The sequence below is a fragment of the Lactuca virosa genome, chromosome 7 (assembly GCF_052849685.1).
Source record: "Lactuca virosa cultivar CGN04683 chromosome 7, Lactuca_virosa_CGN04683_v6, whole genome shotgun sequence".
Classification (NCBI taxonomy): Eukaryota; Viridiplantae; Streptophyta; class Magnoliopsida; order Asterales; family Asteraceae; genus Lactuca; species Lactuca virosa.
The window spans coordinates 34623235-34695323 of NC_136432.1; the positions used below are offsets into that span (position 1 = coordinate 34623235).

A 72089-nucleotide genomic window follows, 5' to 3' on the forward strand; every position below is an offset into this window, starting at 1 on the left:
AGGTTTGGCTATTTTACATTTATGCCAAATCTCATGCAACATCCCACATAAATAGACACAAATGCATATGTACATATGTTTTAAAATCTAAAAAATAATGATGCTTTGCGACACACAAAGTATCCTAAAATTTTGAACTTTTGATTACTTCAATAATCTTTAATCAGACATTCAAGGTTTCAAACTAAAGTAAGATGTTATAAAAACAAATCAATAAAAGTAAGATGCTATGAAATAACTAATCAACAATTTGTAATCAGACATTATTTGACGGCCACTAAAAGAGAGATTTTTTTTAGCGTCTATCACTCGAAAGTAGGATGGTATAAGAAACAAAACAATAATAATAAGTGTGTAGCTATTTTTGAGTGGTTGTCATTTAAAGATATATTGATTTTTGAGTAGTTGTCAACCTCGGTTTCGCCTTGAATTCCGCCTCTATGAAGAGCAACAACATTAAACTTTATCACAAATTAGGAAACTTCAAGCCACCTTTTCAACATGCACGATAAAAGCTAAAATGGTGAGGCCACATACATTAAAAATACCATTTCTTGCTTTCCCGCTACCATCCTTTGTTCAAACATGTTGTTTATGATGATAATCTCTATGAAATCAATCACATATTAATTCTAATCAACGCAAAATCAAATGAAAAAATTATGCGACTTATAAACCTTCATAATTATTGAAATGCTCAAATAGCCTCATTAGTGTCCTGTAGTATGTAGATATAAACAAGTCAACTTGTCTTTTTTACTTGATATCAACAATTTACAAGTCCATTTTCACCCTATTTTGGTAAATTTTATTCAAAAAATAAAGACAAAATCATAGATATATGACTCAATGATAGTATTTTAAAAAATTAAAGAATAGTATGTCTTTAAGTGAACAAATACATACCTCAGAAGGATTAAGCCCTAAAAAATCACCCAGAGTAGTTGGGCTTGTCCACTCAATTGATGCACATTGATAGGACACTATGGAAGAATCAAAATGGGCCAAACAATAATTTAGAAAGGTAATAAAATAAATAACTAAACTAAAAACTACGAAGTAAAAACATTGTACCTTTGTTACCAACACAACCACAAAAGTTAATCAAGGAAACAATTAGTTTGCATCACCTGCATCATAAGTTGGAGGTAATAAGTTTAAGATAATAAAAATGTATTATAAAATGATTAACAATTACTTTACCCTTTACATAGCAACCTAGTTTACCCTTTACATCACCTTCATCTCGTATTGTTTTAAGATAAAGGAAACAAAAATTGCAAAATTGATTATAAATTTAAATCGAACCTGGGAAAGTTGATAACCACAATGATAAAGAAAGTAAAAAATCAAACCCGGTGGTCGATTTGAACCATTCCTGCACTGGATTGAAAAAAAAAAAACAAAATAATACCAATTTTCATTACGAGCACACAAAAAGGGTAAAAAATCAAGCAAAAATGTCACAAACAAATGCACATAAACAAAATCTACAATATGTTTGAACTTGATACCAAACTCTTCATATATTTGTTTCATTTGTAGATTTCTTGTTAAGAAAGATCTCAAAAAGGGGCATAAAGAAGTTGAGAAAATCTAGCAGGTGACCAACATAGGGTTTATTGAGTGGTGGTACCAGTAGATATGATAAACTAATGTTTCTTTTAGTACCAGACCTTTTATTGTTTTGATCCTTAGGCAAAAGATTTTAAGTGGCAGGTGCATAGATAGAGGAGAGTGTTGGTGATGGTGATGACGGTTGGCTTCAAGGATTTTGGAGAGGCTTTACACACAAAAAAAGACCCTGGTGGTGGAGGAGTGATGCGTATCTATCTTCTTTTCTGTTCTTCAAGAGGATCAACACTTGTAGCAAAACCAAACCTAGAGAGTCTAGACTTCCAATTCTCATCATCCATAGTGGGTGTTGCTTTTGTGATCCCAAATCTGAAAAATACAGCATACAATCGTCATTAATGAAGAAATAACAATGATCGTAGAGCAAAAGAATAGCTTTTCAATATCTTTATAAATTAATACTTGATGATATAACTTCAATAACGGCGGTGACCAACACCTGAAACACAAAAAAGATCTAGACGGATTAAAAGCTAAAAACACAAATCAAACACCATACCAGGTCGACATCTAAGGTGCGTAGAGGATGGCGGCGACGTTGAGCAAAGCAGATGACCGATTGATTTCGTAGAGATATAAAGAGATGATAGTTGATTTCTTTCGGAGAAAAAGAGAAGATGGTGAATGATTTCATCATACTTCTGGTAGAAACAAAAGGTGGATATGGCGGTGCAGGTCGTGAATGGTTTCTCGTTTGTGCTTGTGATCAGATATGGTTAAAAGAGGTGGCGAAGGTAGTGCTAGGAGGCGGTGTTGATGAGGAAGGGGGTATATAGGTTTGACCAGAGAAAAAGAGAAAAAGCAGAGGAATGGTGAGACTGTAGGGTTTTGTGAGAGGAGCGTGGTCTCAAGAAGTGAGAGATGACTCGTTTAGATTTATGTTTTAAACTGCGATTGATTCAAACTTTCCTAAAAAAATGGAGGAAAAGCCTGATATGAGGGGAGTGATCAAGATAAAAGAAGTTGGGTCAAAGATATCTACACGTGATTTAAAATTTTAATATTATTTTGTTGTTGACAACTTGTACTTTTGGCTTGATGGTTTGAACGTTTTAAAAAATATTATTATTATATTGAGTCTATTTATAGAAATAGTAAGATTTCTTTTATAAGATAGTATATATATATATATATATATATATATATATATATATATATATATATATATATATATATATTATCAAGTAAAAAAAATCCTAAAAAACATTTTAATGAATATATTTGTTAGAAAATAACTAAGAAAAACATTTATGTATAAATTCATTTATTATGAGATAGATTAATTACGTTGGTTGATATTTTGTAAACAAATTAATGTAAAAATATGAAAATAAAAATATACTCCATGCATGTATTCAGTTGGAATATTAGATGTATAAAAAAATTGTGACTTTCATTTACCAAATAAGCAATTGATTTTCACTTGTATCCACTCCCTTTCTCACAACACACCCAATTCAACTTTTGCCCTAAAATCATCGGTGACAGAGAAAATTCTTCCAGCACCGACTACCTTTGCTCCGGCTAAAATATACATCGAGTATAAACCGATTTCAGTCGCTCATTCTGAAGTTCGACCGAAGTTATGGAGTATTGGATGTTGGACGATAACATGAATGAAGGTAACACAACATTAACTGATGTTGATTTTTTTTTTGAACACAACATGATTATGTGTGTCTACCTGTTTGATTTGTAGATGATTATTGCTGAAGATGATACACAAGTGGGAAGTTGTTGAAAAGAAAAGATTAAAGCTCTTTTTCAGTGGAAGCAAGAATCGGGTATGTGTGATTATATGTTTCAAATTTGAATTCTGAAAGTGATAAATAATAGGCTGATATTTAGGCAAAATATAAATCTGATTAATATGATTAAATAAGAGATTGATTTTATTTGATTTAATTTCCAAATGAGTCACATAAACTTTGGTAGGTGTGTGATAGATATTGTGCACATATTTCAGACCCATCGATGTATATGAGTTCAAATTCGCCAAAAAGTTTGTTGTGATTCCAACATCCTTCACACAGTTTTAGCATCAGATGCATCAGCTGTGATGAATGGAAGGTTGATGTATGTTTAGTTGTAGAAGAGAGCTCAATCTTGGCTTTCTCGGCTGCTTCCCTTAGTATTTGAAGGGCAAGACTGTCTTTTGACATGTCAATTCCTTCTGTTCTTTTGAACTAACTCACGATAAACTCCAGCATTATGTTTTCAAAGTCCTCTCCTGTAAGGAATGTATCCCCACTCGTTTCTTTAACCTGTATGAAAGAAACAGTTCAGTTTTGGTCCCCGATGTTGTTCAAAATAATATTTTTGGTCCGTAATAGTTTAGTCTTGCAATTTTAGTCCCAGAGTCTTGAAGTTGAAAAATATCTTAAAACAGTAACCTAATTTGGGTAGGATGATAATATTAAGTTTTGGAATCGGCAATATCAATCTTCTCATTAATTAACTTTTAATATTTATACAGGATAATCCCTTTGAATATGGAATTGATAAGCATAAAGATTTAAACAAAACAAAAAATAAGATATGATAAGGTGATAAGGATAAATTGGTAATTCTCATTATCCTTATTACTCCCCCTCAAGCTGGAGTGTGGAGATCACGAGCACCAAGCTTGTTTAACAGGAAACGAAGTCGTTCACCATTGAGAGGTTTGGTGAAGATATCTGCAATCTGGTTGTCGGTGTGAATGCTCAAAGGCTTTATTTCATGTGATTCAACCCGTTCACGGACAAAGTAACAATCAATTTCAACATGCTTTGTCCGCTCATGAAACACAGGGTTGTTAGCAATATTACGAGCAGCTTGATTATCACAGTATAGTGGAGTAGGCCCTTCAGGTGCAGCTTCTAAATCACGCAGTAACCAACGTAACCACAAGATCTCACTAATTGTTGTAGCCATGGCACGATACTCCGCCTCAACAGACCAGCGAGAAACTACTGACTGTTTCTTAGTGCGCCAAGAAATAGGAGAGTTGCCTCACAAAATGAGGTATCCAGTTCTGGATCGTCGAGTAAGTTCACATCCATTCCAATCTGAGTCACTATAAGCGACCAGATTCAAATTTCCACTACTAGGAAGGAAAATCCCCTGACCAGGTGTGGATTTAAGGTAGCGCAAGATTCTTACTGCAACATCCATATGACGTTGTCGAGGAGAAGCAAGAAATTGACTGAGAACATTGACTGAGTAAGCAATGTCGGGTCTGGTTACTTGTAGATACTGTAACTTTCCAATGAGTCGACGATACTTAGCAACATCTACTTCTGGGCTATCAATAGAAGCATTTAGGTGAAGGTTTTGTTCCATAGGAAAAGTACTAGGCCTGCATCCTTGTAAACCACTTTCTTCCAGTAAGTCAAGTGTGTATTTCCGTTGACTAAGTACAATACCATCGTGTGTTCGGGCTACCTCAATCCCAAGGAAGTATTTAAGAGATCCAAGGTCTTTGATGCTGAATTGTCGATCCAAATAAGACTTCACTTCTACTATTTTTGCATTGGAATTACCTATAAGAATTACATCATCCACATATATTAGCGCTGCAACGTAGATTGCACCCCTTTTGAATATAAACAATGAGTGATCAACTCGAGATTGTCTAAAACCAATGTTTAGTAAGGCTTTTGTGAATTTTTGGTACCAGTTTCTTGACGCCTGATGCAAACCATATAAGGATTTCTTTAGTTTATAAACTCTGTTATCTCCCTCCTTTGCAAATCCTTGAGTTATATCCATATATACTTCCTCATTGATATCTCCATGTAAAAAGGCGTTATTGACGTCTAATTGGTGAATTATCCAGTTTTTCTTGACAGCAACAGCTAGTAGTGTGCGAACTGTGACGAGCTTGGCCACCGGAGCAAAAGTTTCATTGAAGTCAATTCCTTCGATTTGAGTAAAACCTTTTGCCACCAAACGAGCTTTATATCTTTCTACTTCTCCTGTTGGCTTATATTTTATTTTATAGACCCATTTCGAAGCAACCGCTTTCTTTCCTGGAGGTAAAGGTTCGAGAGTCCAGGTTTCATTGTCTTCAAGGGCCTTAATTTCATTCTGCATAGCCTCTCTCCATTTGGGATCTTTAACAGCTTGATAAAAAAACTTTGGCTCATCATGTGAAGTGATGGCTGACAGAAAAGCTTTATGTGACTTCGAAAACTTATCATAAGAAACAAAATTGGATAAGGGGTGTACCGTAGAGGAGCCATTTGGTGCAGCAGGTAGTGCATGGTCTATTGATGGTGGTAGGCTTGTTTGATAGTCTTGAAATCGTGTCGGTTTGGTTTTTGTGCGTTGATGCCTATCACTTTGAGGTGGCTGATCATGGGTGACATTCTGGTCATTACTTGATTGAGTATCCACATGTTCAGCCGGATTTTCCAAACCATCGACAGTGGAACCTGTCGTGCTGTCTTGAACAGGCTCGAAATCATCCCAATGTTTGTTAATTTGGAAATCGATACTATTTGTTCTAGAATCATGATTGCCATTTATTGTTTTGAAAGGAAAAATTGTCTCTACAAACTTAACATCTCTGGTGGTAATTATTTTTTTATCTTTCAAATCATAGACACGGTATCCCTTCTGACCATGGGGATATCCTATGAAAACACATGCTCTTCCCTTGTTTTCGAACTTGTCTCCCACTGTTCCATGGTTGTATGCATATACTAAACAACCAAAAATACGCATATGTTCGTATGTAGGTTTTTGGCTAAAGAGAATATCGTATGGAGTTTTGTTATCAATAGCCTTGGAGGGAAGTCTATTTATGATATATACGGCTGTCAAGACGCATTCACCCCAAAACTTGATGGGTAATTCGGCATCAAATCTTAGTGCTCTTGCAATCTCGAGTATGTGCCCGTGTTTCCTTTCCACAACCCCATTTTGCTGAGGGGTGTGAGGACAGGAAGTTTCTAAGACAATTCCCTTTTCAGCATAAAATTCATGCATAGAATTTGAGGTAAATTCCCCCCCGTTATCACTTCTGATTCTTTTGATTCCTTTTCCAAATTGGGTATTTATCATATTGTAAAAGGTGACCAAAGACTTACTTGCATCAGATTTATATGCTTGATCAGGTAGACCCAGACAGCACGACTAAAATTGTCAACGATAGTTAGGAAATATCGAGCTTCTGTAAGAGAAGGAATGCGATAGGGACCCCATATGTCACAGTGAATTAAATCAAAACAAGCTATGGATTTTATTTCACTATTTGGAAACGGAAGACGTGTCTGTTTTGCTCTAACACAGGAATCATAATGTTTAATGACAGAATCTAAATTTAAATTGCTAAAAAAACTAATTTCATGAAGTTTTCCCTTCGAGGCATGACCAAGTCTTCTGTGCCACACTTCCATGTCAATTGATGCCATCAAAGCTATTCTTCCACCCTTGAACCGTCCCATTTCATATAGACCGTTGTTGCACCTACCCGCGCCAGTCAGGCTCCTCGAGAGTAAGTCAGGCTCCTCGAGAGTAAGTCAGGCTCCTCGAGAGTAAGTCCTGCATTACACAAAAATCCGGGAAAAAGGTTATCGCACAATTTTGTTCCTTACTTAACCTGCTGACAGATAACAGGTTGCATTTAAAATCAGGAATGTGGAGAACATCATTGATCTTCATTCCATTAGGTAGAATGGAACTACCAATTCCTTGTACAGGTACATCATCTCCATTAGGAATGGTGACAGGGGCAGCAAAAGCATATGTAGTTCTATTTTGTAACATGTTTGCATCAGATGTAATGTGCTCTGTAGCACCAGAGTCAATTAACCAAGTTTGGTTTGAAATATTCTTACCAGCCATGTTAACGGTGGCATGTGTGGTTTTTGTGGGGTCGTCACTATTAGAAAAATGGCGGATCAATTGTGCATACTGTTCAGGTGTTAACCCAGGAATATGACTTGTCTCTGTCTGAACATGTGCTACTTTCGGATTGCCCTTCATACTCTTGCTGCCATCACGTTTCGTTTTGGGCCACCATTCTAGGTAACCAATAATCTTGAAACACCCTTCTTTGACATGTCCTGTTCTTCCACAATGAATGCATTGCTGATTTTCAGTTGCTCGATTTGCCTTGTTGTTTTGACCCTGCACTTTGTTTTGCTGATTAACTTGATCCTTCTCAGACTTTTGTCCCGAGAATCGATTGGTGTGTAGTGCAGACGCCTCAGGAATGTGTTTCTTCTTAGCCGAAATTATTCTCTGTCTCTCGTCTTCAGACACCATGTGGTATGCAGATCCCAATGATTGTGTGGGTTTCATGGTTAGAATCTGTGTTTTGACAGTGGAATATTCATCCTCCAATCCCATCAAAAATTCGTACAATTGTTCTCTTTCCTTTGCTTCAGCTAACCTTTTTCCAATCTCACACGTACATGTTCCACATGTACACTTTGGAGTAGGAGATACGGAGTGTATCTCGTCCCATAACCCTCACAGCTTCGTGTAGTAGGCCGAAACAGAAGCTCTTTCTTGACGAATTAAGGTTAGTTCACGTTTCAGCTCGTATGCCCTAGGGTCGCTTTCCTTTCCAAAACGTTCTTAAAGGTCTTGCCAGATTTCTCGAGCAGTCTCAGCATACTTGATACTGTTTCTGATATCCTTCTCCATGGCTGTAGCGAGCCATCCTTTTATCATTGCATCACATCGTTTCCAAGCTTGCTTCTCTTTTTCATCTTTTGGTATCTCGATGCTTCCATTAACAAAGCCAATTTTGTTCTTTGCAAAGAGGAAATTTTCCATCTCCTGTGCCCGATCTCCATAGTTTGAATCTGTGATGTAACATCCATAAATTTTACGCCAAATTTAAACTTTTAAAATCATAAATAAAAGTCAAATAGTATCGTTTACAAAAATGTTTTCAAATCAATATCCATCAGAGTGTCCCAAAAATATAACATAAGGATGAGGAGCGGTACGGTCACGCCTTCGCCTTGCCATGATCTCCTGAAGTACCTGAAACCATAAACTGAAAACTGTAAGCCCGAGAGCTTAGTGAGCTATCCCCAAAATACCAATACCACACTGACAATGCTATATCAGTAACAATCAATCAGTCAACATGCATACTGGCCATCGGCCTGACTGGACCGCCCTACTAGGCCTACAGTCTATCTGAATCTATCCCGAGCCTTCGGCATGACTGGTCCGCCTCGTGGGCCTGCAGTCTCCCCGGACCGCTCATAGGGTATGTTGACCATCAGCACAAAGCAGGACCGCCTCAACCCAACCAACAAGCAAATAACCATGTGCGCATAACTATCATATACTGGCATATACAAACATCAAACATATCTATCACACTGATCATCAATCATAAAATCCTCTCGTAACTAGAGTACCGACCTAGCAGGTCACTAACATACCAATCCTTACGGATCATAAGAGCATAACATACTGTCTACCCTGATTCCAATCTACCAGATCATAACCACATGTAGCATACCATAGCAATAACAATTAAAGGGCCGGCCTTGGTGCCGTAGACCCTATCGATATAGTGAGGATAACTCACCTTGCAAATGTCGACTCGGAAGATAAACCCCAACTCTCGGATCACTTGACACAGGCTCCACCACCTATGATCATAGTACAATATACTCATAAGTCCTTAACCTTATAAGGTACTCCATAACCCACCAGTCAACCCCTGGTCAAAGTCAAAGTCCTCAGTCAAGGTCAACAGTCCATGTTGACCCCAACTCGCCGAGCACCCTCGGCTACTCGCCGAGTTCCTTGAAGCACAATCCAACTCGCCGAGTCATCGGGGTGACTCGTCGAGTTGCTTCGATTCTCGTTCAAACTTTAAGGCCACCCGTCGAGTTCCCTCCTTGCAACTCGACGGATACACACACATACATATCCTAGGGAAAACTCATCCGACTCGCCGAGTTGTTCTTCAACTCGTTGAGTCTTATGGTAATCTTCATCGGACTCGCCGAGTTGTTCATCCGACTCGTCGAGTCCACGGCCATCTTCATGTGACTCGCCGAGTCAACCTTGCGACTCGCAGAGTCCATTCAGTCCTTTTTCCATACAGACTTGTTTTGAGCCATGCAGTGGCTCCAAATCACAGATCCAAGCTTCTAGGGCATGCTTATCACGTAAAGTTGCAAACTTTACGTGCATGCATGGCTATAAAGGCTCTAAATGCCTATTTTAAGTTCTTAATGGAACTCCATGCTCAAGAGGGACCTTAATCATGACCAAAACTAAAACTTTATGCTTATAGAATCCAAGGAGGGTCCAGATCTGAAGTTACAACCTCAGATCTAGCCCATAGCTCATCTTTCCAAATTTTAATATCTCACCAAAAACCCTAAAACTCAACCAATAGAAGAGATTCACAAGGAAAAAGGCGATTTGGTTACCTCCAGAAGATGATAACTGAGATAAGAGTTGATTCCCACACTCTACTTGCTCCAATCTCCTTCTCCTCTAAGCCTTTTCCCTCCAAGGATCCTCTCTTCAAGCTTCAAACACACAATGGGCACACACACACACGTATTATGGTTTTAAGGGGCTCTCAAAGACTGCAAAGAGGCCAAAGGAGGCTGAGGTTCCTTTAAATAGAGGTGCAAATCCCGGGAATTAGGGTTTCATCTGCCAGCTCCTACTCGCCGAGTAGGTCACTTGACACGCGATCCCACTCCGTTGCTACTCGACGAGTAGGTCAACCAATTCGTCGAGTAGAGCTTAACCCAATAAATCTTATTTAAACAATACCTGAGAATCGGGGCGTTACAACTCTCCCCCACTTGAACTAGACTTCGCCCTCGAAGTCCGTTGGAATAAACAATGCCGGGTAATGCTCGCGCATCTCCGCCTCCGGCTCCCATGTCCACTCGGATCCCCTCCGATGTTCCCACTGTACCTTTACTAAAGGTATTTCCTTGTTCCGTAGAATCTTCTTCTTCCTTTCCAAAATAGCCACAGGCCTCTCCACATAGTTCAGGCGCTCATCGACCTGAATGTCATCCAACGATACCACTGCCTCCTGGTCCATAATGCATTTTCGCAATTGCGAAACATGAAATGTGCTGTGGATCCGGCTAAGCTCCTCCGGAAGCTCTAGCCTATAAGCCACCCTGCCAACCCTGGTAACAATGCTGAACGGACCAATGTAACGGGGACCCAATTTTCCCCTCTTCCTGAAGCGGATCACTCCCTTCTAGGGTGAGACCTTCAGAAGAACCATACAACAGCTCGAAAGGCGGGGCACCAATACTGGAATTATAGCTGTTGTTGTAGGCGAACTCTACAAGCGGTAGGTGGGAATCCCAACTCCCTTCGAAATCAATGACGCACGCCCTCAACATATCCTCGAGGGTCTGGATGGTCCGCTCACTCTGTCCATCAGTCTGCGGATGAAACGCCGTACTAAAATGCAGACTTGTACCCAGTTCCTCGTGGAACTTCTGCCAAAAACGGGAAGTAAATCGGACATCCCGATCGGAAACAATGGAAACTGGAACCCCATGGCGAGAGACAATGTCGCGGACGTACAGGTCGGCCAACTTCTCTGCCGACGAACTCTCCCGTATGGCTAGGAAATGGGCACTCTTGGTCAATCGATCCACGATGACCCATATAGCATCGTACCCCTTTGCCGTCTTTGGCAACTTCGTGATGAAATCCATCGCGATCCGTTCCCATTTCCACATGGAAATCTCCAGAGGCTGCAGCTTACCATGCGGCCTCTGATGCTCGGCCTTGACCATCCTGCAGGTCAAGCACCTCTCAACAAACCAAGCGATATCTCGCTTCATGCCAGGCCACCAATAACTCGAACTCAAATCACGGTACATCTTGGTGGCTCCCTGGTGAATAGAAAAACGAGACTTATGAGCCTCCTCCATCACTGTCTGACGGACCCCTCCGGACATCGGAACCCAAACCCGATCGTAGCGGGTCAACAATCCGCGGCTATCCTGAACAAACCGGGTGCTTTCGCCCTTAATCTTCTCCAACTTCCAGTTCTCTGGTCTCATACCCTCAATCTGAGCATCCCTGACCAAACCCACCAGCGGAGAATCCACCGCTATCCTCATACACCTGGCTGGGGTCGATGACCCAACTGACTTGCGGCTCAGAGCATCCGCAACCACGTTCGCTTTACCAGGATGGTAAATGATCTCACAATAATAGTCCTTGACCACATCCAGCCACCTGCGCTGCCTCATGTTCAGGTTCGGCTGATCCATGATGTGTCTCAAACTCTTGTGATCCGTGTATATAGTGCAACAGACCCCGTGCAGATAGTGCCTCCACATCTTGAGAGCGAAGACCACCGCTCCCAACTCAAGATCGTGTGTGGGGTATCTCGTCTCATGCGGCTTCAACTGCCTCGACGCATAGGCTATCACTCGTCCCCTCTGCATGAGGACTGCCCCTAAGCCTGTGATGGACGCATCACAAAATACCACAAAATCCTCAACTCCCTCGGGGGTGTCAACACCGACGCCTCGCATAAACATCGACGAAGGGTCTCAAATGCCCTCTGCTGCTCGGGGCCCCACCGGAAATCCACCCCCTTCCTCGTTAGACGAGTGAGGGGTACGACAATCTTGGAGAAATCACGAATGAATCTCTGATAATACCCTGCTAAACCCAAGAAACTCTTGATGTCTGAGGGAGATCTCAGAGTCTCCCACTGCATAACCGCCTCCACCTTGGCCGGATCGACCAAAATCCCCTCCTGGTTAACGAGATGTCCGAGGAACTGAACCTCTCGCAACCAAAACTCACACTTCGAGAACTTGGCATACAGCCGTTCTCGCCGCAGAACCTCCAGCAGCTCCCTGAGATGCTCCTCATGCTGCTCTCGGGTCTTGGAATATACCAAGATATCATCTATGAACACAATGACCGAGCGATCGAGCATCGGTCTGCATACTCGGTTCATCAGATCCATGAACACCGCTGGCGCGTTGGTGAGCCCAAACGGCATCACCACGAACTCGTAATGACCATAACGAGTCCGAAACGCGGTCTTCTCCACGTCTTCCTCCCTCACCCTGACCTGGTGGTATCCTGATCTCAAATCAATCTTGGAAAACCAAGATGCACCCTGCAGCTGATCGAAAAGATCGTCTATCCTCGGAAGCGGATAACGGTTCTCCACCTTTAACTTGTTCAGCTCCCTATAGTCAATGCACATCCTGTGCGAACCGTCCTTCTTCCTGACGAAAAGGATCGGTGCTCCCCAGGGTGAACTACTCGGACGAATAAACTGCTTACCCAGCAGCTCCTGCAACTGAGATGATAGCTCCTGCATATCCGGCGGTGCCAAATGGTACGTCGCCTTGGCGATAGGGGCCGCACCTGGCACTAGATCAATCCTGAACTCAACCTACCTCATCGGAGGCACTCTGGGTAACTCCTCCGGAAACACATCAGCAAACTCTCTAACCACCGAGACCTCTGAAACTGAGAGCTGCTCTCTAACCCGCGTATCTACCACATACGCCAAATAACCGGCACACCCGTGCTGCATATACCGTCGATGTCACACCCCGATCCTTGTCGGAATCGATCAAGGCGTGATATATTGTTCAAAGTCTCATGACAACTATGTTATAATATGATTAGATTCAATTAAGTACTAAGTATGCAAACAAGATCCACAACATACAAATACAAATCCAAATACGAACAACATTTATTACATCAAATTTAAATAGTCTTGTGGATTTCTAAGGCACAACCTATTTTTCATCAACTTCATTCTTCAAATCTGCATCATGGGTAAAAACAGGTCAACTACGAGAGTTGGTGAGTAATCTAATTTTAGTAGAGAAAATTTGTGAAGTTGAAACATTTATAATTTGAAATTTGTTTTCTTTTGAAGTCGGCAAACAATTGTATTTGAGATAACGGTTTATAAATTCAAAATTGATTAACAAATGATAACAACAACAATAAGTCCTCACCCTATATATATATATATATATATATATATATATATATATATATATAGGATGGAGCATCTAATCATCAAACACACTCAACCACGTGCGATCAATCACCTTAGCGTCCCAAGGCGGGGTGGTCAACCCAATAGCGCTATTATTGTCCATAACGTACCTCAAGAATACGGGCATAGTCATGGAGATTAGACTAAAAATGGTAATGCACTACAAGTACATGTAGCGTAAACAAACAATAGTTATACAATTAATGACTCACGTATAAATGTCCCAACAATGTCTCAATTGTGATAAAACAATAAAATGAAGTTGGAACATATTAGGACCACATGATACACCCCAAAAGTATTGAAAATTATAAAATATGGGGTAGATTACTCACATTAGTCCCAAAACGAAATGCGTGTGTCGTACGATAGACGGTTCGGGTCAAAATGGCGTAGAACCTAATATAATTAATAGTTTTGGTTTAGGAACTGCTAAACGAGAATAGAGTATTAATACAAATTATAGTTTGTTATGTAAATGTATCATAAACTATACCTATTATAGTTTATCCCAACAAGGGTAGTAGTAGTGTTCATAAACTATAATTGTCATAGTTTACCAAATGTTTGTGTATAACGGATGTAAACTTTGTTTATAAAAATTAATTATTTACCATACTTGTGAAGGTAAAAATCCATTTGTTTTCTGATGTATGTCTAATTACCAAGACAAAATGACATATAATGTAATAATATATGATTACATAATGATATATACCTTGCTCAACGAGTTACAAGGCGTAAATGAAATTGATGGTATTTTTTTTAGTAATAACGCATGTTACTGTTCTAAGAAAATTTATAGAAAAATCATCAAATGTCTAAATCAAAAACCGCAAATTCTGAGAGTTTATAAAGTATGTCTAGTTTGTTCATAAATTTTCTCATGATTTTTAGTGATCTCCAACTTGTGTGAAAATATTCATATTCACAGACTGGTCCGGTTTTGTTTCTGAAATGATAGACAGTTTTGTAAAAATCACCATAAATCGTAGAAAACTCATATGGTGATGTGCAAGTAGTCATTTTAAAGGTATGAACCTAAACTATATGTGTCTGAAACAGTTTTGAAAACTAAAATGTTTAAGTTGACCAAAACAGTCCGTGAATGGAGTTAAACGTTTCTGTTGAAGACTGTTAAATGAGTTTAGTTGTGTTTTGGTGTTTTAACTTGTATTCCCCCCCTTAAAACTTAAGAAAAACATGAAAATATAGGGGTATGAACTCACCTTATGTGTTATTAGAGGATGGATGTTGGAGAAGAGAAGTGTTCAACCCAAGAACACTTAGAAGATGCCTTGACGAATCGAGAACCTAACATGAAGGTGACGATGTTTGTGTAAGATTCTTATGATTTTGAATAGAAGGATGTGTAATAATCATAAGAAGAATGAATTATACTTACCAAGAGTGGAAGAAAGCTTGATAATCAGCCTTGGAAGTCTTGGAATTGAGAGAGAATTTGGAGTGTGATCCTTGGAGGAAAATGAGAGAATGAAAGAAGTATGAAGGGATGGGTTTTTATACTTAGACAAGGAGTGGGGCTGGTCATGTAGTGGGTATGAGTTGGTCATGTAGTGGGTAAGAGCTGGTCATGTAGTGGGAAGAGTTGGCCATGTAGTGGGTGTGAGTGGTGGCATGTGACATAAAGTAAAGTAAAGTCATCTTTCCACCTCAAGCACCTCCCCCACTAATTATTGGTATGAATGGCCCTAAAAACGTGGGGATTACTGAAAATTAGAGTTCTAACGGTAAAAATAAAGTTTTTGGTGAAAATCCCGCGTTAAAATGATGAAAAACGGGCCTAAAACGAACTTGTAGTCGAAAAACCGGAAAAATTATGACACGCAAAAATGCATGTCGTCTTCTTTTATGACAGGGGATTCCTTGATACTCATTGTGTGTCATCAACACGCGCGTCGTAAGGTTACGACAGACAAATGTGTGTCGTCTTCCTTTATGACAGGGACTTTGGTCCTGAAGCTTCAGTTTTGGGTCCTTAAGCCTATTTTAGCCGTTTTTACCCCGTTTCAAGTGGTTTTTTGACCCAGTTAAGGGTCGGGATGGCCCGAATGATTACAAAAATTTAAAGGAACTTTTGAGAGAGATTTGGGAGAGATTTTAATAGAGAGAGGTTGAGTGAAAGAGATTGTGAGAGGTTTCGTTTGTGATCTTTTTGAGTGTCCGGCTTCGCAACGAAAGGTCCATAAACCCCGTTAAGCCATGATTTAGTGTCTTACACAATCCCGATGATTGTGCAATAGTGTTTTATCGCTTTGGTTCGTTGTTTAGCACTGTTAAGGCTAAGGAAAATCAAACACATGAATTTTTCAAATGATGTTTTCTCATTGAAATAGCGAATTGTATAATGTAAACCCTAACATACAAGGGTTAATGGAGTTGACCGGTTTGACTTGTTGACTTTGTTTGACTTTGACTTGACCGAAATTTGACGGTTGTCACATCATCCCCCCATTAGAGGGAATTTCGTCCCGAAATTTGCATTTTGACTGGGACTTCAAGAGTTTGGAAAAAGATGTGGAAAACTTCTCGTAGTACAAGAAATTGATTATGGTGAGGAACAACCCGCCTGATGTCAAATGACGACCTTGGAAATTTCTTATTGTAACTTGAGCTGAGTCAATTTAAAAGGAGTTTATTGTTTTAGGATGATAGAGTATTCTATGTGTGCTTTTATACTCCCTGTTTTATCCTTGGTATTACCACTATGAATATTTTATAGTTAGCGAGTTCCATCATTACGAATGTTTCAACAAATTTTGACGAAATTTGCATTATAAGTCCTACCAGTTCTTTTATAGTCGCTTGGCGTAAACTAGTCGTATATCATTAAGATTGCAAGGGCATTCGTGGTCACCACATGTTTAATCTATTACGATGACTTGTTGTCGCTATAGGTTTTTAACAAGAGCCAACGACATACCTATAGCGACACACAAGTCATAATTTGCATGTGTGAAGACTTGGAGTACTTTCTAATTGGTTCATGTGTGAAGACTTGAAGTACTTTCTAACTGGTTCATGTGTAAAGACTTGGAGTATTTTCTAATGAAAAGTGTGCTACTGGGGAAATTGGAAACTGATACGTAGCTTCAAAGTCAAGAATATGCAGTAGGCATGTGATGCATTAAATGCATGAGGCACACAAGTCATCATTTGCAGCAACAGATACGTATATGTGTGTGAATTGAAGAAGAAGGTTACGGCTCAAAGAATATATATATTCATTTTCTCTTCATTTGTTAGATACACAATAACCATAACATCATAGACTATATATATTCAATTTCGTTTGTAATTTTCACTAGTTTATATTCCGCGAGTGTTACCGAAATCATTTATCAATTTTTCAGAAGTGCTTAACTTGTTTTGTTGCATTCCCAACAATTTGCTATTAATTACTTCTCCCACTTCACTTATATAAATCATCACATTTTTACCGCGACTTTTAACTTCTCCCTCACAAATGGATCCACCTGCAGATCATCAAAACCCCATAGATGACCTCGATTGGTTTCAGTACTTTGATCATCAAGATCTTTTCAGGTATATATAAACGTCACTCATTACACCATCTTTCGCACAGAAAAGTGATTTTGTCGACATTGATCAAAACATGGTTTGGATTTGTAGGGATCAAAAAGAGTCTTTCATCGTGTTGGATTTGATTATCTTGAGTTTTTTTTTTGGATTTTTGCAGTGGTGACATGCTCGACCATCAAGATTACGAGTTGTCAGAAAAATTGCATGAAGTGCTCGATCAAAACGTTTCCACAGTACTTAACAAAGATCAAAACATCATTTCTAGAAATGAGTTTCACGATTTTGATCCCCTTGAAGACATAAGCTTATGGGATTGTTGGGAGGATGGTAATTTACCATTGGTTAGTTTCAGTGAAGACTGTAAATCTGGTGGTGAGGCTACATGTAGTTCTAGTGCTGCCACCACTGATCACGGTGGCCGGAAGATGGCAAAGAGATTGAGACCATTGGAGTTTGAAGAGATAGAGAAGTACTTTGAGATGCCGATAATCATGGCAGCAAAGGAACTAGGGATAGGGTTAACAGTGTTGAAGAAAAGATGCAGAGAGCTAAACATAAACAGATGGCCTCATAGAAAACTTAAGAGCCTTCAATCCCTCATTCAAAATGCCAAGGTAAACTACGATAATAACCTTCTATACATTACTCATGCATGTATGCATGCACTTGGTAACCAAAGTAGTTTTGGTATTTTCTAAAATTTTAATTATTAGTTTCTTTATAACATAAACAAAGGCCCTAGGCATATGTCACATCAAATCAATTGATTTACTACGATTTCCTGATTTATATTTATATAAACTTAACTCATTGTAATTTTTTTTTTGAACTCACACGAAAAAATATATTACATCTACCTTTAAAAAAAACTAGGAGTTGGGATTAAAGGAGGAGATAGAGACGTTAGAAGGGCACAAGAAGATGATGGAGAAATTGCCAGTTATGGAATTGACAGAAGGAACAAAGAAGCTTAGGCAAACTTGCTTCAAAGCTATTTATAAGAAGAGAGGACTTAACAATCCTTAGTCCTTACCTTTTCTTTTAGCCATTTTGTTATAATTAGTGGATTTTAATCTACATTGTATGTGTTTTTTTTCTTGATAGTTTGATACCCTTTTCAGTTTCATTGTGTTTATCTATTGATTTTTAATGCAGAAAATTTTGTATAATTTGGGTATTATAGTTTGTATTATGTATTTAACTATATTCTAGATTGCCGACACGACTACGCCGACGACTCTATACCAGAGGTCTTTATAAATAGACTTATGAATTTAGTAGGAATAATTTGATTATAATCTTGTGATTTGTTCCATGTTTGATCCACTCCTAAGATTCACTCGACATGCCCCCAGTTATGTGTAATTAAAATTTTATTAGACTGTTGATCCTAATGAGTCTACCCTAAGTCCACAACCAAACAAGGAACAAGAAGTAGAGCAATAGTCATAGATTCTGAGTCTATAATATCTTTAATTATGTATAACCTTGGCGTATGCACTCAGTTATCATAGGCCTACTAATAGAGGTCTTTAGTTTTCACATAAGTTAGTTATAGTATCACCAAATACTCCTATAATATTTTTAGGTGTTTAGATTCGATTCTTAAAGTATTCCCTGTAGGATGTAGTTAGGTTGTTAGATTTGTTGCCCATTATGACCATCCCCCAGTATATGCAAGTCACTCCTCGGACAGATATAGTTGATCAGGCTATATCCTTCCCAGACTTGATTTACATATACCAAGGCATACAGCCTCTCCCTTTGTCTGTTTTTCTAGGTTCCACCATGTGAGAGCATGACCTTGGAGGCACCCTGTAGCATGACGGACCATCAGGTCCTCAGGACACTTGCTATGGATGAAAGTACTCTCCATTTCTTCAATCCATATGAGGAGTGCGGTGGCACCCTCGATGCCTTTGAAGTAAGGCGGATTACAGTTACGAAAGTGCTTGAACGAGCAACGAGGAGTGGTTGCTGGAGCTTGTGGCTGAAGAGAATGAAGTTGGGTTGCAATTGTTGGGATGACGTTTGCTACCTCCTTGGCGATAAGGGCAGCTAGCCTTCGGTTGTTGCGAGCAGCGTATGGGGGTCGTAATGCTATCTACGAGAAACACGCATATGGACTTGTGAGTTATTTGTAAATTGATTATGGAAATAAAGTTTTTAGACATTGTTGGGTAAAATAATTGTAAAACACTTGTTGGGCCATGGTTAGGAGTGTTGGGCACCTTTTGGGCTTTCCATGGTTACTAAATGTGAAACATGTAGCACTTGCGTGGGCCCCCACAAAACTAAGTTTTCACATGTCTTTCCCACTTCTAGGCCCATTAGGGAACTTAATAGTCCAATGAGTTGGCCATTTTGGAGTGTATCCTTTTGGATACGTTTGATAAGGTCGGGTATTTTGATGGCTCAAAAGTAATGTGAATGACGCGCTTTGGCCTATAGGTTTGGGAACTCTCGCCTTTGGTCCCCAGGTAAGCAAACTGGTCCCTCAGTTGATTGGGATGTATACGAATGCTTGCCTAGTCAGGACTTTCGGGCTACCGGCACCTCCCCCTTCCAGTTACTACGCGTCCATTACTATGATCCTACCCAACTAGAGTGGATGACTTTGAATTTCCTATGAGCTCTAAGGAATATATATGTATATACATTTTTTTTAAACCACTTGAATATGTGTGTGATTTTCAGAGAAAGAGGAGAATATTCACCAGTGTATGCACACATATAAGCGTCAGGAGTAATACGTATGCACTTAAGGGAGCAATTAACACATAAAGGTATTCCTAGGATTTTCTAAGTGTGAATTGCATGCAGTTGTGTGTGCATTTTATAAACTAGCATACGAGAGGACCCTAGAGGCTATAGACTAGGTCAAGGCAATTAACCTAATTCCCTATAGTCAAGGGCTCTGATACCAATCTGTCACACCCCGATCCTTGTCGGAATCGATCAAGGCGTGATATATTGTTCAAAGTCTCATGACAACTATGTTATAATATGATTAGATTCAATTAAGTACTAAGTATGCAAACAAGATCCACAACATACAAATACAAATCCAAATACGAACAACATTTATTACATCAAATTTAAATAGTCTTGTGGATTTTTAAGGCACAACCTATTTTTCATCAACTTCATTCTTCAAATCTGCATCATGGGTAAAAACAGGTCAACTACGAGAGTTGGTGAGTAATCTAATTTTAGTAGAGAAAATTTGTGAAGTTGAAACATTTATAATTTGAAATTTGTTTTCTTTTGAAGTCGGCAAACAATTGTATTTGAGATAACGGTTTATAAATTCAAAATTGATTAACAAATGATAACAACAACAATAAGTCCTCACCCTATATATACATATGTATATATATATATATATATATATATATATATATATATATATATATAAATATATATAGGATGGAGCATCTAATCATCAAACACACTCAACCACGTGCGATCAATCACCTTAGCGTCCCAAGGCGGGGTGGTCAACCCAATAGCGCTATTATTGTCCATAACGTACCTCAAGAATACGGGCATAGTCATGGAGATTAGACTAAAAATGGTAATGCACTACAAGTACATGTAGCGTAAACAAACAATAGTTATACAATTAATGACTCACGTATAAATGTCCCAACAATGTCTCAATTGTGATAAAACAATAAAATGAAGTTGGAACATATTAGGACCACATGATACACCCCAAAAGTATTGAAAATTATAAAATATGGGGTAGATTACTCACATTAGTCCCAAAACGAAATGCGTGTGTCGTAAGATAGACGGTTCGGGTCAAAATGGCGTAGAACCTAATATAATTAATAGTTTTGGTTTAGGAACTGCTAAACGAGAATAGAGTATTAATACAAATTATAGTTTGTTATGTAAATGTATCATAAACTATACCTATTATAGTTTATCCCAACAAGGGTAGTAGTAGTGTTCATAAACTATAATTGTCATAGTTTACCAAATGTTTGTGTATAACGGATGTAAACTTTGTTTATAAAAATTAATTATTTACCATACTTGTGAAGGTAAAAATCCATTTGTTTTCTGATGTATGTCTAATTACCAAGACAAAATGACATATAATGTAATAATATATGATTACATAATGATATATACCTTGCTCAACGAGTTACAAGGCGTAAATGAAATTGATGGTATTTTTTTTAGTAATAACGTTTCTGTTACTGTTCTTAGAAAATTTATAGAAAAATCATCAAAGGTCTAAATCAAAAACCGCAAATTCTGAGAGTTTATAAAGTATGTCTAGTTTGTTCATAAATTTTCTCATGATTTTTAGTGATCTCCAACTTGTGTGAAAATATTCATATTCACAGACTGGTCCGGTTTTGTTTCTGAAATGATAGACAGTTTTGTAAAAATCACCATAAATCGTAGAAAAATCATATGGTGATGTGCAAGTAGTCATTTTAAAGGTATGAACCTGAACTATATGTGTCTGAAACAGTTTTGAAAACTAAAATGTTTAAGTTGACCAAAACAGTCCGTGAATGGAGTTAAACGTTTCTGTTGAAGACTGTTAAATGAGTTTAGTTGTGTTTTTGGTGTTTTAACTTGTATTCCCCCCCTTAAAACTTAAGAAAAACATGAAAATATAGGGGTATGAACTCACCTTATGTGTTATTAGAGGATGGATGTTGGAGAAGAGAAGTGTTCAACCCAAGAACACTTAGAAGATGCCTTGACGAATCGAGAACCTAACATGAAGGTGACGATGTTTGTGTAAGATTCTTATGATTTTGAATAGAAGGATGTGTAATAATCATAAGAAGAATGAATTATACTTACCAAGAGTGGAAGAAAGCTTGATAATCAGCCTTGGAAGTCTTGGAATTGAGAGAGAATGGTGAGAGAATTTGGAGTGTGATCCTTGGAGGAAAATGAGAGAATGAAAGAAGTATGAAGGGATGGGTTTTTATACTTAGACAAGGAGTGGGGCTGGTCATGTAGTGGGTATGAGTTGGTCATGTAGTGGGTAAGAGCTGGTCATGTAGTGGGAAAGAGTTGGCCATGTAGTGGGTGTGAGTGGTGGCATGTGACATAAAGTAAAGTAAAGTCATCTTTCCACCTCAAGCACCTCCCCCACTAATTATTGGTATGAATGGCCCTAAAAACGTGGGGATTACTGAAAATTAGAGTTCTAACTGTAAAAATAAAGTTTTTGGTGAAAATCCCGCGTTAAAATGATGAAAAACGAGCCTAAAACGAAGTCGTAGTCGAAAAACCGGAAACATTATGACACGCAAAAATGCATGTCGTCTTCTTTTATGACAGGGGCTTCCTTGATACTCATTGTGTGTCATCAACACGCGCGTCGTAAGGTTACGACAGACAAATGTGTGTCGTCTTCCTTTATGACAGGGACTTTGGTCCTGAAGCTTCAGTTTTGGGTCCTTAAGCCTATTTTAGCCGTTTTTACCCCGTTTCAAGTGGTTTTTGACCCAGTTAAGGGTCGGGATGGCCCGAATGATTACAAAAATTTAAAGGAACTTTTGAGAGAGATTTGGGAGAGATTTTAATAGAGAGAGGTTGAGTGAAAGAGATTGTGAGAGGTTTCGTTTGTGATCTTTTTGAGTGTCCGGCTTCGCAACGAAAGGTCCATAAACCCCGTTAAGCCATGATTTAGTGTCTTACACAATCCCGATGATTGTGCAATAGTGTTTTATCGCTTTGGTTCGTTGTTTAGCACTGTTAAGGCTAAGGAAAATCAAACACATGAATTTTTCAAATGATGTTTTCTCATTGAAATAGCGAATTGTATAATGTAAACCCTAACATACAAGGGTTAATGGAGTTGACCGGTTTGACTTGTTGACTTTGTTTGACTTTGACTTGACCGAAATTTGACGGTTGTCACATCATCCCCCCGTTAGAGGGAATTTCGTCCCGAAATTTGCATTTTGACTGGGACTTCAAGAGTTTGGAAAAAGATGTGGAAAACTTCTCGTAGTACAAGAAATTGATTATGGTGAGGAACAACCCGCCTGATGTCAAATGACGACCTTGGAAATTTCTTATTGTAACTTGAGCTGAGTCAATTTAAAAGGAGTTTATTGTTTTAGGATGATAGAGTATTCTATGTGTGCTTTTATACTCCCTGTTTTATCCTTGGTATTACCACTATGAATATTTTATAGTTAGTGAGTTCCATCATTACGAATGTTTCAACAAATTTTGACGAAATTTGCATTATAAGTCCTACCAGTTCTTTTATAGTCGCTTGGCGTAAACTAGTCGTATATCATTAAGATTGCAAGGGCATTCGTCGTCACCACAGGTTTAATCTATTACGATGACTTGTTGTCGCTATAGGTTTTTAACAAGAGCCAACGACATACCTATAGCGACACACAAGTCATAATTTGCATGTGTGAAGACTTGGAGTACTTTCTAATTGGTTCATGTGTGAAGACTTGAAGTACTTTCTAACTGGTTCATGTGTAAAGACTTGGAGTATTTTCTAATGAAAAGTGTGCTACTGGGGAAATTGGAAACTGATACGTAGCTTCAAAGTCAAGAATATGCAGTAGGCATGTGATGCATTAAATGCATGAGGCACACAAGTCATCATTTGCAGCAACAGATACGTATATGTGTGTGAATTGAAGAAGGTTACGGCTCAAAGAATATATATATTCATTTTCTCTTCATTTGTTAGATACACAATAACCATAACATCATAGACTATATATATTCAATTTCGTTTGTAATTTTCACTAGTTTATATTCCACGAGTGTTACCGAAATCATTTATCAATTTTTCAGAAGTGCTTAACTTGTTTTGTTGCATTCCCAACAATTTGCTATTAATTACTTCTCCCACTTCACTTATATAAATCATCACATTTTTACCGCGACTTTTAACTTCTCCCTCACAAATGGATCCACCTGCAGATCATCAAAACCCCATAGATGACCTCGATTGGTTTCAGTACTTTGATCATCAAGATCTTTTCAGGTATATATAAACGTCACTCATTACACCATCTTTCGCACAGAAAAGTGATTTTGTCGACATTGATCAAAACATGGTTTGGATTTGTAGGGATCAAAAAGAGTCTTTCATCGTGTTGGATTTGATTATCTTGAGTTTTTTTTTGGATTTTTGCAGTGGTGACATGCTCGACCATCAAGATTACGAGTTGTCAGAAAAATTGCATGAAGTGCTCGATCAAAACGTTTCCACAGTACTTAACAAAGATCAAAACATCATTTCTAGAAATGAGTTTCACGATTTTGATCCCCTTGAAGACATAAGCTTATGGGATTGTTGGGAGGATGGTAATTTACCATTGGTTAGTTTCAGTGAAGACTGTAAATCTGGTGGTGAGGCTACATGTAGTTCTAGTGCTGCCACCACTGATCACGGTGGCCGGAAGATGGCAAAGAGATTGAGACCATTGGAGTTTGAAGAGATAGCGAAGTACTTTGAGATGCCGATAATCATGGCAGCAAAGGAACTAGGGATAGGGTTAACAGTGTTGAAGAAAAGATGCAGAGAGCTAAACATAAACAGATGGCCTCATAGAAAACTTAAGAGCCTTCAATCCCTCATTCAAAATGCCAAGGTAAACTACGATAATAACCTTCTATACATTACTCATGCATGTATGCATGCACTTGGTAACCAAAGTAGTTTTGGTATTTTCTAAAATTTTAATTATTAGTTTCTTTATAAGATAAACAAAGGCCCTAGGCATATGTCACATCAAATCAATTGATTTACTACGATTTCCTGATTTATATTTATATAAACTTAACTCATTGTAAATTTTTTTTTTGAACTCACACGAAAAAATATATTACATCTACCTTTAAAAAAAACTAGGAGTTGGGATTAAAGGAGGAGATAGAGACGTTAGAAGGGCACAAGAAGATGATGGAGAAATTGCCAGTTATGGAATTGACAGAAGGAACAAAGAAGCTTAGGCAAACTTGCTTCAAAGCTATTTATAAGAAGAGAGGACTTAACAATCCTTAGTCCTTACCTTTTCTTTTAGCCATTTTGTTATAATTAGTGGATTTTAATCTACATTGTATGTGTTTTTTTTCTTGATAGTTTGATACCCTTTTCAGTTTCATTGTGTTTATCTATTGATTTTTAATGCAGAAAATTTTGTATAATTTGGGTATTATAGTTTGTATTATGTATTTAACTATATTCTAGATTGCCGACACGACTACGCCGACGACTCTATACCAGAGGTCTTTATAAATAGACTTATGAATTTAGTAGGAATAATTTGATTATAATCTTGTGATTTGTTCCATGTCTGATCCACTCCTAAGATTCACTCGACATGCCCCCAGTTATGTGTAATTAAAATTTTATTAGACTGTTGATCCTAATGAGTCTACCCTAAGTCCACAACCAAACAAGGAACAAGAAGTAGAGCAATAGTCATAGATTCTGAGTCTATAATATCTTTAATTATGTATAACCTTGGCGTATGCACTCAGTTATCATAGGCCTACTAATAGAGGTCTTTAGTTTTCACATAAGTTAGTTATAGTATCATCAAATACTCCTATAATATTTTTAGGTGTTTAGATTCGATTCTTAAAGTATTCCATGTAGGATGTAGTTAGGTTGTTAGATTTGTTGCCCATTATGACTATCCCTCAGTATATGCAAGTCACTCCTCGGACAGATATAGTTGATCAGGCTATATCCTTCCCAGACTTGATTCACATATACCAAGGCATACAGCCTCTCCCTTTGTCTGTTTTTCTAGGTTCCACCATGTGAGAGCATGACCTTGGAGGCACCCTGTAGCATGACGGACCATCAGGTCCTCAGGACACTTGCTATGGATGAAAGTACTCTCCATTTCTTCAATCCATGTGAGGAGTGCGGTGGCACCCTCGATGCCTTTGAAGTAAGGCGGATTACAGTTACGAAAGTGCTTGAACGAGCAACGAGGAGTGGTTGCTGGAGCTTGTGGCTGAAGAGAATGAAGTTGGGTTGCAATTGTTGGGATGACGTTTGCTACCTCCTTGGCGATAAGGGCAGCTAGCCTTCGGTTGTTGCGAGCAGCGTATGGGGGTCGTAATGCTATCTACGAGAAACACGCATATGGACTTGTGAGTTATTTGTAAATTGATTATGGAAATAAAGTTTTTAGACATTGTTGGGTAAAATAATTGTAAAACACTTGTTGGGTCATGGTTAGGAGTGTTGGGCACCTTTTGGGCTTTCCATGGTTACTAAATGTGAAACATGTAGCACTTGCGTGGGCCCCCACAAAACTAAGTTTTCACATGTCTTTCCTACTTCTAGGCCCATTAGGGAACTTAGTAGTCCAATGAGTTGGCCATTTTGGAGTGTATCCTTTACGTTTGATAAGGTCGGGTATTTTGATGGCTCAAAAGTAATGTGAATGACGCGCTTTGGCCTATAGGTTTGGGAACTCTCGCCTTTGGTCCCCAGGTAAGCAAACTGGTCCCTCAGTTGATTGGGATGTATACGAATGCTTGCCTAGTCAGGACTTTCGGGCTACCGGCACCTCCCCCTTCCAGTTACTACGCGTCCATTACTATGATCCTACCCAACTAGAGTGGATGACTTTGAATTTCCTATGAGCTCTAAGGAATATATATGTATATACATTTTTTTAAACCACTTGAATATGTGTGTGATTTTCAGAGAAAGAGGAGAATATTCACCAGTGTATGCACACATATAAGCGTCAGGAGTAATACGTATGCACTTAAGGGAGCAATTAACACATAAAGGTATTCCTAGGATTTTCTAAGTGTGAATTGCATGCAGTTGTGTGTGCATTTTATAAACTAGCATACGAGAGGACCCTAGAGGCTATAGACTAGGTCAAGGCAATTAACCTAATTCCCTATAGTCAAGGGCTCTGATACCAATCTGTCACACCCCGATCCTTGTCGGAATCGATCAAGGCGTGATATATTGTTCAAAGTCTCATGACAACTATGTTATAATATGATTAGATTCAATTAAGTACTAAGTATGCAAACAAGATCCACAACATACAAATACAAATCCAAATACGAACAACATTTATTACATCAAATTTAAATAGTCTTGTGGATTTCTAAGGCACAACCTATTTTTCATCAACTTCATTCTTCAAATCTGCATCATGGGTAAAAACAGGTCAACTACGAGAGTTGGTGAGTAATCTAATTTTAGTAGAGAAAATTTGTGAAGTTGAAACATTTATAATTTGAAATTTGTTTTCTTTTGAAGTCGGCAAACAATTGTAATTGAGATAACGGTTTATAAATTCAAAATTGATTAACAAATGATAACAACAACAATAAGTCCTCACCCTATATATACATATGTATATATATATATATATATATATATATATATATATATATATATATAGGATGGAGCATCTAATCATCAAACACACTCAACCAGGTGCGATCAATCACCTTAGCGTCCCAAGGCGGGGTGGTCAACCCAATAGCGCTATTATTGTCCATAACGTACCTCAAGAATACGGGCATAGTCATGGAGATTAGACTAAAAATGGTAATGCACTACAAGTACATGTAGCGTAAACAAACAATAGTTATACAATTAATGACTCACGTATAAATGTCCCAACAATGTCTCAATTGTGATAAACAATAAAATGAAGTTGGAACATATTAGAACCACATGATACACCCCAAAAGTATTGAAAATTATAAAATATGGGGTAGATTACTCACATTAGTCCCAAAACGAAATGCGTGTGTCGTACGATAGACGGTTCGGGTCAAAATGGCGTAGAACCTAATATAATTAATAGTTTTGGTTTAGGAACTGCTAAACGAGAATAGAGTATTAATACAAATTATAGTTTGTTATGTAAATGTATCATAAACTATACCTATTATAGTTTATCCCAACAAGGGTAGTAGTAGTGTTCATAAACTATAATTGTCATAGTTTACCAAATGTTTGTGTATAACGGATGTAAACTTTGTTTATAAAAATTAATTATTTACCATACTTGTGAAGGTAAAAATCCATTTGTTTTCTGATGTATGTCTAATTACCAAGATAAAATGACATATAATGTAATAATATTTGATTACATAATGATATACACCTTGCTCAACGAGTTACAAGGCGTAAATGAAATTGATGGTATTTTTTTTTAGTAATAACGTTTCTGTTACTGTTCTTAGAAAATTTATAGAAAAATCATCAAAGGTCTAAATCAAAAACTGCAATTTCTGAGAGTTTATAAAGTATGTCTAGTTTGTTCATAAATTTTCTCATGATTTTTAGTGATCTACAACTTGTGTGAAAATATTCATATTCACAGACTGGTCCGGTTTTGTTTCTGAAATGATGGACAGTTTTGTAAAAATCACCATAAATCGTAGAAAAATCATATGGTGATATGCAAATAGTCATTTTAAAGGTATGAACCTGAACTATATGCGTCTGAAACAGTTTTGAAAACTAAAATGTTTAAGTTGACCAAAACAGTCTGTGAATGGAGTTAAACGTTTCTGTTGAAGACTGTTAAATGAGTTTAGTTGTGTTTTTGTTGTTTTAACTTGTATTCCCCCCCTTAAAACTTAAGAAAAACATGAAAATATAGGGGTATGAACTCACCTTATGTGTTATTAGAGGATGGATGTTGGAGAAGAGAAGTGTTCAACCCAAGAACACTTAGAAGATGCCTTGACGAATCGAGAACCTAACATGAAGGTGACGATGTTTGTGTAAGATTCTTATGATTTTGAGTAGAAGGATGTGTAATAATCATAAGAAGAATGAATTATACTTACCAAGAGTGGAAGAAAGCTTGATAATCAGCCTTGGAAGTCTTGAAATTGAGAGAGAATGGTGAGAGAATTTGGAGTGTGATCCTTGGAGGAAAATGAGAGAATGAAAGAAGTATGAAGGGATGGGTTTTTATACTTAGACAAGGAGTGGGGCTGGTCATGTAGTGGGTATGAGTTGGTCATGTAGTGGGTAAGAGCTGGTCATGTAGTGGGAAGAGTTGGCCATGTAGTGGGTGTGAGTGGTGGCATGTGACATAAAGTAAAGTAAAGTCATCTTTCCACCTCAAGCACCTCCCCCACTAATTATTGGTATGAATGGCCCTAAAAACGTGGGGATTACTGAAATATAGAGTTCTAACTGTAAAAATAAAGTTTTTGGTGAAAATCCCGCGTTAAAATGATGAAAAACGGGCCTAAAACGAAGTCGTAGTCGAAAAACCGGAAAAATTATGACACGCAAAAATGCATGTCGTCTTCTTTTATGACAGGGGCTTCCTTGATACTCATTGTGTGTCATCAACACGCGCGTCGTAAGGTTACGACAGACAAATGTGTGTCGTCTTCCTTTATGACAGGGACTTTGGTCCTGAAGCTTCAGTTTTGGGTCCTTAAGCCTATTTTACCCGTTTTTACCCCGTTTCAAGTGGTTTTAGACCACTTAGGAGCCGGCTGAGGCTGTGCCGGTGCCTGACGCTGCTCCTTCACCTGCAGCTCTATCTCCAACTCACGCCGCCTCGCGGCTTCCTGTAGATCCATGAGGGTCTCACAACGCTGTGTAGCCACAAACTGTCGTATATCCGTTTTGAGCATACTCAGATAACGAGTCATCTGAGACTGCTCTGACGCAAACTCCGGGCAAAACATAGCCCTCTCAGTGAACATCCGGGTAATCTCCATCACAGACTCCCCATCCTGTCTCAATGTCAAAAACTCCTGAGCAAGCCGCTCCCGTTCCACGCGCGGAACGTAGCGGGTGCGAAACATATCCCGGAACTGCTCCCAAGTAACAGCAGCCCACTAATCATCAGAATATGAACCTGTCGTCAATCTCCACCAGTCCTTTGCCCCGAGCCTAAGCAGGTTCAGAGCACACCTGACCTTCTGGTCAGCAGGACATGAGCACGTGAAGAAACAACCCTCCACGTCAGACAACCACCACATAGCTCTGATCGCATCCTGAGTACCATCAAATGTCGGGGGCTTCGTATTATCGAAGTCCCGGTACTGAAAAGCCCTGTCGGCTCCTCCTCCAACCCCCACCGCAGTTACAGCCGAAGTGGCTGCAACGGCTGCTGTCTCTGCCAGAGCTGCATATCGCTCATCAAAATACTCAACCATCGCGGTATTGATTGACCCAAACATCTCTGGTAGCTGCGCTCGGAAAGCCGCAGCGACCTCATCGTGCAGAATCTCCCCGATCCTGGCATCCAGCTCCTTAGTCCCCATCTGAACCACGGGGTCAGGTGCTACCGGCACCTCTGACCCTCCGTCCCCCGACCCTGACCTTGATCCGGATCCCGATCCTGATCCGGACCCAACAACAAAACGTCTCGTCACCACCATACTGAAAGGTACATTCAAGACATCAGATAAACAACATAATATCGGGAGACCGAAACCCACTAATCCTAGGGGTTGTGACTTCCTTGCTACGCGTATGGATCCTGTGCTTTCAGTAGTACGGGCCCATACTACCTTCCACACCTACCCATATTTGTCTCAAGTATCACCACAACGCCCTAATACTATACTCAACATAATGTGCGCTCAACCCTCACTACTATGGAACACCGCCTATCTCCCAACTAATCCCACAGCTCTGCACAACTCACACCTCCATGGAACTTTCATCAGCCCCGGCAGCGCTAGTGTATGCTAGCCGCACATAACGCTGGACCCGATAGACTTTCGAATATCCAATCCTACCCTAAGGTCGAATCAGACATTCTCAGGCTATAAGATCTTAACTATACACAGCCGTGATGCATATACTAAACATCTACAGTTATGATGTCAATTCCATATACAAGAAACCCTAGGCTAATAGGTATCATATAATTAGGCAAATCTATCATGCGATTCCTGAAGATCCCTAGCCTAGCACTAGCATGTTGTTCTAACATATCAGAATATCAAATAACTATATGGTATTTTGGGGTTTACTTACAGGCTCCGGCTGATCGTACCCTCTGCATCCTCCATCCTTTATTATGAAAACCATTTTTAAAACTTTCTTTCCGAAAATCCCTTTGATTTGAGACTGGATTCATACGAGTGTTCCTCCAATTCACTCAAACCAAGACTCTGATACCAACTTGTAACATCCATAAATTTTACTCCAAATTTAAACTTTTAAAATCATAAATAAAAGTCAAATAGTATCGTTTACAAAAATGTTTTCAAATCAATATCCATCAGAATGTCCCAAAAATATAACATAAGGATGAGGAACGGTACGGTCACGCCTTCGCCTTGCCATGATCTCCTGAAGTACCTGAAACCATAAATTGAAAACTGTAAGCCCGAGAGCTTAGTAAGCTATCCCCAAAAAACCAATACCACACTGACAATGCTATATCAGTAACAATCAATCAATCAACATGCATACTGGCCATCGGCCTGACTGGACCGCCCTACTGGGCCTACAGTCTATCTGAATCTATCCCGAGCCTTCGGCATGACTGGTCCGCCTCGTGGGCCTGCAGTCTCCCCGGACCGCTCATAGGGTATGTTGGCCTTCAGCACAAAGCAGGACCGCCTCAACCCAACCAACAAGCAAATAACCATGTGCGCATAACTATCATATACTGGCATATACAAACATCAAACATATCTATCACACTGATCATCAATCATAAAATCCTCTCGTAACTAGAGTACCGACCTAGCAGGTCACTAACATACCAATCCTTACGGATCATAAAAGCATAACATACTGTCTACCCTGATTCCGATCTAGCAGATCATAACCATATGTAGCATACCATAGCAATAACAATTAAAGGGCCGGCCTTGGTGCCACAGACCCTATCGATATAGTGAGGATAACTCACCTTGCAAATGTCGACTCGGAAGATAAACCCCAACTCTCGGATCACTTGACATAGGCTCCACCACCTATGATCATAGTACAATATACTCATAAGTCCTTAACCTTATAAGGTACTCCATAACCCACCAGTCAACCCCTGGTCAAAGTCAAAGTCCTCAGTCAAGGTCAACAGTCCATGTTGACCCCAACTCGCCGAGCACCCTCGGCTACTCGCCGAGTTCCTTGAAGCACAATCCAACTCGCCGAGTCATCGGGGTGACTCGTCGAGTTGCTTCGATTCTCGTTCAAACTTTAAGGCCACCCGTCGAGTTCCCTCCTTGCAACTCGACGGATACACACACATACATATCCTAGGGAAAACTCATCCGACTCGCCGAGTTGTTCTTCAACTCGTTGAGTCTTATGGTAATCTTCATCGGACTCGCCGAGTTGTTCATCCGACTCGTCGAGTCCACGGCCATCTTCATGTGACTCGCCGAGTCAACCTTGCGACTCACCGAGTCCATTCAGTCCTTTTTCCATACAGACTTGTTTTGAGCCATGCAGCGGCTCCAAATCACAGATCCAAGCTTCTAGGGCATGCTTATCACGTAAAGTTGCAAACTTTACGTGCATGCATAGCTATAAAGGCTCTAAATGCCTATTTTAAGTTCTTAATGGAACTCCATGCTCAAGAGGGACCTTAATCATGACCAAAACTGAAACTTTATGCTTATAGAATCCAAGGAGGGTCCAGATCTAAAGTTACAACCTCAGATCTAGCCCATAGCTCATCTTTCCAACTTAATATCTCACCAAAAACCCTAAAACTCAACCAATAGAAGAGATTCATAAGGAAAAAGACGATTTGGTTACCTCCAGAAGATGATAACTGAGATAAGAGTTGATTCCCACACTCTACTTGCTCCAATATCCTTCTCCTCTAAGCCTTCTCCCTCCAAGGATCCTCTCTTCAAGCTTCAAACACACAATGGGCACACACACACGTATTACGGTTTTAAGGGGCTCTCAAAGACTGCAAAGAGGCCAAAGGAGGCTGAGGTTCCTTTAAATAGAGGTGCAAACCCCGGGAATTTGGGTTTCATCTGCCAGCTCCTACTCGTCGAGTCCCAATATGGACTCGTCGAGTAGGTCACTTGACACGCGATCCCACCCCATTGCTACTCGACGAGTAGGTCAACCAACTCGTCGAGTAGAGCTTAACCCAATAAATCTTATTTAAACAATACCTGAGAATCGGGGCGTTACATGTGAGAACATCGTTTACATGTAATTGACGTGGGTATTCAGATGCATGGAGATAGTAGACCGAGTTGGAGTCTATTGCCTGTGAAGGCGTTGATGTAGAACCAGATTCTGGTAGAGTCATCTTCTAATGGGTATGTTACGAGATCGTTTTAATCCCGCTCTGATACTATATTAAGTTTTGGAATCGGCAAAATCAATCTTCTCATTAATTAACTTTTAATATTTATACAGGATAATCCCTTTGAATATGGAATTGATAAGCATAAAGATTTAAACAAAACCAAAAATAAGATATGATAAGATGATAAGGATAAATTGGTAATTCTCGTTATCCTTATTAGATAACACCGAGTGTAAAGTTAACAAAAAAATTGTTGTATAACATTCTATTTAACACCTAGGTTTATAACATGACTTTTGTGTATTTGTAGGTTTTCTTATCAGGATGGAATCCAGAAGGCTTGCTACCATCACCTTAATGTTATTAAATTTGTTTACAGAGGTATTGCAGCTTGAAAGTGGATATGATTTCAAGTAAGTGGTCTTATTTTTCCTGCATATTAGGAATTTATTTATTTATTTTTTCGAAATTAGGATAAAATTGATAATAAAAAAAACACACTTTCTTATATTGAATAGTTGGGGATAAAATTACAATAAACAAATGATAGAAAGAGATGGAGTAAAAAATAAAAAAGTGGAAACAAGAAGAAAGAAATAGTAAGAAAGCGGAAGAAAAAGATGAAATACCTGATGTCTTGAACTTGCTTTTTAGCAGATTCCATAGAAATAGGAAGAAGAAAGTGTGAAGAGTTTAAGTATCGCAGCGTCTGCAGGTATATAATTTTATTGTTATAAATACATGAAAAAAATAAAATTGAACATAAATACATATATAGGGGTGGAATCTAATTTTATCGTTATAAATACACAACGAATTACATAAAAGATACAGTATGAAAAGCAACTTAACAAATTATATATGTTTATAAATGATTTATATCTGGAAAGCTATAAAACAAATGTAAATTAACAATAATTGTTTTATAAAGTTATTGAAAAAGCAATTTAACTAATACTCCCCAGTCCCCACCGTATAATAATGTTTATAATCTTTTTGTTTTTCTGATTAAACATGCATTAATTTTATATGTTCCTGCATCAACTGTTTTTGAAGGAAAAAAATAAATTGTTAAATATTTAACAAGTTAAACAGACGAATGTTTTTTTTATTTTTTATATAAATATAACGTAGCATGTATCAAGACGAATTCTAACTATGTATCGGATAATAAAGATATGTTATTTATAAACTTAACTCTAAAATATATTATAACGCTTATTTTTCTCAAATTTCTTGAAACAAACCAAAAGAATGATATGTTAAATATAATGATTGATTGATTTATTTAAAAAGCAGTGTCATAATTTGACCTCTATAATTATCGTTTTAGAAAAAAAAGGATGATGGAAGTGAATAGTTATGTATATTAACCTGATGGATGAATTTAAATGTATGAATGTAGATGCAGAGATGCGGAAGAATTATACTCTGAAAGCTTTGAAGACAGCAGTGAAGAAAACAATTTTAGGGATCGATATTTACATGTATTTATAGGTATAATGATAAACCAATCACCCACTCTTTGCTGATTTTTTGGGATATCAGATCTCTATATCTCTATAATATCTATAATATCTATATCTATAATTTTGAATTTTGAATGTATAAAAGGAAAACGTATATTCTGTGTATTATAGTGAATGTTTTGAATGTAGGTAAATTTTGGAGTATTATAACTGATTTGCTGAATTTTTGGAGTTGATATGATAATTTGAAGATGTAAAGCAAAGAATGGGCGGGAATAGAAGGGAAATCGTATTTGTGGCAGTGAATATTGGAATTAAAGAGGTTTAAGAGGAGGAAATTGGAATATAATTGTTGGTTTTTAGGGATATCATTTATGTATTATCTATATTAAAATGCATGTAAATTTTTAACATTAAAACTGATTTACTGGATTTTAGGAGCTAATTATGAAAGCAAATCGTATTTTTGTATTTAGGTGTAGAAATTTGGAAGCTTATAAGGCTTACACGTGGCAAGTAAAGAATGTGACACATGACAGTTTTATATTAAAACTATTTATTTATTAGAAATGGAGATATTAATAAGAAAATGATATTTAGGATGACCGGATAAATTCGATAATTATAAACAATAAAAAATGAAAAATATATATAAAGTTATTTATTTATTATATATAGAAGATATCTTATAGATATTTTGGGGCTCTTTATGCATTTTTGATCTTTTTGTTTATATTTGAAGAAGAAGATAAACTGAATTTAAAGATGGCGTTTGAGTATATTCGAGATTTAGGAAGAAAATATTTAACTACAAAAGTCTATAAAATGTTTATTGATAATATCTTACAAATTGTGTTAACTAGATTCTATGCTTTTATGTATTACTTTTTCGTAAGGTATGAACAAGTGTGTTCTAAATGTATTTTAAATATATTTTTTTATTGACTAAATTTATGAGTTCAGAGAACGAGGAGTGGTGATATATATTGTTGGTAACTTTAGTGTCACATGTTCATTTTATGTAATGGGACTTATACATGTTTCAAATGAGATTATATCTTAGTATTAATACAAGGTTGGAGGTGCGGAGTGCACACTTGTATTAGTTTAGATCGATCACGATGCGACCAAAAGAGTGGAGGTCAAGGGGGTTGCACCCCCTTGCGGGGTTCCAAGGGCAGGACCCCTTGGAGGGTGTTTATCCAACCCTCAGCGAGTTAGAAAAATAATACAAAATTTTACTAGAAGGACCTTAATAGAAATTGTTGAATTTTCGAGGGTTTCACTGTAAATTTATGTGTTTATCCAACCCTTAATTGCCTTATCCAAAGGCAATTGCTTTGAATTCTGAAAGATATCAAAACTCTTTATCTCTCGTTTTTTGAAACATACGAAAAATACACACACCATATTCTCTCTCATTTTGATCAAGTTTTCTTTGCCTAGAATCTTGATTGTTCCTTTAAGGATTATCCCATATTAAATTTCTCGTAACCCAGACATAGGGGATAAATATTGATTCGAAAAGTAAATAACACAATCCTTGAGGAATTTGGTGATCATATTTTGTTTTCTACCCTATTTTTCTAACAATCGAATCAATAATTTATGTTGGGGATCATGACGGACTTTGTGAAAGACATGACTTCGAAATTCAACAAACTGGACAAGTTTGAAGTGAATGATTTTAGACGCTGGCAGAAAAAGATGCATTTTTCGTTGACAACATTGAAAATGGTGTATATGTTGAGTACTCTGATGCCGAAGAAGTGGAAAATGAGACGTTGGAACTAACTCGAAAGCGTAGTAAGTGGGAGAACGATGATTATATATGTAGATGACCCATTCTAAATGGTATGTCTGATTCCTAGTTCGATATCTTCCAAAATGTTGAAAGTGCGAAGGCATTATGGAATTCCCTTGAATCAAAATACGCCGCTGAATATGCTTCAAGTAAGAAGTTTTTAATGAGTGGTTTTAATAACTATAAGATGGTTGATTTAATGCCCGTAATGGAACAATACAATGAACTCCTTTGTATCTTGGGGCAATTCACTTTACACAAGATGAATATGGATGAATCCATTGCTGTTTCGAGTGTGACTGATAAACTTCCCTCTTCGTGGAAGGATTTCAAACATACTTTGAAACATCAAAAGGAGGAATTGTCTTGGGTAGTCTTGCGCATAGAAGAATCTCTTCGGGTGCAAGAGAATGCCAAAATAAGCGAAATGTTGAATCTGGACAACCCTCTGTTCATATGGTTGAAGATAAGAAAACAAACTCTAATAACAAAGGAAAAGGCAAGAAACACAAGTTTGATGGAACCGACAAATATCCTACAACAAAAAGTCCAATGAATTGGTGTGTTATCTAGTGGGTCATAGGAAGCGTCATTTTCGTGTGAAACTAACTGATGGTGCTAGTGGAAGTGGGAGTGGAAATGGAAATGCAAATGGTGGACAAGGGTTGAAAGATCAAAGTCATCCAAAAAGAGGTCAGATTTTGACTAACTTTGATAATTCTGTTAAGAATTATATCACAAATTATGTTTCATTCATTTAGAATAATGATTATGTTTAAATTTTCTTTTCCAAAAACTTAAATTGAGAGAGAGAGAGAGAGAGAGAGAGAGAGAGAGAGAGAGAGAGAGAGAGAGAGAGAGAGAGAGAGAGAGAGAGAGAGAGACCCTTTGTATTTTTGATAATTATAAAATATTTAAGAAAAAGAAAGAAAAATGAAAAATAAATATACTAAGGGTGTAATAGTCTTTTTAGTTTTTCGAGGGACAAAAAACACAATGAAACTAGCTCAAAAGGACCACGAAACCCAAAAAGTTGAGGTTTTGACTAAACTTCAGAAAAAATACATACCACAGTGACCATTTTTGCAATTTTGTCTAAAGAATAACACAAAAGACAATGAAAAATCCACTACAAGAGAGTAGAAATATGTAATCCCAACAAAATTTGCTACTAATTGTACAATAATTTAATCTGAAAAAAAAATTAGCAAAATGGATTTGGTCCAAATCTGATTCCCAAAATCACGTGCCAAAAATCGTAGAAATCGTGTAACAAAACCTTCAAATCACAACTACTCAACATCACTCCTTCCTCTTTCTGCGCCATCGTCCCCATCCGTCGCTTTTGCGTCTTCTTTGCCACAGGACTCTGCACCATCGTCTTGCTCTGCTGTTGTGCTTTCTCCAACATCGACCACCGTCACTGCCATTTTTAATTGGTATCTAGAATCAACTGTTCTTCTTATGTTTGGAGGATGTGTTTGATGAACTTAAATGCAGTTTATGATTCTCTCTATATAATATTAATTCTACACAACATGAGTATTCGTTTAGGGGGTGTTTGGCTTATCTTTTTGGGAGGCAAAAGTCCTCTTGACAAAAGTTACAAAAAGTCAGGATTCCCTGACTTTTCCAAAAAGTCAGTTTTCCTTATATCAAAAATCCATAAGTTGCTTTTAAAATGCTTTTACCTTTCAAAATGCTTTTACCAAACATCTTTTGCATTTTATCTTTTCCAAAAAGAACTTTTGGGCTCTCAAAAGATAAGTCAAACACCCCCTTAGTAAAGATTAAAGAATCATCAATAATAATCTCTGGTTTACAACTCATGAAATCATGATAACATTTCAACTTTGAGAAATAATTATAAAGTGTTATATAATACTAGTACATTAATACTAATACTGATTTTTTTACATTGTATAAAACATTACTCGATTATTTTTTATTGATTTTAATATCATGTTTTTTCGAATTACTATTTACCAAAAAAAATATTTATGTAATCTCACCACCATGGTTATGAAAACGTCTTAACTAATACGTATTACACGCAGAGTATGATCAATGGCGTTTCATAGCAGATCGACGAAAACAATTTTGTTTTCTCTAGCCAATTTCCGTCTACCATTTTTCCTTATACTTCTGATTGTCGTCGGTAACAATGGCGTCGGCGGGACGAAGAAGCGAGTTCACATTTCCGACGACCTCGATGACGTCGAGGACAATGAGGAGGATGAGGCGTGGATAGAATGGGGACAAAAGAAGAAAATGACGGTGGAAGAGTTTGATCCGCCGCCGGAGAATTTTTCCGATATGGATTTTAGTCAGATGCAGAATGAGGTTCTGAAACGGCAGGTTGGACAAGCGTATGGCTTCGTTAAGCTTAGGTTAACCGATCATCGTACTCCGGTAACTCGATTCTTCTTCCGATTCCATTTGAAATTTGTCCAACCGCATTTTTCATTAGTTTTTTTTTTCTTTCTGATTTTGTCTTTCGATGATTGCAAAAAACCTAGACGCATCGATTCTGATTAAATTAAATTTTAGTGATGAATTCGATTGTATCGTTTCATTTTGAAGTATTTATTGAATGAAAAAAATGGCGATCACAAACAAAATGATTCTCAATTTTGGTATTTTGCCTTTATATACTGCATGCTATTGATGGCGATATATCCATTCCATCTCAAAAATACGATCCATTTGACAGTAGAAAGGAGGAAGTTATCTAACTGAGAATCAATCTGAATCCAATAGTTATGGGTTCCAAGACTCGATGTAAACATGATTTGTGCTTTATTAAAAAGATGATCAAGTTACAAATGGATTTCTGTTGTTCATGGAGGGAATGCAAAGAACAAACTTCAGTTATATTATTTATCCTTCAAAAATAGTATTAAGCATTTTTAATAACTTCCTGATACTTTTTATAGGATATGGTATCTGATATTGCAGTGAAATGGACCCAACTTGCAAGAACCGGAGCAATTGGAGTCATTTTCATGGGTTTTGATCTTTCCACTGTAATGTTCACATTACAAAATGCCCAAAACACTTTAGAGGTTACTTTCATTTTCATTTCCCTTCTACTCCCATATTCATTGCTAACTAATTGCTTGCACTTTTTTCCTTTTCATTTCAATGAAATACAAGAAAAATAATATTGAAAGTAGTAGGTAATAATAATTCAAGAATACAAATAAGGTTATTTATGAATATACTCATTTTTCAATGTTTTCAGTTTAAAGATTTTTTATTGGATCAACCTGAAGCATACGAGATTAAGATGGGGGATCAGTTTTTTCGAAGACCTGGGGATCCTCCGTTTGACAATCTTCTAAAAAAACTTCATGAAGAAGAAGACAAGAAAAAGATCGCTACTTCCTCCAACGATAGTATCACCAAAGATGAGTTATGATTCACAATAAAGTAAATTATTATTTCATTTTTTTCTAAATCATTGCCATTGGTAAATTGTGTTGTTTATTTGGTTTAACTTCTCCATTTGCTGTGACTTTTATCTTATCCATGGTTTTTATCACTGGTGTAGTTTCCTAGTTTTCAATGATGATGGTAATATATATATATATATATATATATATATATATATATATATATATATAGAGAGAGAGAGAGAGAGAGAGACACACTAACACTAACCTTTTACCCGCGCCAATAGACGGGTGTGAATAGTTTTTTCTAAAATTAGTTTCTAAAAGTGTTAGTGCTTTTGCTAGCGAAATCAATAAGATTAAAAATGAAAAATTATGATTCTTTACAAATGTACATGAACCGAAGAATGATTGTATATTATTAATCGTGCAACACTTGTTTAGACACCACATTTGTGTATACACCTATAGCAATGTCATTGATACCCTCAGGCGTATATTCTTCCAACACCAATCATTATGTCTGACTTAATTGCTTCTCATGCCATCGTCGGTGGGATCCCTGGACAGTACCATGAGACCTCACCAAATATTCATTTATCATTAGGGGTAACCTATAGCAAGAGCATAAACATCAAGTGTTATTCAACTCATATGAGATAATTCTCATTATCTTGGATAAAGAACACTCGACAAAAAACACTTAGTTCTATTAGCCTATATAGAATATTTTAAAGATATTTTTTTATTGATAGGTTTATAGCTTATGTATTTCATTAATTTGTTTTGAATACAATATGTTCAAGTCTCGTCGTGGACATATCTGGAATTAGGTGTTAGCTTAGAAGTAGATTAGATTTGCCGGTTAAAAAAATAGTTTTAGTATTTTAAACATAAGATTATTTTTATTATCCACTCTTTATGGTTTTTTTTTTTGTTTTTTTTTCTCCATCCGAGTTCATGAATCAATATTTCGGGGTTTTATGATGATGTTGTTTATACATCTTTGACATTATCTTTTTGTAATAAGTAATTGAAACTCAAAGTTTTCCATTTAGTGTAACGTTCATCATTTATGATATTAACAAATAAAACAAATAAAATCCTCAAATTATAATATACATACTTAAAAAACTTTACAAATGGTGAATAACTTTTAACAAACTTTGTGATCTTTTAAAATTTATATAATTTAGTTGTAACGAATAGAAGGTTCTTAACAAAATTAACTAAAAATATGAATATACCAACATAAAATAAGAGTATTTTAGAAACTTACAGAAAGCAATCATATATCTTGAATTTGCATTGGTTAACTAACGCACAAAATGATATATACGCAATATAATAAAATATCCATACAATAAGATCATACATTAAGAATTTTTAGTTTTATCTTTGAAATCAATACTTTTAAATGTAAAATAAAAAGTAATAGGGATCATAACAAAAATATACTTATGAATATGGTTGTATATCTATTTTGTTTCCTATATAGTCACTTCTTTGATACAAGATCAAGCCCCGTGCAACATGTTACCACTTCAACTGCAAGATTAAAGAACATAACAGAAGAGTAAATACAAAAAAATGAGTAATTGTGGGGAATTGGCTATAGTTATACAATATTCATAAATATGGTTATGCAAAATTCAACAGAAGAGTAAATGCAACTAATGACTTATATAATTGATGTTGGACTCTTGGACCAGATTACCCAGATTTGATTGTTCCTGATGTGGAGTTGATTTGGTTGAAGCTTTTTCCAATACTATGACTGTTGTGATATGTCACCGGCTTAACTCTGTCTCTCTAGGGGTGGAAGTGAAGAGCCTGTGGATCACAACAAAGAAGATAAGACCGTCAGTCGTCGTCCGGGAGGTTGTCCCAGGACGAGGCTCTGAGAAACAAGTCAGTGTGGGTATGAGAGGGGGGGGGGGGTTAGAAGCGTAAAGAGAGTGATAAATCGTTTTGGATCTTGGCCCCTTCTCTTGGGGAGAAGGGTGCCTTTTATACCTATGAATAGGTGGAACAGATCTCCGACAGTATCTTTTACCTTTTCAGGTCTGCACAGACGCCTCCGACACATAAACTGCGACTAGAAAACCATCCAGGCCGAACGCGTGTCCATATCTAAGCGAGAACTACTCAACTACCCTAAGCAAACGCTGACGTCTACTACCCTAGGGGACTTGTTGACGTATCCCACCGAGAATTCGTCAAAGATAACGGAGCCGCTAGTTCGACAGACGGATCGACCAACGAGCAACGCGTGACTAACGTCGGGCCTTCGCCCTCGCCTTCGAGACACCGTATTCGTTCCTTGGTGCCTAAGCGCCAAGGCTAGCATTGAAGACAAAACAGTACCAAGAGTTCCCCAGAGCGACAAGTGTAGTGTTCTGGACGCCGCTTCTAGCAGAGTCTGCACCAATAGCGAACAACCACCCGTGGACCACGATTCCCAATCAAAAGCCATCGGCCCCTACCAAACCTGAAAAGGTAGAATATACTGTCAGGGATCTATTCCCCCTACCCACAGGTATAAAAGGCACCATTCTCCCCAAGAGAAGGGTCCAAGATCTAAAACCCTTTAACACTCTCTTTACGCTTTTAACCCCCTCCTCTCTCTCTCTCTCTCTCTCTCTCTCTCTCTCTCTCTCTCTCTCTCACTGACTTGATCGTCGAAGCCTCGTTCCGGGACAACCTGTGACAACCATCAAATTTCGGTCAAGTCAAAGTCAAACAAAGTCAACAAGTTAAACCGGTCAACTCCATTAACCCTTGTATGTTAGGGTTTACGTTATGTAATCACTGTACAATTCGCTATTTTAATGAGAAAACATCATTTGGAAAGTTCATGTGTTTGATATTCCTTAGCCTTAACAGTGCTAAACAACGAACCAAAGCGATAAAACACTATTGCCCAATCATCGGGATTGTGTAGGACACTAAATCATGGCTTAACGGGGTCTATGGACCTTGCGTTGTGAAGCCGGACACTCAAAAAGATCACAAACGAAACCTCTCGCAATCTCATTCAAACCCTACTCAAGATTACTTGACGCTAATAGGATCGAAACTCATACACTACGATATAAATTGACGTTAATAGCAACATAGTATAGTACAACGTTGTAACTATAATCAAATTAAATTATGATACCATATTAAAATCAAATCAAAGTATAATGCTCTAATTAAATTTAAAAGAATCAAACTTGAATGCTATAATTAAACTTCAAATCAAAGTAGATTGTTATAATCAAATAATAACTCATCTTTTATAAAACTCTATTTTTATAAACTTTACATTAAATTTTATAAAACTCTATTTTTATAAACTTTACATTAAATTTTATAAAACTCTTATATTAATTATGTAAAAGATGCTTGTGTTAGTGGGAAATTATGAAGACCACCAAAAGCAAAAAAGATTATTCCCATGGTCTCCCACTCACACCTCCCATCCACTTTCCTTTCCTTTTTCTCCCAACACATTATTCTCTTCACCACTTAAACCTTCTCTATTCTTTCTCTCACTCTCAATCTCGAAATTCATCCAAGAAATACTCATATTCCAGCCAAGAACAATCTATTATACTCAAATCTTCATCCCTCTTGAAGCATTCATCAAGGTATGTTGTTAAAAGTTTCATATTCATACAAGAAACAAATTAAATCCACCAAAATATCTAAAACTCATTTTATGCATAAACCTGATTTTTCTCAGAATCCCATCAATAAAATAAGAAGTTCTGGAAATTTTCAGAAAATAACATATTTTTATTGAATTACTATAATTATTGCAATAAAGTAGGGCAATAATTCACATAAAATACTTTTTGCATTCAATAAATTCTGAGAAAATTCTGGGATGACCAATATACTGATTAAACATGATATATGAAGTTTCATGCATTTATATTACTGTTTACTATTATTTATGATTTTATTGATTAATTAATAATGAAATATATAAAAAATACTTCCCATAGTCACAAATATCTGAAACTTATACAATGGGCTCTACATTATGTTATAAAACTGTGGTTAATTTTACAGATTTTTTGAGAATCATTTACTATTTTTCCCGAATTTTGTGTTGTTTAATCATTAAAATATTAAATAAATACTAAAACAGTTCAGAAAAATATACAAATTTTACAGTAATTCATATTGTATGAAATAATGATTTCCTAATAATTTCATAATTTTTCAATACTTTTTACTATTTAAAACTATTTTCCTAAGTATTTAAGCATGTAAAAATGCATTTTAATGATTATTTCATATAAATAATTGTTAAAATCTGTAAATAATTATAATTGGGCAAGTTATTATTTTAATAAGAAATTATTAAAATCTGGCATAAATTGAAAATATAAATTAATTATGCAAAGTAATTAATTCAATTTAAAATTCATTTAACAAATGAATACCTTAATATTATAATCAAAATGAATTATTGTTAATTCATCTAATATAAGAATACGTGTCTAATTATTTGTATTAGTACTCTGTTCTCGTTTAGCAGTTCCTAAACCAAAACTATTAATTATATTAGGTTCTACGCCATTTTGACCCGAACCGTCTATCGTACGACACACGCATTTCGTTTTGGGACTAAAGTGAGTAATCTACCCCATATTTTATAATTTTCAATACTTTTGGGGTGTATCATGTGGTTCTAATATGTTCCAACTTCATTTTATTGTTTTATCACAATTGAGACATTGTTGGGACATTTATACGTGAGTCATTAATTGTATAACTATTGTTCGTTTACGATACATGTACTTGTAGTGCATTATCATTTTTAGTCTAATCTCCATGACTATGCCCGTATTCTTGAGGTACGTTATGGACAATAATAGCGCTATTGGGTTGACCACCCCGCCTTGGGACGCTAAGGTGATTGATCGCACGTGGTTGAGTGTGTATGATGATTAGATGCTCCATCCTATATATATATATATATATATATATATATATATATATATATATATATATATATATATATATATATATATATATATATATATATATATACATATGTATATATAGGGTGAGGACTTATTGTTGTTGTTATCATTTGTTAATCAATTTTTGATTTATAAACCGTTATCTCAAATACAATTGTTTGCCGACTTCAAAAGAAAACAAATTTCAAATTATAAATGTTTCAACTTCACAATTTTCTCTACTAAAATTAGATTACTCACCAACTCTCGTAGTTGACCTGTTTTTACCCATGATGCAGATTTGAAGAATGAAGTTGATGAAAAATAGGTTGTGCCTTAGAAATCCACAAGACTATTTAAATTTGATGTAATAAATGTTGTTCGTATTTGGATTTGTATTTGTATGTTGTGGATCTTGTTTGCATACTTAGTACTTAATTGAATCTAATCATATTATAACATAGTTGTCATGAGACTTTGAACAATATATCACGCCTTGATCGATTCCGACAAGGATCGGGGTGTGACAGATTGGTATCAGAGCCCTTGACTATAGGGAATTAGGTTAATTGCCTTGACCTAGTCTATAGCCTCTAGGGTCCTCTCGTATGCTAGTTTATAAAATGCACACACAACTGCATGCAATTCACACTTAGAAAATCCTAGGAATACCTTTGTGTGTTAATTGCTCCCTTAAGTGCATACGTATTACTCCTGACACTTATATGTGTGCATACACTGGTGAATATTCTCCTCTTTCTCTAAAAATCACACACATATTCAAGTGGTTTAAAAAAATGTATATACATATATATTCCTTAGAGCTCATAGGAAATTCAAAGTCATCCACTCTAGTCGGGTAGGATCATAGTAATTGACACGTAGTAACTGGAAGGGGGAGGTGCCGGTAGCTCGAAAGTCCTGACTAGGTAAGCATTCGTATATATCCCAATCAACCGAGGGACCAGTTTGCTTATCTGGGGACCAAAGGCGAGAGTTCCCAAACCTATAGGCCAAAGCGCGTCATTCACATTACTTTGGAGCCATCAAAATACCCGACCTTATCAAACGTATCCGAAAGGATACACTCCAAAATGGCCAACTCATTGGACTATTAAGTTCCCTAATGGGCCTAGAAGTGGGAAAGAAATGTGAAAACTTAGTTTTGTGGGGGCCCACGCAAGTGCTACATGTTTCACATTTAGTAACCATGGAAAGCCCAAAAGGTGCCCAACACTCCTAACAATGGCCCAACAAGTGTTTTACAATTATTTTACCCAACAATGTCTAAAAAAAAACTTTATTTCCATAATCAATTTACAAATAACTCACAAGTCCATATGCGTGTTTCTCATAGTTGACATGTTCCTTGTTTGGTTGTGGACTTAGGGTAGACTCATTAGGATCAACAGTCTAATAAAATTTTAATTACACATAACTGGGGGCATGTCGAGTGAATCTTAGGAGTGGATCAGACATGGAACAAATCACAAGATTATAATCAAGTTATTCCTACTAAATTCATAAGTCTATTTATATAGACCTCTGGTATAGAGTCGTCAGCGTAGTCGTGTCGGCAATCTAGAATATAGCTAAATACATAATACAAACTATAATACCCAAATTATACAAAATTTTCTGCATTAAAAATCAATAGACAAACACAATGAAAGTAAAAAGGATATCAATCTATCAAGAGAAAAACACATACAATGTAGATTAAAATCCACTAATTATAACAAAATGGCTAAAAGAAAAGGTAAGGACTAAGGATTGTTAAGTCCTCTCTTCTTATAAATAGCTTTGAAGCAAGCTTGCCTAAGCTTCTTTGTTCTTTCTGTCAATTCCATACCTGGCAATTTCTTCATCATCTTCTTGTGCCCTGCTAACGTCTCTACCTCCTCCTTTAATCCCAACTCCTAGTTTTTTTAAGGTAGATGCAATATATTTTTCGTGTGAGTTCACAAAATTTACAATGAGTTAAGTTTATGTAAATATAAATCAGAAATCGTAGTAAAACAATTGATTCGATGTGGCATATGCCTAGGGCCTATGTTTATGTTATAAAGAAACTAATAATTAAAATTTTAGAAAATACCAAAACTACTTTGGTTACCAAGTGCATGCATACATGCATGAGTAATGTATAGAAGGTTATTATCGTAGTTTACCTTGGCATTTTGAATGAGGGATTGAAGGCTCTTAAGTTTTCTATGATGCCATCTGTTTATGTTTAGCTCTCTGCATCTTTTCTTCAACAATGTTAACCCTATCCCTAGTTCCTTTGCTGCCATGATTATCGGCATCTCAAAGTACTTCGCTATCTCTTCAAACTCCAATGGTCTCAATCTCTTTGCCACCTTCCGGCCACCGTGATCAGTGGTGGCAGCACTAGAACTACATGTAGCCTCACCACCGGATTTACAGTCTTCACTGAAACTAACCAATGGTAAATTACCATCCTCCCAACAATCCCATAAGCTTATATCTTCAAGGGGATCCAAATCGTGAAACTCATTTCTAGAAATGATGTTTTGATCTTTGTTAAGTACTGTGGAAACGTTCTGATCGAGCACTTCATGCAATTTTTCCGACAACTCATAATCATGATGGTCGAGCCTGTCACCACTGCAAAAAAATCCAAAAACTCAAGATAATCAAATCCAACACGATGGAAGACTCTTTTTGATCACTACAAATCCAAACCATGTTGTGATCAATATAGACAAAATCACTTTTTTGTGCGAAAGATGGGGTAATGTGTGACGTTTATATATACCTGAAAAGATCTTGATGATCAAAGTACGGAAACCAATCGAGGTCATATATGGGGTTTTGATGATCTGCAGGTGGATCCATTTGTGAGGGAGAAGTTAAAAGTTGCGGTAAGAATGTGATGATTTATATAAGTAAAGTGGGAGAAGTAATTAATAACAAATAAAGAGGAAATGAATATATATGGTCTTTGAGCTGTAACCTTCTTCTTCAATTCACACACATATACGTATATGTTGCCGCAAATTATGACTTATGTGCCTCATGCATTTAATACATCACATGCCTACTGTATATTCTTGACTTTGAAGCTACGTACCAGTTTCAAATTTCCCCAGTAGCACACTTTTCATTAGAAAGTACTCCAAGTCTTCACACATGAACCAGTTAGAAAGTACTCCAAGTCTTCACACACGAACCAATTAGAAAGTACTCCAAGTCTTCACACATGCAAATTATGACTTGTGTGTCGCTATAGGTAACTAATAAAACTTTATTTTTTAACCCCTTAAATATCAGTACAAGCTTCTAACCTCGACGTTTAAATTCTAAATTTCTTTTTATTACTAAAACTAGCATCGATTCAAGTATATAAACCATGAATCTTGAGAACACGGCAAAACCCAAATAAGTCTTATCATCTATGTAAAAAAAAAAACTCAGGGTTTTTACTAGTAAATCTATCAGTGGCGGAGCTTGAACAATTAACTTGGGGGGGGGGAGAAAATATTATAAACTGAAATTAACATTAAAAAAACAGATTGTTTTCAACAAATAAACACCAAAAACACCTAGAAAAAGAATTACAACTCAGCCCGACAGCCTTTAATGTCTTTAAAAACAGATTATGAATGATATATTAGTAAGCAGACAACAATTTCTCTTTCAATGTTTTCATCTTTCCCATGATTATATCTAGAAAAATCAAAATGAATGAACAATTGATCCAATCAAAACAAAATCAAATTCAAAATTAGAACAATAACCAATAACTCATTTAACAATAACCAAATCAATCTTTGTTGTCACTTTTCAGTTTTGTTTGAAGCTGACAAGCTGTTAAGCATAACCAAATCAATAACCAAATCTATAAGTTCATAACTTATAAATCAAATTGGCAAATCGCCAAATCGGTAATGACAGCCAAATTAAAAGGAAACTCAGTAAGACAGTAGTAACGCATAAATAGGCAACAGATTGACAGAAAACAGCAGCAGCAGTGCAATACGCCAACACCAACAATCAACAATCTTACAATCAGAAAAGAAAGAACATCTGAACAGGATTTGGGTCTCGGGATTACATACCTGATTTCTGTGAAGTGTGAATGGGGACTTGGGCACTTGGCGATGGCGATTGGCGAGAGTGAGACCAGGCGACTGACTTGGCGAGACAGCGACAAACGAACAGCAGGCGAGATAGGCAGCGAATTGGGAAAATGGGGATGAATCGATTTTGATTTCTTGATACCGCTTGGTCGCTTGGAGAATTGGGAGTATTGGACTATTCTGATTAGGAATCGGGAGGGGCCAAAGCCCAAGTTTGAAGATAGCAGGCTTATAACTATTTTATTTTGAACTACAATTCCTACTTCTAGCCCAATAGTACTACTCCCCTGGAATCTATGAGGGCTAGTGTAAACATTATGGTCATATATCATTAAGATTCTATGGACTTAGAATGTGTGATTCCGCCTCATTCCATGTTCCTTGTTTGGTTGTGGGCTTAAGGCGGGGTCACCCATCCAAAATGCCCTTGCAATCTTAATGATATATGACTAGTTTACGTCAATCGACTATAAAAGAACTTGTAGGACTTATAATGCAAATTTCGTCAAAATTTGTTGAAACATTCGTAATGATGGAACTCGCTAACTACGTTATAAAATATTCATAGTGGTAATACCAAGGATAAAACAGGGAGTATAAAAGCACACATAGAATACTCTATCATCCCAAAACAATAAACTCCTTTTAAATTGACTCAGTTCAAGTTACAATAAGAAATTTCCAAGGTCGTCATGTGACATCAGGAGGGTTGTTCCTCACCATAATCAATTTCTTGTACTACGAAACGTTTTCCACATCTTTTTCCAAACTCTTGAAGTCCCAGTCAAAATGCAAATTTCGGGACGAAATTCCCTCTAACGGGGGGATGATGTGACAACCATCAAATTTCGGGCAAGTCAAAGTCAAACAAAGTCAACAAGTTAAACCGGTCAACTCCATTAACCCTTGTATGTTAGGGTTTACGTTATGTAATCACTTTACAATTCGCTATTTTAATGAGAAAACATCATTTGGAAAGTTCATGTGTTTGATATTCCTTAGCCTTAACAGTGCTAAACAACGAACCAAAGCGATAAAACACTATTGCCCAATCATCGGGATTGTGTAGGACACTAAATCATGGCTTAACGGGGTCTATGGACCTTGCGTTGTGAAGCCGGACACTCAAAAAGATCACAAACGAAACCTCTCGCAATCTCATTCAAACCCTACTCAAGATTACTTGACGCTAATAGGATCGAAACTCATACACTACGATATAAATTGACGTTAATAGCAACATAGTATAGTACAACGTTGTAACTATAATCAAATTAAATTATGATACCATATTAAAATCAAATCAAAGTATAATGCTCTAATTAAATTTAAAAGAATCAAACTTGAATGCTATAATTAAACTTCAAATCAAAGTAGATTGTTATAATCAAATAATAACTCATCTTTTATAAAACTCTATTTTTATAAACTTTACATTAAATTTTATAAAACTCTATTTTTATAAACTTTACATTAAATTTTATAAAACTCTTATATTAATTATGTAAAAGATGCTTGTGTTAGTGGGAAATTATGAAGACCACCAAAAGCAAAAAAGATTATTCCCATGGTCTCCCACTCACACCTCCCATCCACTTTCCTTTCCTTTTTCTCCCAACACATTATTCTCTTCACCACTTAAACCTTCTCTATTCTTTCTCTCACTCTCAATCTCGAAATTCATCCAAGAAATACTCATATTCCAGCCAAGAACAATCTATTATACTCAAATCTTCATCCCTCTTGAAGCATTCATCAAGGTATGTTGTTAAAAGTTTCATATTCATACAAGAAACAAATTAAATCCACCAAAATATCTAAAACTCATTTTATGCATAAACCTGATTTTTCTCAGAATCCCATCAATAAAATAAGAAGTTCTGGAAATTTTCAGAAAATAACATATTTTTATTGAATTACTATAATTATTGCAATAAAGTAGGGCAATAATTCACATAAAATACTTTTTGTATTCAATAAATTCTGAGAAAATTCTGGGATGACCAATATACTGATTAAACATGATATATGAAGTTTCATGCATTTATATTACTGTTTACTATTATTTATGATTTTATTGATTAATTAATAATGAAATATATAAAAAATACTTCCCATAGTCACAAATATCTGAAACTTATACAATGGGCTCTACATTATGTTATAAAACTGTGGTTAATTTTACAGATTTTTTGAGAATCATTTACTATTTTTCCCGAATTTTGTGTTGTTTAATCATTAAAATATTAAATAAATACTAAAACAGTTCAGAAAAATATACAAATTTTACAGTAATTCATATTGTATGAAATAATGATTTCCTAATAATTTCATAATTTTGCAATACTGTTTACTATTTAAAACTATTTTCCTAAGTATTTAAGCATGTAAAAATGCATTTTAATGATTATTTCATATAAATAATTGTTAAAATCTGTAAATAATTATAATTGGGCAAGTTATTATTTTAATAAGAAATTATTAAAATCTGGCCTAAATTGAAAATATAAATTAATTATGCAAAGTAATTAATTCAATTTAAAATTCATTTAACAAATGAATACCTTAATATTATAATCAAAATGAATTATTGTTAATTCATCTAATATAAGAATACGTGTCTAATTATTTGTATTAGTACTCTGTTCTCGTTTAGCAGTTCCTAAACCAAAACTATTAATTATATTAGGTTCTACGCCATTTTGACCCGAACCGTCTATCGTACGACACACGCATTTCGTTTTGGGACTAAAGTGAGTAATCTACCCCATATTTTATAATTTTCAATACTTTTGGGGTGTATCATGTGGTTCTAATATGTTCCAACTTCATTTTATTGTTTTATCACAATTGAGACATTGTTGGGACATTTATACGTGGGTCATTAATTGTATAACTATTGTTCGTTTACGCTACATGTACTTGTAGTGCATTATCATTTTTAGTCTAATCTCCATGACTATGCCCGTATTCTTGAGGTACGTTATGGACAATAATAGCGCTATTGGGTTGAGCACCCCGCCTTGGGACGCTAAGGTGATTGATCGCACGTGGTTGAGTGTGTATGATGATTAGATGCTCCATCCTATATATATTTATATATATATATATATATATATATATATATATATATATATATATATATATATATATATATATATATATATATATATGTATATATAGGGTGAGGACTTATTGTTGTTGTTATCATTTGTTAATCAATTTTTGATTTATAAACCGTTATCTCAAATACAATTGTTTGCCGACTTCAAAAGAAAACAAATTTCAAATTATAAATGTTTCAACTTCACAATTTTCTCTACTAAAATTAGATTACTCACCAACTCTCGTAGTTGACCTGTTTTTACCCATGATGCAGATTTGAAGAATGAAGTTGATGAAAAATAGGTTGTGCCTTAGAAATCCACAAGACTATTTAAATTTGATGTAATAAATGTTGTTCGTATTTGGATTTGTATTTATATGTTGTGGATCTTGTTTGCATACTTAGTACTTAATTGAATCTAATCATATTATAACATAGTTGTCATGAGACTTTGAACAATATATCACGCCTTGATCGATTCCGACAAGGATCGGGGTGTGACACAACCTCCCGGACGACGACTGGCGGTCTTATCCACTTTGTTGTGATCCACAGGCTCTTCACTTCCACCCTTAGAGAGACAGAGTTAAGCCGGTGACATATCACAATAGTTGGCGCCATCCAGGCTTGCACTCAGTCGTGTAAAACCCACTCAAAAACTCCAGGCGCTGGAAATGACAGACAAAGGACCGGAGTGGCAAGAAGGTTACACTACTAGCCCGGTTTGACCAATGCAGTCCCTCGACGGAAGTGGTATGTCGACACTAGAAGGACAGCCGCTAGCACAAACACCGACAACGCCACCAGTCGGCTCTGCGGCGGAGTTCATCGCCAGCTTATGGCGACCGACACCCGCCGCAACGGAACATCCGACCACAACGACCACCACGACGCCCCAAAGGGTACCGACCACACAATCACAACCAACAACTCACCAGCAGCCATCCACACCGCAGGCAGGGCCCAGCACCTAGTGCCCGAGCAACATCACATCCGCTATACAACCAATGCCTACAGGTCACCTGTCTTCCTCGATGGCCGCGATGTCGCACGTCCCGCTATTCGCACAACAACCAACGTTCAACCCATACTCCTACTACTACCAAAGCATGTACCCCCCCAACACAGCCGCAAAACAACAACAGTCAAGGCACACCGGTGCATGGGATGCACTCACACACCATGGGACCAACGGAGTCGAGCTCACAATCAAATCAGCTGGTGCATGCATACCCCACATAGGCAATGTATGTGTCACAAACGCTGGGTACAACCACGGGTACCATTACGAATATGGTCAAGGGTACGCCAACCCTATCACATCCAGCATGTAATGGCCAGTGGATCACCTGCATACCCACACATGCACGACTCAGTACCAAGCATTAGCTCAACATTTTTCCAGAAGCTCATTCAATACGAAATACCACATTCCGCCATGATCCCAAATATCCCAAAATACGACGGCACAAAAGATCTCGACAAACACATAAACACTTATGAATGGAAGATGACATCGCTCCGGATGGACAAGAGGTTCACCTTCACCTACTTCGGGGTCACACTGTCAGGAAACGCCAACAAGTGGTTCAAGGCGTTACGACCGGGAAGCATCTCCAGTTCTTTCTTCGTGCACTTTAATCTTTCAGGAAATGGAGCAGGTGTGGCTTTATACTCAGTGACGAAGGGCTTCTTTTCGATTGTTTTATCTTCCTTCTTCTCTTGTTTGGTTGCCTCTTCGACCACTATTTCTTCTCCCTCTTGATCAACCGACACTATTGGACCATTGTAACTATTTCCGCCTCTCAATGTGATGGCACACACATTATGCCTTGGGTTCGTTTCAGTTTGGGCGGGCAACTTTCCTTGAGATTTTAGTTTGCTTACGGAAGTAGCAAGCTGTGAAACTTGTTGCTCTAAGTTCTTTATGCTTGCTTTTGTTTCTTATTGGAAAGCTTGTGTACTAGTTGCCAAACTCTTCACTATGTCCTCTAAGGACATACTTGATGAACCCGCTTGTTGAGGAGGATGTTGTGGCTGCCTTGGCTGAAAGTTTTGTGGTGGAAAAGGTGGTCTTTGTTGGTATTGATGTGGTTGACTTGGTTGATAACTTCCCTGTTGATTTCCTCCCCAACCTTGATTGTTGTTCTATCTTTGATTCCCCCTGGCTGCTCATATCCCCTTTGATTTGACCCAGGAAATCCTCCCATGGCTTTTGCTTCTTCATAATCCTCATCTTGAAGTTGAGGGCACATGTCGGTTGGGTGCCCCACTTGAGTGCAAATACCACAAGGGTGAGGTGTGGGCTGCACACCCTTATCTTTAGCTAGCATCATAACCACTTTTATAAGCTAAGACAATTGAGCTTCAATTTTAGGAGTTTGGACTTCCTTCACACCTCGGGGTGCATCCGTGTACCATTCTTCATCATGACTTGAATGCTTAGAATCTTCAGCCATGTTTTTGATTAGATTGCAGATTTCGGTTGGAGTCTTGTCGGGTAAAGATCCGCCACTGGAGGCATTAAGAATTCTTCTTTACATTGGAGTCATACCTTCAATGAAGTATTGGAGGAGCTGGTATTCGGTGATTCCATGCTTTGGACATCAGGCACAAAGTTTCTTGAATCTCTCCCAATATGTGTGAAAAGCTTCTCTCTTATGTTGCTTGATCTCAATGATTTCCCTCCGTAGGGATGAAGCTTTCATCTCTGGGAAGTATTTGTCCAAAAATAGGCATGCAAGATCTACCCAAGTAGTAACCATCCCCGGTGGGAGGTCATAGAGCCAGTCTTTTGCTGCGTCTTGCACCGCGAAGGGGAATGCCCTAAGATTAATTTGATCATCCGTGACATTGTGTGGCTTCATGCCCACACACACAACATGGAACTCAATGAGGAACTTGTGATGATATTCATTTTCCAGGCCTCTAAAGGTTGGGAGTAAGTGGATGAGCCCAGATTTTAGTTCTAAGTTGGTGGCTGCCGGATATGTGATGCAAAGAGGTTGTTGAGTAACCTCTTGCCTCGCCCATTGGCGAAGGGTTTGCTCGGGTGGTGGATTTGGAGGTGGGTTCCCTCCATGGTTATCTCCCATGGTATGAGTAGTGGTTGAAGTTTCTGTGGGTGTAGAGTTTGGGATGTTATGAGTAGGTGAAGAGGGTGGAGTGGTACTTATGAGTGAGGATGGTTGTGGTGAGAGTGAGAGAGTTTCTGTTTCGGATGCGGACACACTTGAGAGGGGTATATCTTCCCAAATGTTAATGACCGGAGGGATAGATGATGAAGAAGTCCCGGAACCCGGTTGCCTCTTACGAAGCTTGGCTTGCTTCCGTAACCTCTTTGCAGTATTCTCTATCTCTGAGTCAATTGGCAATGGCGTACCTGTACGAAAAGATCTTGGCATAAAACAATTAGTAACACCGTGTCCCCGATAACGGCGCCAATTTGTTAGGCGTGTCAAACCCAACAAATGATATACTCCAAAAGAATCCCATTATATTGCACTAAAAGGTAGTACAAGGCAAGTAGGGTCGATCCACAGAGACACGGGACAATCGGTCTAATACCTCTTTGCGCAAGGTACTTGTTCACAAAAGATTAAAGGGGGGGGGGGGGTGAATGCAATGATTAAACAAACAAATTAAAAACATAAGTAATAAGCTAAATGAGTGAATTAAATTAAGATTTTGTAAGGACTCCAACTTTATGTGTGACAACTTAGCAATGTGATTCAAAGATGACACAATATTTGTTCAATTCTATCTAAGTTGGTACTTGAAAGTGTTAACAAGCTCTAACACTTTCCATTCACCACATTGATTAACCAAAAAAATCTCTTTGATTAACCCTAACCTTACTAACCTAATCTAAACAAGCTCTTAGAATTAGATTAAAAGATTGCATGAAGCTTTATGTGAATGTTCCCAACAACACTCAATACTCCTCACAAGCTCGGGAGTGTAAGAGTGTATGAATAAGATTTACACTAAATTCATTCAATAGAGATCAATTTAATGCTTGTTACTTGTTCAATTTCACAAAACAATTACGGATTTTGTAAAAGAGATAACTTGAATGACCTAAGCCTATTTCAAATGGCCAATAAGAATCACAATTAGAATCAAACATTCGATTAAAGCAAAATCAAATTCACTAGATAGCCATTAAGAATAGACATCAAGTCATATGATTGAATTCACTACCAAGAAGTCAATACATGAAATTGGAGAAACTAGGGTTCTAGCCACACATGGCTAGAACAAGATCACAAGTTTAAAAGATGGAAATAATGTGCAATTACAACTTACAAATACTAGAAATAATGTTTCCAAATGATTGCTGATCAAACCCTTGCAAAAACCTTCGAAATCCCCTCATAAAATGTGCTCTGATATGATGTGTGTGTGTAAAATGACCCTAACCCCCTAATATGAAAAATAGGAAAAACTGTCAAAAGGCAGTTTTTGGGTCGAGCACGGCCCGTGTCAAAATAGGCTAAACTGACGCGGGTCGTGTTCAGCAGTCAACACGGCCCGTGTTGATTTGCACTAAACTAACACGGCCCGTGTTCAGCATGGTCAAAAGCTTCTTCTTGGTCAAACACGCCCCGTGCCCACTTTTCAGTGTAAATCCAACACGACTCGTGTACTCCTCTGACTCCGAATCCAAACTTGATTTTTCCAACTTTTCCATTCTTCGCCCGATCATCCCAAAATCTTCACCAATGCTTCTCGGCACTTCCTAAAGCGCGTTCTAACCTCCGGTTTACCTGAAAAAGACATGAAAGCATGCAAATAAGATTGTTCTAGAGACTAAAATGAATATGATAAAATGCAAGAAGAATGAAGTATAATTAAGCTAAATAAATGCATAAAAAGGGACTAAAAGGTGTGCAAAAATGTGCACAAAATGCACCTAACAAATCTCCCCAAGCTTGGACCTTTCTTGTCCTCAAGAAAGAACAAGAATCAGATGAAACAGGACGATTCCTAGATGGAAAAAGAAACATAGAGCAAAAGGGGATTGAAAGATCCTAAAGGCTAGGAATGAATGCATGCAATGAAAATCATGTAAAAGAAAAATATGTACAAAAACACTTGAGAAACAAAATGAACCAAAGAAAAATTTAAGAACAAAAGAAATTTATGTACTTTTATAAATAAATATAAATACGATCAGACTTTACATCAATGGGGCTCCAATCATTAATACCTAGGCGACCATCCTGCTTCCTTCCACATATCACAGACACCCAAAGTGAGGAAGACCCGAAGCGGTGTAACCCAATAATCCAACCTTAGTTTTATTTAAACTTTATACCTTAATTAGCTTTATGGGCTAAAATAACACCGTCCGGGATCTCATGTCCTTAAGAGTAGATGGCCAAGAATTAGAATCGGCACATCCTTAAGAACCCGTCACGGCGAATCAGCTTTCGCTGAAACAGTGAGCCCACCCGAAGGGCCCCAGCTCCTATGCTTTCTCTTTTTTGAGAGCCACAAGTATCATATCACACAGTTCTTCATTCGCCAGATTTGACTTTGAGATGGCTTTTGATTTTGATTGAACTTGGATTTGTATCTTCATTTTGAGCTTGAGTTCTTCAATCAACTTTTGAATTTCTGATAATTTCTTCGTTTGAGTGCTTGAAATTCTGATTTGGGTACTAGATATGACAGTTGTACCCTTTCTTCTTTCTTGACTATGTGGATCTGATACTTAAGCTCTCTGTTACCGCGAGGGTAACACGTGTCAACAAATAGGTCTGTGTTCTATGGGTCCAGAGTTGTCGATAAAGATTCTTTTTAAACATTCAGAAGCAAATCATCCTAAAGCTATTATTACCGCCCACAAAATGTTTCAGTATGCCATTTTTTTATTATTCGAGGCTGGGTCTCGAATTACGGTGTTTGGGTCCCCTAGTTATGACAGCTGATTCTACACTTCCGGTAACTATCCGGTTGCCTTGGGTATTTTGTTTTTCATTTGATTACTCGTTTTCCCACTTCATGGAGCTATCATATGTAAAGAGTGTCATCATCTCGTACAACTTTTTTTTTTGAAATGCATGCATGAATATGAACATGAAAATGCACCGTAATGTACAACTCTACGCCTCCCCAAGATTAAAGATAAGCATCTTCCCCGATGCTTGGAGAGGGCGGAACAACCTATTACAGAGGAGGAGGAGGAGGATAATACCCGGAGTTTTGGGTCCAAGCCCAAAAGTCCTCCTCATGCTTGCGCTGACGCTCTTGATCTCGAGCGTATTGGGTGGTGAAGGAGGAAAAACTTTGGGTTAGGCTCGTGAGATCTTGATGGTAAGTGTCGAGGCGGGTATGGATCGATTGGAATTGATCCATATATTGCTGGTGATATGATGGGTGCCCAGCATGATGGGATGAGCTATCTCCACCCATGGGAGGAGAATTTTGTGGTGCCGCCCCGCCACTCTCATCAGCCTCGTCACTTTCTCCACCGTCCTCATCTTCCTCCTTGGAGAAGGAGACGGGGAAAAGATAAGGCGTGATTTGCCAATCGGTGAAGTTAGTAGGCCGCCTGAGGTCAAGGATGTTCCGGTTTTTGGGAGTGATGAGGAGTTGTGGGTCGTGTTTTTGGCCCAACGGTCCAATTGTGGTTCCCGTCCTCCGTCCGAAACATCCTCATGCTCTCGATTACTGTTTTGGGTAAGGTAGGGGTCACCGGGCAAAGGTTGGTGAATTCTGGGAAATGGGGCCCGGACTGGAACACTTTTTAAACAAACTGACAATACCGCCACAATAGATTTTTTCGGATCGGGATGTGCTGAGGTGGATGAGCTTGTTGCAAAGGAATGAGCCATAGTGAGGAATGAGGTTATCGTCCGGGTGGGCCATCGCATAGAGTATTTTGAGCTCAAGAGCACTAATGGTGCTTCTTTCTTCTCTAGGTACAACAAGTGAAGCAATAATCATGTGGGCCACTTTCATCACAGGGTGGATGAGAGATGAGGCCTTAGCAGAACTTGAGACATAGGGATGTTGATGCGTAAGGTCAGTCCACCACATAAGGTCACTGTATCCTGGGATCGGGTCATTGGGGCCAAAGGTGTTTTCTGTGGGGGGGCCCAACTATGGCATTGATTTGGTCTAGGAACAAGGCATGATCTTGGTTCATAAGCCGGAAATGTAGGACACCGTGGTCCAAATAGAGTGAAGATAAGAACTCGGATGTCGGGACTTTGTAACTGAGTTCGTGGACCTGAAACAACCTTTGCCATCCAATGTTCTGGAACAAGGTGTGCACTTGATTATAGATGTACAACTCATGGAGAGATGGCACATGCGCAAATTTATGAATGGTATGAGTGCGTTGGAGAAAGGCCTCAAGTTTGGCAACTTGAATTGGCCCGGAACAAACCACACCACCATGTGTCGGATTGGGTAGATGTGATGGGGACCTAGGCGGAGGCGATGGAGACCTACGACGACGGGCCGATGGCTTAGTGTGTCTAGGTCGTTTAGAATGCTCGCCTTCCATATGCAAAATTTAGGGCAAAGACAAAAAGTCAACTGGTCAACGGGTCAAAAAGTCAACTGTTGACGGGTCCAGTCAATACAAATTTAACCACCAAAATTTCGTGGGAAACTTAGTTCCAAGTGATTGTCAAGTCCAAGATGACCACAAATACATGCAATTTGACCTTAAGAACACAAAATCCACAAGTGAAGAGTTGGAAAGATTATACCGAAGTGTTGGTGGAAATGCGTTGTTGTTGGTTTGAAAGACCTTCTTCAATCTCCCCAAGCTTGCCTACATGAAGATTTAAGCACAAAAACACCAAAATTCTTAGAAATTTTCGGACCTAGGGTTTGTCAAAACCCCCAAATCCACCATGAAAGTGCAAGAAGATGGTGTATTAGATGTAGGAGATGAAGTGTAGAAGATGAAGATCAAACCTCTTTGAAGATTTAAGCCAAAATCGTAGAGGAATCAAGGATTTTTGAAGAAAATCGGGCCTTGGGGTTTTCTTGGGAGAGAGGGGTTGTTTTGGAATGAGTTTGTGGAAGAATGAGGCAAAAACCCGATTTTATGCAATAAAAATCCTTTGATCTATTGCGCGAACACGACCCGTGTTCCCACAGGCCAAAATAACACGCCCCGTGTTGGTCTTAAAATAGTTGAGGATCGATGAACACGAACCGTGTTCAGTATAAGGCAAAAACTAACACATGCCGTGTACCCCTCTGGATGCTGGATTGTTTGCCATTGATGAACACGACCCGTGTTCAATATAAGGCAAAATGAACACGGGCCGTGTACGGCTCTGGATGCCACTTCCACTTTTTGAACCCAAAAATTCCCCTCTCATTCAAATGAAATATTTTTGCATCCCGAGGTCCGTTTGGTGATTTTAAATCATGTTTAAATGCATTTGGAACATTAATAACCAAAAACTTCAAAGAAATGGAAATGTTTTTAAAGAAAAAGACAAAAATACCCCCGGGTTGCCTCCCGGTTAGCCACCCTTGTTTTAAGTCGTTGGCTCGACTTGGCCCCAGAATATGCTTCATTCTAAGTATGTGGGCCTTTCCAACACATCAACCTTCTCGCCACTTCGTTCAATGGAACCTTCACCCTTTCTTTGGCTTTCTTTTTTCGCACAAACCAAAAATGACTTAAACCCTTAATACCGGAGACTGTCCACTTGATGCTTCTTTGGTAATTGTAATGCCTGTGTTTCTAGGCTAGGCATTAATATTGACATTATAGTCTAGGTTAACCTTTGTAACTCATTTTGAAGAAATGAAAAGGAATTATGTGAATTATGTGTTTTATGCTTAATTATTAGGGTTTAATTAATTAAGAATAAAAATGAGCGTCAAAAATTAAATTTTAGATAAAGCCGATATCTATTAAGAAACTTGTAGTGGGCGTGACAAGGATTACGGATATATAAAGAATGCCGAAATCCGAGTTATAACGAAGAAGTTATGACCTGTCGAAGTTTCGCGATAAACCGGCACGGTGCCGAATGTCGTAAAAAGTGAGTTTTTGATAAACTACTTTTTAGCCTTAGTAATCTAAACGAAACTCGTAGTGTTCGTTAAACCGAGAGTAGGTATAAAAAGAACGCCCAAATCTGACTTCGTATGAGGAAGTTATGATTTTTCGAAGTTTCAGCTTAGTAGTAGACAGCTAAAAACTCGAATTTTAGATCGAGTGATTTTTAGCCGACACGACCTAAACGAGAATCGAAGGTCTCGTCATTAGTAGCACAACGGTAAAAAGTCTGACGAAAACGGACGTCGGATGAAGAAGTTGTGAATTTTTAACGGATTTCCTGTCCCGGTCTGTTAAAAATAATAATATAAAAATTGAAGTCAAAATTAGCCGACGAAGTCTAAACGAAAGTTGTAGAGCGTAATTTTACCTACGCGTGCATATAAAGAACGTAAAAAACAGAGCTCGTATGCGAAAGTTATGGATTTTAGAAGTTTTGGCACGAAAATCGAGAAAAATCCCCAAAACCGAGGAATTTCGCACACGTGGACTTCAGCCACGTGTCCTCGCTTCGCATCCGACACGTGTCCGGAACCTGCTGAGTCACCGAAGCCACCTGGCGAGGCGTGTCATGTTCTTCTCTAGTCCGAGGTTCGGTCCAATAGGAGACTGCCCCGTGTCCGATCTCGGTGTGTCATCAGCAACGTGTCTGAACCGAAGAGCTGTCCGAAGCGGTCCAATCAGAAGCCTCCAGCGAGGCCCTTGCACGCGCAGCCCATGTGCGAGCTCCTGCGCACCCTCGCCTGCGGACCCCACCTTCCCTAGCCGACTTTGGACCCTATAAATAGAAGGGGTATGCGAGCCTTCTCGGGTAGTTTTGGAGTTTTGCCACTTTTAACCCCTTTTTCCATATTTTCTTCATCTTAACAATCCCCAAAGCCCCGATATCGATTATAACCCCCGGAATACGCCACGAAGTGCCCAAGAAGCCCGAAAAATTTATCTTTTCGGTTTCGAAGCCCGACCCTTCGCAGAGCCCGGTTTCTCAATAAAACTCCCGGTTTTATTAGAAACGATCGTTTTAGGAAACGAATTGCTGCCCGATTTTCATTAAATCAAGTGAGTGTGTAGTTACTTTCACCTTACACATAGATATGAAGTATTTTACATGAAATACGTGCTGTGTGAATATATATTGTTTGTTTATTTGAGATGGGTGTTGAAGGAATGATTTATACAGGTTTTTAAATAATTTAAACTGTATATGTATTTTTATCTACGAAAAATGTTGGGTAAAACATGGGTAGATGAAATAGTGGGTGTGATGAAAGGTGAGTTGGATAGATGAGATGATCAATGATAGAGATCATGAGTTGAGAGTGAGTGGTGAAATGAGATCATGAGTTGATAGTGAGGGGTGAAATATGAGAAAAACCCTTACCCAAACGTTGGCGTGAGTGGTGCAATATGAGAAAAGCCCTTACCCAAACGCGGGCCCCCGTCATTCAGCAGAGTATGGATGACAACCATGGACTATTCTAGACAGTTTGTGGAACACTAGCAGGCCCGCAACCTGTAGGTGTAATGAATTATACGTTCATTTGCTGTACTCTAAAAACTCATTGACATGTATTGCAGGGGGGGAATACCTGTAAATAATACTGTCGATAAATGAGAGCTATGGACTTAGCACATGTTGAATAAACCTTGGCAGCTATGGACTTAGTTCCCGTTGTATAAACCCCGGTGACGAGGTGACTTTGTGTCTATTCCTTAGGATGAATCCTTAGGAAAGAGTGATAGTTGATTCTGTTGGATAAGGTGTCTAAGTCCATAACTTATTTGGTATATACTTGACCCGACCCGGCATGGTCCATTTGGGTTGCACTTCACCCGAACTAGTTATGGATAATTTTATGAGAGTTGTATACTTATGATTTATTAATATATTATAAGTTATAGTATATTAATATAAAGTCATGTTACTTAATTAGTTTTAATCTTGAATTAATTATGAATTAATTTAGTGATTAAAAGGAAGACTAATTAAATCATGGGCTATTATATTTATATAGTGTGGGCTAGTGCTCATTTGTTAATGGGCTAAGCTTATATGGAAGTCCATGGATGATCCATGGAGCTTTTACCCATGGATCCTTGGAAGAGGAAAAGACATGGGTTATTAGGGTTTCACCCTAACCATGTACACTATATAAACAAGCTTATGTTGCATGAAAAAGACACTAAGTGTGTGTGTAAGTGTGGTGGCCAAAACCAAGAGTTAGAATACTCTCTCATATATTTTCCAAGTTTGGGTGATTTGTGATTTCCATTTGAGGCATTCACATTATTGGTGCTTGGCTCTCAAACTCCAAGGAATCAACAATCAACAAAAGGTATGTAATTCATCTAGTTCCTTTATGGTTAAAAGTACCCCATGCCATGCTAGATAGGTTATAAACCTTGGAAAATAATATTTTGCATGTATCTTAGACAAACATAGATCCAAGGTTAATAGGGTTGCATGTACACTTAGGAAGTGTTAGAATGATCAAAACCCTACAGTGGTATCAGAGCCTAGGCTTGTTTGTTTGATACTTGATGCAAAATAGTGATAAAAGGTCGATTTTTGCTTTCTGACTGATGAACTCGCCGAGTCCATGGGGGGACTCGCCGAGTTCATGTGTAAATTCATCCTACTCGGCGAGTAGGTTCGTGCACTCGGCGAGTAGGAGCCTCAGAATGCAGATTTTCGACTTTTGCTACTGGAAATGGACTAGAAACATTACCCTAAACTGTTTTGGTGTTTTAAAACTTGTTTTAGTTGGTGTAATGGTTGTTCTAATCCATTTACAATAGCTTATATCAAAATTTCATGCTTTGTATGTGTTCATATAATTCTTGAAACTTTGATGATCATGTTCATGTTCTTATGAATTTAGAAGATGATAGGAATTATTTGCTGAATTGTTTAGGATTAATTCTTGATTATTTATGTGTTTTAATGGAGTCCATAATTTGTCCTCAAGTTATGGACATCCAAAGGTCACTTCTTTTAAACACACACTTAAAACACATAAGTTACATGGAAATGAAGAGTCTTCATTTTTATGAACCTTTAATTCATAAGTTATGAAATGAAAAGTTTTGAATAGTTTCAAAACTTGTCCTCAAGTTTTGGAATTTGTAAAGTTACACACACTTTAATATACTTTAATTCCAAACCCTTAGAGTTTTAAAAGTTAAAATTCAACCCTTATACTATTTATAACAGTAATGGTTAATTATTATATATATGTATAAGATTAAAGTCGTCTTACCGTTAGTAGGCCTCATTCACGAAGCCAGTCTATAAGGTGGGTATAAGGTTGTTGCCTATAAAATGGCAACTTAATGGGTGTCCACTCTCACCCACCGCTTGCTTGACTGGTGGAGGGTCGTTAGCCGAACGGGTAGGACAAGGACTTATAAATTCTCATTAAAAGTATGATGAATATTATAAAGTAACTAAACCTTTTATAAATTCCCAATCTTAGTTACTTTAGGAAAATGTGAATATGGTGCTAACCCATGAAATTCACACTTTGTACCTTACCAAGTCGTTGGTGGAGCGTGTGTGGTTAACCGGCACACTAACTTGGACTAGTAAGGATCACGAAGGGTGACTTAATGTTTATCATAGATCGGTGGAGCGTGTGTGGTTAACCGGCACATTGATTAGGTGATAATATTAAGGGTACCAAGTGAATTTGCATGGTTATTCACACCTTGTTTTGTGATCCTCGGCATCCCAGTCACAAAACTTGAAGGGCACAATCGAGATTGAAACATGCCATTGAAAAGTTCAATGAATCTCAAAGGAATCTAGGAATTTCAAAACCAATTAAACCTAATAATTCATTTCGTTTTCATGGTGGAAATTGGTGAATCGTCATTCACCTACCTTCAAATATATTATAGCTTAGATTACGGCATCCCTCTTCTAAGTTATAATATATTGTGTTGGATCTTAGCCTTAATATTACATTTGGGTGTATTATTAAGGATTCGATATATCTAATCTAAACTTGTTTTCTTCCTTTCAGATGTCTTCCAACAACAATGCTTCGGGCTCTAACCCTACTAGCTCCTTTTCCCTCATGAACTTTTGTGGGAGGGTCATCTTTGATGGTTCCAACTTTATGGATTGGATCCGGAACATCAGGATGGTTACTCGTTACGAGGATAAGGAGTATGTCCTCGATAAGGAGCTAAAGGAGCTTGATGAGTCCACTGCTACTCCTGAGGAGGTCGCTGAGTATCAGGCACATGAAAGAGATGCCACCAAGGTGGCATGCATCATGATGGCCACCATGACAGCTGAACTCCAAAAGTCCTATGAGGACTATTACCCTTTTGAGATGCATCAGGATCTGATGGAGAGGTACCATCAGAGTGCTCGTCAAGAGCGGTATGAAATAATCTCCTCCATGATCACTACCCGTATGAAGGATAGCGAACCAATCACGAGCCACATGCAGAAAATGCAAAGGTATGTGGACCGTCTAATGAAACTGAATGTGAACTTCCCTGAGGAGTTGGCAATTGATATCATTTTGCACTCCTTGCCATCGTGTTATGATCAATTTCGTATGACATACCACATGAACAAGGAGGAAGTCACACTCAGTAAGCTTCAAGGACTTCTGAAGACTGCCGAAAGTGGTCTTAAGAGTAAGTCGGTTGCTACTCCTACTCCTACTACCACCCCTGTTTTGGCTATCGGGCAAGGCAAAGGGAAAAAGAGGAAGCACCCTTCGAAGGGTACCAAGGGAAAGTCCCTTGAAGGCTCCTCATCTGGGACCAAAGGTGGTTCTATCACTCCTTCTGCCATCCCTAAGGATGCTGAATGCTTCTACTGTCAAAATAAGGGGCACTGGAAGCGAAACCGCCCAAAGTACTTGCAGGATGTCAAGGATGGGAAAGTGAAACCATCCCATGCAGGTATTTACACTATATTGTCTAATAACTCACCATATTCTAATTCTTGGGTTCTTGATACAGGTTGTGGTATTCACATCTGTTGTGACTTGCAGGGCCTAAGAAGAAGTGAGAATGTGGAGCACGGAAAGATAAACTTAATCATGGGGAACAAGAAGGTTGCACCTGTTACCAAGATTGGAGTTTATACTTTGTTGCTAGATAGTGGGTTAAAGTTAGATTTGAATAAATGTGTGTACTCATCTGAAATGGCGAGGAATATTATTTCCTTTCATGCTTTGTACAAACAAGGTTTTACCTTTTCTTTTGATAATGAAGTTGGTAGTATTAATGCTTTCTTTAATAATATTCTTTATTTTAAAGCATTACCTTGTAATGGTGTGTATGAAGTTGTATCGGTTGTAGATAATTTAGGGAATAATGTATTGTGTATTGATTCTTCTACTAGCTTGGATAAAGCATCTTTGTGGCATTGTCGTCTTGGACATGTAAGCAAGAAACGCATAGGCCAGCTCCAAAAGGATGGAGTCTTGGAGTCGTTCGACCTCAAGTCGGATGATAGTTGTGAGTCTTGTCTACTTGGAAAAATGACAAAATCACCCTTCACTGGTACTTGTGCAAGGGGTGAGGGTTTGTTGGACCTTATACATACTGATGTGTGTGGACCATTCAAAACCGCCACAAGGGACGCTAATCGCTATTATGTGACTTTTATTGATGATTTTAGTAGATATGGTTATGTCTACTTAATCAAACATAAGTCAGAAACTTTTGAAAGGTTTAAAGAGTTTAAACAGGAAGTAGAAAATCAATTGGGCAGGAACATTAAGATGCTTCGATCCGATCGAGGTGGTGAGTATCTTAGTACTGAGTTCCTCGACTATCTTAAGGAGTGTGGGATTGTCTCACAATTGACACCTCCCAGGACACCACAGTTGAATGGTGTAGCTGAGAGGCACAATCGAACTTTGTTGGACATGGTTCGCTCTATGATGATTCGAGCTTCGCTACCAATCTCTTTTTGGGGGTATGCCTTAGAGACTCCCGCCCACATCCTTAATCTAGTCCCTACAAAGAAGGTTGCCAAAACACCTCATGAAATGTGGACTGGGAAAGTTCCCAATCTAGACCATATCAAGATTTGGGGTTGCGAGGCTTTCGTGAGGCGCGAAACTCATGACAAGCTCGAACCTCGAAGTGAAAGGTGTATTTTCATCGGCTACCCACAAAAATCCTTTGGTTACCTCTTCTACAGACCCAGTGAGAATGTGGTCTTTGTGGCTAGGAGAGGAGTCTTTCGAGAGAGAGAATTTATAAGCCAAGGAGACAGTGGGAGGCAAATTGACCTTGAAGAAATTCAAGACTCAATTGGTGAAGGAACCTCAAACACTAGTAATCAACTTGAGGAGGAAATTCCTGTTGATCCAGCTGACGAGTCTGTACTTCCGAGGCGTTCCACAAGGGTTAGGAACACACCTGAGTTTTATTATGGATTTCATATTACTACGGAAGGTGATACATTTATCAGTGACAGTACACTGGTAAATATGGATGAACCTAACAGTGTTAAGGAAGCCATGGCAGGCCCAGAGTCTGCTAAATGGAAGGAGGCTATGGACATCGAGATACAGTCCATGTATGACAATCAAGTTTGGAACTTGGTTGACAATGTACCAGGCCGTAAGACAGTCGGGTGCAAATGGATCTTCAAGAAGAAGACCGACATGGATGGGAAGGTGCACACTTATAAGGCTCGACTGGTTGCGAAGGGGTTTACTCAGACTCAGGGTATTGATTATGATGAAACCTTTTCACCAGTAGCAAAGATTAAGTCTATTAGGGTTATGCTAGCCATTGCTGCATTTCATGATTATGAAATATGGCAAATGGATGTCAAAACCGCTTTCCTTAACAGAAAGTTGGCTGAGGATGTTTACATGAATCAGCCAGAAGGTTTTGTCAGTGCAGAGTACCCCAATAGAGTGTGCAAGCTTGAGAAATCCATTTATGGATTGAAACAAGCATCTCGAAGTTGGAATCTTTGTTTCGATGAGAAGGTCAAAGAGTTTGGTTTCTCAAGAAGTGAAGATGAGTCATGCGTGTATGTCAGAGCTAGTGGGAGTATAGTTAGTTTTTTGGTACTGTATGTGGATGACATACTACTCATAGGAAATGACATCCCAACCTTGCAGGAGGTTAAGTCCTGGCTTGGGAAGTGCTTTGCTATGAAGGACCTTGGAGAAGCTACCTATATCCTAGGGATAAGGATATTAAGAGAAAGGAGTAAAAGACTAATTGGATTTAGTCAGAGTATCTACTTGGATAAGGTGTTGAAAAGGTTCAACATGCATAATTCCAAGAAAGGAGAATTACCGATCCAAAGCAATGCCAAACTGAGCAAGGCTCAGAGCCCGAGTACAGAAGATGAGATAGCTGAGATGAGTCGATTACCTTATGCTTCCGCTGTTGGTTCGATCATGTATGCTATGACTTGTACCCGTCCTGATGTGGCCTTCGCCTTGAGCATGGTCAGCAGATATCAGGGGAACCCTGGCAAGGCTCATTGGACTGCGATAAAGAATATTCTCAAGTACCTGCGGAGGACTAAGGATTGGATCCTTAACCTTGGTGGGAGTGATGACTTGAGAGTAGTAGGGTATAGTGATGCTAGCTTTCAGACTGATAGGGATAACTTCCGCTCTCAGTCGGGCTGGGTCTTTACCTTAAATGGAGGGGCAATCACTTGGAAGAGTTCCAAACAGGAGACTGTAGCTGATTCGACTTGTGAATCAGAGTACATAGCAGCGAGTGAAGCGGCAAAGGAGGCGATATGGCTGAGGAACTTCATCGGAGACCTTGGAGTTGTACCAGCTATTAAGGAGCCTATGGAGATTTTCTGTGACAGCAATAGTGCGGTTGCCTTAGCCAAGGAACCAAGAGATCATGGTAGATCCCGACACATTGACATAAAATATCACTTCATAAGACACAAGATAGAAGAGGGACTCCTCGTGGCAAAGAGGGTATCGTCAGATGAGAACCCTGCGGATCCCCTTACGAAGGGACTGACGAGGGTTAAGCATTTGCAGCATGCGAGGCGCATCGGGCTGAGGGACGATATTAGTTTTACAGATTAGATAATTTTTCTGAAACTTGTAAAATGTAATCAACGTTTGATGATGAATAAAATATGTGATTTATTTATAAGTAAAGTGTTACTATCATTGTCAATTGTTTACTATTGTTTCAGTTTTGCATGTTTTGACTTCCAGAATAATTAATTTATTCAAACTTCCACAATCGGTCATACGTCGGAAGTAGGTATGAATCAAGATTGTCATGAATTGGGTTTGTAGATGGCTAAAGGTGTTTAGACATAGCAATGGTTGCTACAACGTTCATGAGTGCTCATAAGTTATGAGTATTGGAATAAACCCACGCTCACTTGTATCACTTCATGGAATTTATCTCGAGTGATCGTGAGACGGTAATATCATATAAGTCTTCAAACCTAGAGATATGAGTTGTTACCTATGAGTTGGTTGTGCATTGATTGCACGTAAACGCATCAGTAACTTGATGTTATAAAACGTGCCTTTGTGTGCAATTCAATAAGTAGTAGAACAAGCATATGAGTCGAAGTTTATCTGTTCCTTCTAGAAATAGAAGCAATATCTGGGCCCCTCGATGATTTTGTGTTGACCCATGTACCGGGCCCGGTCAGAACTAAACTGATGTGTTCAGTTAAGTTCTTTGTCAAACAAATCGGAAATCGAGAAACAACTGCTAGACAATAAGTAAGACATTGTTCCATGTATTTGTCCGGCTGATATCATGAGAGCAGAGGATTATATGATCACTTATCTAAAATGGCGCTTCATAGTTCACAAGAGTTTTCGAGAGCTACGATTGCCGGTTGGTTCCTGAAGTAATATAGGCAAATACAGTTATTAGACTTATCCAAGTGTGAGTCTGTTGGATAAGGTGTCTAAGTCCATAACTTATTTGGTATATACTTGACCCGACCCGGCATGGTCCATTTGGGTTGCACTTCACCCGAACTAGTTATGGATAATTTTATGAGAGTTGTATACTTACGATTTATTAATATATTATAAGTTATAGTATATTAATATAAAGTCATGTTACTTAATTAGTTTTAATCTTGAATTAATTATGAATTAATTTAGTGATTAAAAGGAAGACTAATTAAATCATGGGCTATTATATTTATATAGTGTGGGCTAGTGCTCATTTGTTAATGGGCTAAGCTTATATAGAAGTCCATGGATGATCCATGGAGCTTTTACCCATGGATCCTTGGAAGAGGAAAAGACATGGGTTATTAGGGTTTCACCCTAACCATGTACACTATATAAACAAGCTTATGTTGCATGAAAAAGACACTAAGTGTGTGTGTAAGTGTGGTGGCCAAAACCAAGAGTTAGAATACTCTCTCATATATTTTCCAAGTTTGGGTGATTTGTGATTTCCATTTGAGGCATTCACATTATTGGTGCTTGGCTCTCAAACTCCAAGGAATCAACAATCAACAAAAGGTATGTAATTCATCTAGTTCCTTTATGGTTAAAAGTACCCCATGACATGCTAGATAGGTTATAAACCTTGGAAAATAATATTTTGCATGTATCTTAGACAAACATAGATCCAAGGTTAATAGGGTTGCATGTACACTTAGGAAGTGTTAGAATGATCAAAACCCTACAGATTCTTAGGGTAAACCCTTAAGAAATAAATAAGATAATGAGGTTGGGGTAATTCGGTTGATTGATTGATGTTTAAGCATATTAAATTATGTATTGTGGGTTGAAAACCCTATATGCTCACCAGGCTTCCAAGCCTGACCCACTCAGCTTTTTATATTACAGGTAGTGGACCCCGAGCATAGTCGGATGATGATGATGATGAGTGATTTTTGGATGATAGGGCAGTAGTTATAAATAATTGTTGTAAGGCTTATAATGTCTTGTTTATGCTTTTGATCTGTATCGGAACATGACATCCCGAGGTTTTGATATAAAAGGAAATTATATATTTCTTAAAGAAAGGTTTTGACAAACTTTTATCATGTTTTGTTTTGGGGACAAATTCCGCAACATCTTTTAAAAAGATTTCTCTGATTTTATTTTAAAAAGCATAAATTAAATCGGTTTTTTCTGGCCGAGAAATTAGGGGATGTCACAATAATTATTAAGTAGGGTTATCAACTCCTTCTCTTCCTTCTTCGATAGTTTATTTGAGTTGATGACCGGTTGAGTGCTCTCCTTCTCGACATGTATTATCTTTAAAGGGTCCGGTGGAGTTTTTGCTCCCGAATCTTGTGCTTGTTCCACCGGTGGAAGGAATTTGGCTTTGGTAGTGGGTGGCTTGGGTTTCATATCATCAATCCTCATATGCTTCGTGTCATCAATAAACTCCAAAATATCCAGCACCTCATTATTCATATCGAACTCCTTTGCAAGCTCTTTGGCTTTGTCCCTGTCTAGTTTTCGTGACAAAACTAACTCTAGAAATTCATTGTTAGACAAGTTTAAACCCTTTTTAGTTGAGGGATGGATCAAATTCACAAGATTGACAGATTGAACATCGGAAGGAACCTTTTTTTTGCTTCATGAACATTGAAGTTGATAACTTCACCATCAAATTCCATACTTAAAGTTCCGTTGTAGACATCAATTTTTGTTTTAGAAGTTTTAAGAAAAGGTTTACCCAAAAGTATGGAACTTGAACTTGGAGAGTCATCATCTCTCATATCTAGGACATAAAAATCATTCGGGAAAACAAATTGATCGAATTTCACTAACACGTCCTCTAATACACCCTTTGGGT

The 72089-nt window shown here is 37.8% G+C and overlaps 2 protein-coding genes and 2 long non-coding RNA genes across 4 annotated transcripts; 3 read left to right on the top strand and 1 right to left on the bottom strand.

Moving 5' to 3' along the window:
- Window positions 1–3092: 3092 nt before the first annotated feature.
- LOC145124114 (uncharacterized) lies at window positions 3093–33817 on the top strand. Its single transcript, XR_013715508.1, has 3 exons — window positions 3093–3257; window positions 3335–3419; window positions 33749–33817. It is a non-coding gene; the product is annotated as an uncharacterized LOC145124114 (long non-coding RNA).
- LOC145123903 (protein RKD1-like) lies at window positions 16792–18229 on the top strand. Its single transcript, XM_079059091.1, has 3 exons — window positions 16792–16832; window positions 17361–17817; window positions 18077–18229. The coding sequence occupies exons 1-3, from the start codon at window positions 16792–16794 to the stop codon at window positions 18227–18229; spliced, it is 651 nt and encodes a 216-aa protein (XP_078915217.1).
- LOC145123947 (uncharacterized) lies at window positions 20964–22122 on the bottom strand. The gene is made up of 3 exons (XR_013715417.1): window positions 22037–22122; window positions 21861–21945; window positions 20964–21027 (listed from the first exon to the last, which is right to left on the bottom strand). It is a non-coding gene; the product is annotated as an uncharacterized LOC145123947 (long non-coding RNA).
- A 4943-nt stretch (window positions 33818–38760) lies between the features above and the next one.
- Window positions 38761–40252, top strand: LOC145126061 (uncharacterized). Its single transcript, XM_079061460.1, has 3 exons — window positions 38761–39123; window positions 39648–39776; window positions 39956–40252. Exons 1-3 carry the CDS (start codon window positions 38779–38781, stop codon window positions 40130–40132), a joined length of 651 nt encoding a protein of 216 aa, XP_078917586.1. The 5' UTR covers window positions 38761–38778; the 3' UTR covers window positions 40133–40252.
- The last annotated feature ends 31837 nt before the right edge of the window (window positions 40253–72089 follow it).

Excerpts from the sequence above, each read along its gene's own strand:
- LOC145123903 (XM_079059091.1), top strand. The coding sequence starts at position 16,792 with ATGCATGAGGCACACAAGTCATCATTTGCAGCAACAGATAC. Across the intron at positions 16,833-17,360 it reads TCATTTGCAGCAACAGATAC|TGGTGACATGCTCGACCATC; the intron begins GTATATGTGTGT and ends GGATTTTTGCAG. Across the intron at positions 17,818-18,076 it reads CCCTCATTCAAAATGCCAAG|GAGTTGGGATTAAAGGAGGA; the intron begins GTAAACTACGAT and ends AAAAAAAACTAG.
- LOC145126061 (XM_079061460.1), top strand. The coding sequence starts at position 38,779 with ATGGCGTTTCATAGCAGATCGACGAAAACAATTTTGTTTTCTCTAGCC. Across the intron at positions 39,124-39,647 it reads TAACCGATCATCGTACTCCG|GATATGGTATCTGATATTGC; the intron begins GTAACTCGATTC and ends TACTTTTTATAG. Across the intron at positions 39,777-39,955 it reads ATGCCCAAAACACTTTAGAG|TTTAAAGATTTTTTATTGGA; the intron begins GTTACTTTCATT and ends CAATGTTTTCAG.